Source organism: Epinephelus lanceolatus, chromosome 10 (assembly GCF_041903045.1).
Source record: "Epinephelus lanceolatus isolate andai-2023 chromosome 10, ASM4190304v1, whole genome shotgun sequence".
NCBI lineage: Eukaryota > Metazoa > Chordata > Actinopteri > Perciformes > Serranidae > Epinephelus > Epinephelus lanceolatus.
Window position 1 is genome coordinate 27,814,894 of NC_135743.1, and position 72,089 is coordinate 27,886,982.

At 40.5% G+C, this 72,089-nt stretch overlaps 2 protein-coding genes across 2 annotated transcripts; both read left to right on the forward strand.

The window, feature by feature from the left end:
- Positions 1 to 312: 312 nt before the first annotated feature.
- Positions 313 to 32,727, forward strand: LOC117266159 (uncharacterized). The gene is made up of 10 exons (XM_078171226.1): positions 313 to 373; positions 537 to 819; positions 972 to 1,117; positions 1,275 to 1,557; positions 1,779 to 1,899; positions 30,373 to 30,412; positions 30,546 to 30,828; positions 31,049 to 31,209; positions 31,344 to 31,626; positions 32,281 to 32,727. Exons 1-10 carry the CDS (start codon positions 313 to 315, stop codon positions 32,453 to 32,455), a joined length of 1,836 nt encoding a protein of 611 aa, XP_078027352.1. The 3' UTR covers positions 32,456 to 32,727.
- Positions 32,728 to 44,349: 11,622 nt separating this feature from the next.
- Positions 44,350 to 69,225, forward strand: LOC144458316 (uncharacterized). Its single transcript, XM_078171903.1, has 14 exons — positions 44,350 to 44,386; positions 45,754 to 45,818; positions 46,038 to 46,320; positions 46,546 to 46,709; positions 46,846 to 47,128; positions 47,354 to 47,517; positions 47,654 to 47,936; positions 65,817 to 65,980; positions 66,117 to 66,399; positions 66,628 to 66,791; positions 66,928 to 67,210; positions 67,439 to 67,602; positions 67,739 to 68,021; positions 68,249 to 69,225. The coding sequence occupies exons 2-14, from the start codon at positions 45,755 to 45,757 to the stop codon at positions 68,421 to 68,423; spliced, it is 2,757 nt and encodes a 918-aa protein (XP_078028029.1). The 5' UTR covers positions 44,350 to 44,386; position 45,754; the 3' UTR covers positions 68,424 to 69,225.
- Positions 69,226 to 72,089: the final 2,864 nt, after the last annotated feature.

Below are 72,089 nucleotides of genomic sequence, written 5' to 3' on the forward strand. Positions count from 1 at the left end.
TTTAGAGTCTAGGAGATCTGTGTTAACTGTTTTGGGGTTTTTTTTAAAGAGGGGATTGAAAATGTGTGAAACCAATTAAAAAAGTGTGAACACATTTGCAACAGGTAGATTTGGACATGAGTGTGTAAAGATGGAAATTATATGTAAAGGTGGTGGTCAGGTGTGGCTTTTTTCCTGATCAGGTTAGTTTGTGTTAAGAATGTATGTGCACATTATGTATATGAATGTTTATGCATGTGTAGAAATATATGTAGAGGCTTTAAAATGGAGGTTTGATATGATTGTATGAGTGTCAACTTGCTTCACAGGATGATGACTCCAGCTGTGGTCTTTGTCTTGTTGGCTGTTTTAGGACAGACAAGTGGCCAGTCTGGTGAGATTATACTATACTATACTATACTATATTATTTAACTGGTTCAATGAAATTATTAATGATGAATAGTTTTCTGATTTTGGTTGCTTTTGGTCAGATCAACAGATCTAAAACTGCAACTTCCCCAGATTACCTTTAATAACATTTTTTGACTTTGTCCAGGTTCTAATATTGCTCGAGGTGGACGAGTGACTCAGTCCTCTGTGGCGTTTGGTGGGGTCCCTGAAAGGGCCATTGATGGAAATCAGGCAAGAATCTATGAACAAGGATCCTGTACCCACACAAACCTTGAAAGCAGACCATGGTGGAGACTGGACCTCCTGACAACATATAGAATTAACACTGTCACCATCACCAACAGAGGAGATTGTTGCCATGATCGGCTTAATGGTGCTGAGATCCGCATTGGAAACTCCCTCAATGACAATGGCAATGCTAATCCCAGGTAACAGCACTTTCTATCTTATATTTGGTTTGAACATTTTACATTGGTGTGTATGTTACAGGAAATTAGTGCATTGTATATCTACATATATTCACAGTTTCATCAACTAACATAATTTACTAATTTTTCTGTTTCATGTTAATTTTTTTCAGGTGTCAATCTATCAATTCTATCCCAGCTGGGACCTTCACAACTTTTGTGTGTAATGGAATGGAGGGCCAGTATGTGAACATTGTGATTCCTGGAAGACCAGAATATCTGTCACTGTGTGAGGTGGAAGTCACTGGTCAGCTTGCAGGTAACCCTCCTCCTACTGGTAATATGTACCACCTTAACTATACAATAATATGCTGATTGCCTGTTTTTGGTAGTTTTGGTCAGGTCAACAGACCTAATACTCCTGCAACTTCCCCAGATTACCTTTAATAACATTTTTTTTTTCTTACGTTGTCCAGTTTCTAATATTGCTCAATTTGGACAAGTGACTCAGTCCTCAGTGGCGTTTGGTGGGGTCCCTAAAAGGGCCATTGATGGAAATCAGGCAAGCAACTGGAATCAAGGATCCTGTACCCACACAAACCATGAAAGCAGACCATGGTGGAGACTGGACCTCCTGAGGACATACAAGATTAACACTGTCACCATCACCAACAGAGGAGATTGTTGCCATGATCGGCTTAATGGTGCTGAGATCCACATTGGAAACTCCCTCAATGACAATGGCAATGTTAATCCCAGGTAACAACACGTTCTATCTTATATTTGGTTTGAACATTTTACACTGGTTGTGTATGTCACAGGAAATCAGTGCACTAGATATCCACATATATTCCTAATAGAAAGACAGAGTTTTAGGGGCAAAAGCATCATCTGTATCCAAAAATTAATGTGCAAGATGCATAGTTTTGATCTGGTAACATCATTTACTCATACTTGTGTTTCATTTTCCTTTTCTTCAGGTGTGCTGTTATCCATTCTATCCCAGCTGGGATCTCCAAAACTTTTATGTGTAATGGAATGGAGGGCCAGTATGTTAACATTGTGATTCCTGGAAGACCAGAATATCTGACACTGTGTGAGGTGGAAGTCACTGGTCAGGTTGCAGGTAACCCTCCTCCAGCTGGTGATATAACTATACAATAATATGCTGATTGCCTGTTTTTGGTGGCTTTGGTCAGATCATCAGATCATATACTCCTGCAACTTCCCCAGATTGCCTTTAATAACATTTTTTGACTTTGTCCAGCTTCTAATATTGCTCAATTTGGACAAGTGACTCAGTCCTCCGTGTTGCATGGTGGGGTCGCTGAAAGGGCCATTGATGGAGATCAGGCAAGCATCTGGAATCAAGGATCCTGCACCCACACAAACTGCGAAAGCAGACCATGGTGGAGACTGGACCTCCTGAGAACATATAAGATTAACACTGTCACCATCACCAACAGAGGAGATTGTTGCCATGATCGGCTTAATGGTGCTGAGATCCACATTGGAAACTCCCTCAATGACAATGGCAATGCTAATCCCAGGTAACAGCACTTTCTTATTTGGTTTGAACATTTTACACTGGTATGTATGTTACAGGAAATCAGTGCACTGTATATCTACATATATTCTTATTAGGAAAACAGAGTTTTCAGCGCAAAGGCATCATCTGTAACTGTTTCATTTTTCTTTTCTTCAGGTGTGCTGTTATCCAGTCTATCCCAGCTGGGGCCTCACAAACTTTTGTGTGTAATGGAATGGAGGGCCAGTATGTGAACATTGTGATTCCTGGAAGAAGAAAGTATTTGACACTGTGTGAGGTGGAAGTCACCGGGACAGAATGAGATGATTGTAATGAATATGTCTGCACCTGAGTCTGAAATGATCATTCATTTTCATATCCATTAATTTTTCATGCTAATCTATGCTTGTTTCTGCTTCTTTTCCAATAAATATTTGTGCCAATGTTTGATTGTCCATCATAGCAAATGTACATGGATGTCAATGTAGTTTGGACCGTTCTGCAAGGTCCTTTTACTTTCCACTGTTTGCTGTTTGTGTAGTTCAGTGATTGCTATACCTGTCACCTTCATCCTAATTTAGCATGAAGACTGTACGCAGAGGGAAATAGTGAATCTGGCTCCGTTCAAATGAATACAATCTTACTGTTTGTTTACTCTCTCGATACATTGAGTAGTATACACTCCCCTACAGCAACATGATGGAAAGTAATTGACAAAATATTTGTTAATATAAAGAAAGAAATAACTTAGTATATTACATTTACAGAATTTACACAGAGGCATGGATAATTATTAATTTAATGACTGTTTCAAAAAGTTTTGAAAGTGTTTTCATACTCTACAGCTCAAACAACTACAAAATTTTAAAAGGATTCTGGACAGTTTCTGTAAAATTTTACACATTTACTTTAATGAAAGTTTTGTCTTTTTGCATAAAATCAATGTCAATGGGGAAATCAGTTGACTTTACAGGCACTCCTCAGTCTTAAATGATTCATTTCCTGAGTCTGTGCCACTGTCCTCTTGAGGATAGAGAGCAAAATAGCACTCTTGTCTGGCATCATGTATTGTCATTAATCTTTGACTTGTTTCATAATTTGATTCACTATCTGCTGCACTTGCAAAATAAAAATGACTTTTTAAAAGTCATTCATTTGTTGTTTTTTTTGTGTGTGTGTGTGTGTGTGTGTGTGTGTGTGTCCCAGGTTGGCTCTTTATTTAAATGGGTATCATTGTAGGGTATTTAAAGCACAACATACAAACAGATACAAAAAACAGCATATACAGTAGCTGATTACAAATGTTTATACATTTTTGGTTGTACCATTGTTATTTTTTAACTACTGGGTACCTATTCTATTATTACAGGGCAGTCAGCTAATCTGAAGTCTGATCACACTGACAAGCTGAGCTTTGGGAGTAAAAGGACCTACCAAAGTACCAACACTGCAGCAGTACATCGATTTGGTTTAGCTACAAGTTGAATTTGTCTCAGCTGAAGACAAATCAGTGCTAATTGGAATCTGGCAACAACTCAGGCACCCTGACCAGATGTAGAGATGTGTGAGGATGAGAAATAATTTGCTCAATTGAAAAAGCAAGAAACTGTCTTTTTTAGCATACAGTATTATCTGCTAGACTTAATCAGAGATGTGTTGATAGTATTGTCTTGTATCATTGTACCATCCAAACAGAGGAATTTAGGCTTCAGATTTGGATCACTGATTGCTGCCAACAGGCTTGTGTGTGTGGAGCAGCAGAGAGAGAGAGAAGCTGGGGAGGAACAGAAAAAAGGTCTAATCAGGAGGAAGAAAGGGTAGATAACCTGATAATATCATGTTCATCTTGGTCACAAATAGTGTTGCTTTATTCTGTCAATTCATACCTGCAAAATGACATATCAATGTACAGAAATGATACAGTACAGAAGAATGACAGTAGAGTTTTATTGAAATACTAAAGACTTAAAAAAAACAACAAAAAAAACAAATCTTGAGTCTTTAGAGTCTCAAGTACTTTAGGTTATGCTGTGGAACCTTGGCACAAAAAGACTCAAGATGCAGAGTTCAATTAATCTTATTTGCCGTCTACCCTCCTCTCTTGTCCATTTATTTTGTCGTGGGTTCAATGCCACCAGCGGACACAGAAAACGCCTGCCACACAGACAGGCTACAAGAGAAGTTGTTGTCAACAGGAAATCAAAGTACATTCAGAGTTTGTTGTGTGCAATAGCATCAGCTGGAAAGCAGGCAAAAGTGCTAGCTGATGATTTATTAACTGTTACATCCTGCCACATTTTTGAGACAACATCAGTCTTTGAGCCCCCAACAGACATACCAAACACTGGCTCTAGATGGGGTCATTCGTGTTTTGGTATCAGCCACCATAGTTCTCCTACAGATTTGGCACACAAGAAGTTTCAGTTCTGCAACCTCACTGCTAGATGCTACCAAATCAAACACAAACAACTTGAACATCAATAGTAAAGTTTTATTCTTTTAAAATTATATGGGACACCAATGACACATGGCGATGCACATCATAGCATACACTATAGTCCACCATTTAATATGACCATGGCTGTCTAACTGTGCTGAATAGAGCAAAAATACTGACTAATACAAAATAATACTTAAATATTTTGATAAATATTTTGACAAATAATACAGTGTGATGGACTGAGCAGTACTGGATTACTGAGGAATACTTGATCCTTGCTTATAGATGGCATAAATGGTATCTACTCTGAAGTCTAACCAAAGGAGAATTTTATCACCCATGGGCCCTTACACTTCATGCCAAGCTGTGACCCCTGCCGAAGAGTCAGAAGGACAACGCAGAACGCAGAACTAAACAGGTTGCCGGTCGGACCACTTAAAGCGGCGCACCCACTGGATCATGTGGATTACATCACGCAAGGAGAAAAAGGGCATGAGTTTTCTATACAGTGTTTCCCATACATTGACTAATTTGCCCCGCCATAGTATCCAAAAATCGGCCAGATATAAAATGCCTCCGGTAAATGAACATCACTCTGTAGCGCACCGGCTAGAGCGCCTCCTGAGAATTCTTTGGCTCCCCCCTCACTCCCCCTCACCCTCCCCAGCCTCACCACAGACGTCGCTCTCCTAGTGCTAGCGTGAGCTTGAGTTGATAGAGCAGAACGCATTTCTAAGCGGAATACTGAGGAATATTGTATTCATAGTGTATCTATACACTGTATAGAGAATTCATAACCCAAATATTGAGATTGATTCATTATTGATAAGCGTGCTGACAAATTAGTAAGTGACTTACAGAGTTATTAATTTGATTAGTCGCTTCCCTCATTGGGATGGTGGTGCCCCAAAATTTTGTTACAAGTGCAAATATTCTCAAAGAGGTATTTCCCCTACATATATGGTGCCCCGTGTGAAGCCTTATCAAATCATTGTTCCTGTAAACAAGTTATATAAACAGACAAACCTTGGCAATTTCAACGGCTGTAGTGAGAATAAATTTCCCCGATAGCCCCCGTAAGGTTTATCATATTAGCATATTCTGAGCAGGTTGTCCACTGGAGGATCGATCGTGTGCGTTTTTTTCTTTTGTACTTCTGATTTGTGTGTGAGCATTAATAATGGCAGTGAAGTGTAACCTTTGGGGTGGATGACGCTAAACCCAAAAGCTAGATGATTTAAGTCTTCACGTTTAGACCATGGTTAATTATATATTTGTGTTATAACACTGAAGTTAAGAGGTAAACTACAGTAAGCCTTAATGTTTCAATTGTGGTGCATGTGACACCGAATCTCTCAGGGGTCTGCCCACTGGTCCGACCTCCCATTGGTCTGACATCCCATTGTTCCGACCATATTAAACCCATTGTTCCGAAGTCCCGTTGTTCTGAAATCATCATGATGCCCTGTGGTTAAGGTCTGGTTAGGTTTAGGCACAGAAACCACTTGGTTAGGGTCAGGAAAAGATCATGGTGTGGGTTAAAATGAAAAAGAAAGTGGCAAACACATAAGCCGTGAGCCTGCTTCACCTCAAGCCTTTCCCAGATGACCCAGAGCCAAGGCAAGGCAGAAATACGCCCGCCGGGAGCCGTTCAGCACCGCGGAGAGCTCCCCACACAACCCGGACCCCAGAGTTAATAACAGGAGGTTATGGTGTTTCACTCTCTTCTCTCTATGACACTTGTATCTCGATCAGTAGCCTACTTTTGTTGCATTTGCTGATCCTCTATGGTACACAAATACAGTATAGCCTAGTATAATCACATATCAGAACAACGGGACGTCGGACTAATGAGAGGTCGGAACATTGACAGGTTGGAACAATGCTACAGCACCATCTCTCAGATATCTCAATAAAGCGTCCCGTACGCGTTGAGAAAGGCCTATTTGACACATTGGTAAAAGGTAAAGGTAAAGTTCCACTGATTGTCACACACCTGAATGTGTGAAATTTGTTCTCCGCATTTGACCCATCCCCTGAGGGAGCAGTGAGCAGCAGCGGCGCTGCGCTCGGGAATCATGTGGTGATCTAACCCCCCAATTCTAACCCCTGATGCTGAGTGCCAAGCAGGGAGGCAATGGGTCCCATTTTTATAGTCTTTGGTATGACCCGGCCGGGGATCGAATCCACGACCTCCCAGTCTCAGGGCGGACACTCTACCACAAGGCCACTGAGCTGGTCCACATTGATTGGCATGAAACGCGGAGTCATAATTATGTCCTGTTTAAATTAAGCTTTGCTACAATACTCCAGAAAATTGTAATTAATTCAGATCCTCTGTGTCTTCTGGTTAGATTAACTACCTAGCCGAGACAGCAGTGAAGGGGTAAAAAGTTGTTACTGTCGTTGCTATAGTAACGCTTGTGCTGGAACAGCGCTGACTGTTGCCAAGATTTAAAGTTGATTCACTACTTTGGTAAGAGTGAATGAAATTGTTGCCGAACGATAAAGTGTTAGCTGATTGCCCTGCTGGGTAACTGTGCTAAATGGGTGAAGCTGTCATGTTCATCTGTGTGTGGGTTTAGTGAAACTGTAAACTGCTGCAATATGATTGCCTACGATGTTTTGCTCTGGGTGTTTTGAGTAGTTGTGGTCTGCTGAGGCTAAACAGCTGAAGACACTCAGTGGGCGGTGCTAAACCGTCACTTCCTGCCCTAATCTTCTTCTACTATTTAGTACTTCCTCATAGTAGCGCCCCCTTGGGCTATTCTGCCCAATTGCATTGCAGGCTTAAAATCGAACAGCGCCCTCTTTGTTTGCTTTGCCTCATTACATTCAATTTACAAACTGAACAGTGCCCTCCCTAGTTGCTGACCCTCATTACATCGAATTTGCAAATTGAACAGCGCCCTCTCCTGGTTGTTTGGTTAACTGAGTTTGGTTCACAACTGTGTCTACAATTGATGAGAGTCTTAAATAACCAACATTGATTTAAGTTAAAGAGGCAACAGATAGGATTCATTTTCTTTTTTAGCTTGGTGCCACCTAGCGTCAACGGTATTGCTCGCACTGTCGCAATGATCAAATTGACCGTGGGGACAGGGGCGCCGCCAGGGATTTTGGGCCCCATGAAAAGAGTTTGAATGTTTTACTAGTAAGCAATTTTAACAAAACAAAAAAGTTTTATATATATATATATATATATATATGTCCCCACGGTCAATTTGGTCATTGCGACAGTGCAAGCAATACCGCTGACGCTAGGTGGCGCCAAGCTAAAAAAAAAAACAGTTTTATATATATATATGTATATATGCTTTTTAAACCATTAAAATTGTTCAGAACGATTTTTATTTTTAACTTAGCTGGGCGATGTCCCCACGGTCAATTTGGTCATTGCGACAGTGCGAGCAATACCGCTGACGCTAGGTGGCGCCAAGCTAAAAAAAAAACAGTTGACCCCATATATATGTGTGTGTGTATATATATATATATATATATATATATATATATATATATACAGTACAGGCCAAAAGTTTGGACACACCTTCTCATTCAATGCGTTTTCTTTATTTTCATGACTATTTACATTGTAGATTCTCACTGAAGGCATCAAAACTATGAATGAACACATGTGGAGTTATGTACTTAACAAAAAAAGGTGAAATAACTGAAAACATGTTTTATATTCTAGTTTCTTCAAAATAGCCACCCTTTGCTCTGATTACTGCTTTGCACACTCTTGGCATTCTCTCCATGAGCTTCAAGAGGTAGTCACCTGAAATGGTTTTCCAACAGTCTTGAAGGAGTTCCCAGAGGTGTTTAGCACTTGTTGGCCCCTTTGCCTTCACTCTGCGGTCCAGCTCACCCCAAACCATCTGGATTGGGTTCAGGTCCGGTGACTGTGGAGGCCAGGTCATCTGCCGCAGCACTCCATCACTCTCCTTCTTGGTCAAATAGCCCTTACACAGCCTGGAGGTGTGTTTGGGGTCATTGTCCTGTTGAAAAATAAATGATCGTCCAACTAAATGCATACCGGATGGGATGGCATGTCGCTGCAGGATGCTGTGGTAGCCATGCTGGTTCAGTGTGCCTTCAATTTTGAATAAATCCCCAACAGTGTCACCAGCAAAACACCCCCACACCATCACACCTCCTCCTCCATGCTTCACAGTGGGAACCAGGCATGTGGAATCCATCCGTTCACCTTTTCTGCGTCTCACAAAGACACGGCGGTTGGAACCAAAGATCTCAAATTTGGACTCATCAGACCAAAGCACAGATTTCCACTGGTCTAATGTCCATTCCTTGTGCTTCTTGGCCCAAACAAATCTCTTCTGCTTGTTGCCTCTCCTTAGCAGTGGTTTCCTAGCAGCTATTTGACCATGAAGGCCTGATTGGCGCAGTCTCCTCTTAACAGTTGTTCTAGAGATGAGTCTGCTGCTAGAACTCTGTGTGGCATTCATCTGGTCTCTGATCTGAGCTGCTGTTAACTTGCGATTTCTGAGGCTGGTGACTCGGATGAACTTATCCTCAGAAGCAGAGGTGACTCTTGGTCTTCCTTTCCTGGGTCGGTCCTCATGTGTGCCAGTTTGGTTGTAGCGCTTGATGGTTTTTGCGACTCCACTTGGGGACACATTTAAAGTTTTTGCAATTTTCCGGACTGACTGACCTTCATTTCTTAAAGTAATGATGGCCACTCGTTTTTCTTTAGTTAGCTGATTGGTTCTTGCCATAATATGAATTTTAACAGTTGTCCAATAGGGCTGTCGGCTGTGTATTAACCTGACTTCTGCACAACACAACTGATGGTCCCAACCCCATTGATAAAGCAAGAAATTCCACTAATTAACCCTGATAAGGCACACCTGTGAAGTGGAAACCATTTCAGGTGACTACCTCTTGAAGCTCATGGAGAGAATGCCAAGAGTGTGCAAAGCAGTAATCAGAGCAAAGGGTGGCTATTTTGAAGAAACTAGAATATAAAACATGTTTTCAGTTATTTCACCTTTTTTTGTTAAGTACATAACTCCACATGTGTTCATTCATAGTTTTGATGCCTTCAGTGAGAATCTACAATGTAAATAGTCATGAAAATAAAGAAAAGATTTTTATTATATTATTTATAATAAATTATTTTATTATTATTTATTTTATTATATTTATTTTGTTAACTGATTTTGATGCTTCTCAGTCTAAGGCCGTTGCTATGCCGTCCCTAGCAATGGAGCAGCAGAGCAGCGGTGATATCTCAAGAAATAAACACCCCAGAATTTTGTTGATTGACCAATCAGAATCAAGTATTTAAGAGTGCCATGTTCTAAAGTGGAATTATACCAATATGCACCAATATGTAAACAGTCCCGATTCTAGAATAAACGGTACCGTATGGAAAGGATGCGGCCGGTTGGAGCTCAAATTGAATAAGAAATAGAGTTCAGTGTTCACTTAGCTGGGCGTAACTTAGCTGGGCGATGTCTGTCAATAGCTGCCTCCGTGAAAAGAGAACAGAAGGAAGGGAGGGGGGTATCACTGTCAACGAGGATGTCAGCCGACCAACACACGCTACCCGGTCCCTGGTTGCGGTGGTTTGCGATGCTGGCCAGCTAGGAATGAACTAGCAGCCAGTACAGTACAGTCCTCTCTCGGCTAGCTAACATTTAGCCTTGTTAATTACTGATCCATTAGAAAGAAAGCTAGCTGGACGTGGGTTTTGAAGCCTCTTTGGTCACGAAGCTCTCTCCATCTCTTGAACGCCTGACTGAGGTTTACTCTTGTTTTTCCTCTTCTTTTATCACTCTCCTTTTTGCTCTTCTTTGCCTCCTCAGACAGAAGAGCTTGTTTGCTTTTGCTAGGCCGTTTTTCACTTGTCTCCAAACTGTCCGTCTGCCATTGTGCTTGTGACTCTATGTCATGCCCAACTCTTCATAAGGACCAGCTCCAGTCCCTGATTGGCTGACTGACCAGTTTCGCAATACATGATCGTTTCCTGCCATAAAGCAGATTTTCTTCGCAAAATTTCGCCCCCAATGGCAGAAGCTTATTGCAAAGATTGCAAAGCCACTAAGTAACCTATGTAAACGCTGATAGTAAGATTTTACTGTGCAATCCACATTATTTTCATAATGATATATTTAGGAAAAGATGCTGTCTGTTGCCTCTTTAAGTCTGGTTAACTTTGATAAACCCATTATCCAATATTATTATCATTATAGAAAACAATTTCTTTTAAATCTAACCTATGTTAAGCCTGATTTCATTTTAAAGGGTATTTAACCACATTTGAATTTAAGAGTTGTCTTACCATTCATAAATAAGTAGCTTATTTTGTGTGTTTTTGATCTAAATTGTGATTAATTACAAACTGTGCTATGTGATTTTGACTGTTTTTACCACAGGAAATTTTAAATAGACTAACTGCTCTAGTTACTGAAAACTCACTAGTTACTATTGACTGTTTTAGGTTATTTTTCATCTCAAAAGAAAAATTTAAATTCACCAATCTGATTTTCTATAACTACTAATAGCACTATTGATTTGTAAAGTTAACAAACATACACATATATATAGCACTATTAATTTGTAAAGCTAACAAACATACACACATCTATATATTATATATATATATAGAGAGAGAGAGAGAGAGAGACAAACCTATCTATACAATTTTGATAAAAATTCAAATTAAAATAAAATAAAACGTGAGAAAATAAAATATTTACACACCTTACACATTTTGAAAAAAAATTAAATAATTTTTTTTTGTCTTTCTCGTACTACACTTATTGATAGACTCTCTCAATTTGATGATTTTTGTGTTCTCACTGATCTGAAGCTAAAGCCAACATGGCTACAGGTCACTCTTCTGAACCCTCAAGCCAGGGAGACCCCCTTGATGATCTCGAGCCAGCGTTGGTGGACATGACTAAAGAATTGATACCTAACTTTGCCATTGACATCCAGAAAACTGAACCTTCCAATCTTGAATCTATACTGTCACAATTAACAACCACAGCTTTAGTCACCCCACTAAAAGGCCAGGCACTGACCGAGATGTTAGAAAAAATGGCAGTTGTGATGTCAGCTGAGCGGAGAGCCCTCAAACAAACACTCGAGAGCACTCAACGGGTTCTGGCCAAAGCAGAAAGAGATATTAGCGAGTTGAAAGCTCAACCTAATACTTCACAGGAGGACGCTGATGGTGCAACTTCAAAAGATGAAAAGAATGCTGAGTTGCAAGGTAAGAACGCAGAGTTGGTCAACCACCTCCATGACCGTGACGTGGAACTATTTGCAACCACGGAAAGGCTCACAATGGTAACCCAAGAACATGATGAGGCCAAAAACCTTCTTAAGAAAGCCGCCAATGAAATAAGAGATTTAAAAGCTCAAGTCAAAATCCAGGCTAAGTATAAAGATATGGATCAAGAGCAGATCAGCGATCTGCGCCAACAACTGACAGACGCCAAAGACAGAGTTGCTGAGTCGCAACGCCAACAGTTTATCAAAGAAGAAGAACTTGCAGATGCAAAAAGAGAATTACAGTACTCCTTTGAACAGAGCCAAAGCCACAGAGTCTTTCTTGATGAACCTCCCCTTGAAGCAAAGAGAAATACCAAGTCTCTGAAATCATCTCAAGGAGATTTACCCTTGCAATCTTCTCCATTGTTCTGTTGCTTGAACGTGCCTCCCGTTCTTGGGACACCCGGCCCCGAACTGAGCAAACCAGGGGGGACTTCACTCGACATCCCGATCCAGTGACTGACGCTCACCTTGCGCCGGGTCCGTCAAGCAGAGATCTGCCCGTGCGACCCGCCCCACTGTTTCCACCTGAGCAGGTCTCCCATTCTTGGGACACCTGGCCACCACTGAAACAGGTAAATTACATTTACGCTCAACAGCCCCACCTGACTGTGGGTACTCACTTTGCGCAGGGTCCCTCAGATAGAGACCTAGATAAAATCACACACAACATAACTCGCTTTGAACCCAATCTTGGTGGTTCACATCACACCAATCTCTAACTCAGAGATATTGACTTCTATCTATGGAAGTTTCCGAACGCCACAGTTGACGACAAGATTTACCTTATCAAGGAGACCTCTAGTCGAGACATCAGTGCTTTCATTGACCACCTGCCTGAATATATCAGGACCGACTATACCCTTCTTTGCCAAGCACTGCTTGAAGAATTCTCTGACTACCTCTCACAAACTGGTTTGACCTCTGCCATGACAGTCAAACAGGGAAGAAATGAATCTCCTCAGCAATACTATCATCGCCTGCGTCTCACCTACTTTGGTTGGAAATGAACCTGGGATGGAGGAGGACCTGCATTTCAAGGCTCTCTTTATCCAGAACATCCCACTACTAGTGTCCATCTTGGTGTTGCGGCATGTCCTCGTACTCTAACAAGTTGACACCTACGAGAACTTGCTTTAAAGGGTTTTGCTAAACAAAAACAAAACGTGACTAAACACGGAGAACCCAACACAATCTTGAGTCTCGAAGCTACAACTTTGGAGTTGGAAGGGGTTTCTAATGGCAAACCACATGACCACCGCACAACCCCTCCCAAAACTCATCAGCCTGGTCAGACAGAAAAATCCCCTCCACCTAAACCAGCCCATCACAGTAATGGCTACTCAAGACCACCATGGTCGGGTCAGAACCAGAAACCAAAGTTTAAGGGGAATCCCCGTTTCCCCAACCACGGATCAGATAAGTTTTCACCAAACTAACGGGAGAACTGTCCTACCCGGGACCGCAAATAAAGTGAACGACATAAAGTACAAGACACTTACTTCCAGGGCAAACAACCGCTGAAGCAGGATCTGTCTGAAGAAAAAACAAAGAAGGACAATGACTCCAGAGATAAGTCTACAAAAGTTGGTATTAGTGAGGAAGAACTTGACGCTATCAGACGCGTCATGCAGAACATGGGTAGAGAAAAAAGGATAAAGCTGACCTCTTTTCCGTCACCTCCGCATGCCCTGAACCCTCCCCTCAGGTCGTTTTGACCGACTCACCTGAGGCAGAGGCTGAAGAAATCTATCTGGACCCCTGTGAACCCGAGCCTGCACTGCTTTCAAACTGGGTCACGACAGTCCAGTCCAATTCTCCTGAACAAAACTTGTCTCAGTTAACACCTCCCAGTGCTGTCCTGTAGGTTCAGCTGGATTCAAAAGATGATTCTTCCAAGGAGAACCCCCTAACCATACAGGGTGAACCACCCTTCCAACAGTTCTTCTGCCACCTCACCAAGAAAGGGGTCGCTCATAAATTCTATCTGTCCATAACACTTGAAAATGAATTTGTACATGAAGCACTCCTTGATACCACCACAGATATCACCTTGATGTCGGCGACCCAGTAAATACACTGCAAGCAATAGCACGTCGCTCCAACAAGGAATTGAAACTGCAGACCTGCTCTCTCGAGGTCCAACCATAAGTCATGGCACTGGTGCAGCAGCAGCACTGTTGCAGTCCGATAGTCAGCAGCTGATGTATTTAGCAAGAATTTGCAAGTATATGTTTACAGTACCGTTTACAGTCAAACATTTTGATGCACTGTAGGCTCACTTTTTGATAAATCAAAAATCTGTGGAATCGTTTGTGTAGGACAGTCTGAAGATGCTCTGTAGCAAGTTTGGTGTCAATTGAGCAAAAATTGTGGGAGGCGATAGGTTTAATATGTTTTACAGTTTTTGAAAAAAACAGAGTGATGGACTTAATAATTTGCAATAGGTTTAAATGTACAAAAGTTTCTTCAGTATTGGGGCTACATTTTGGTGAAAGTTGCAAATCTGTAGCACATATGGTTGATTTGTTGTGAATTTTCAAAATTTTGAATTTTAGAGGCTTGCTGTAGTGCCACCATCAGGACTATTGGCCTGTTTTTGCAGCTAAGGCAATCTGGCATGGGACTGGACCTTTGTGCAAAGTTTGGTGATTTTTTGCACATGGGAAGTAGGATTTCCTCAGCTGCCCGGCCCCTAATAACAAAACATTGTTTTGGCAAAATAGATTTTGCATTTATTGCCATAATGTGAACAATTAAGAGAAAAATGTGCTCCATAAAAGTCACTTGGAGACAATACACAAACATTTAAGAGTGATGGCAACACAAAGAGCAAACAACTCTTTGGAATACAAAATAAGTAACACTGTTTAATAGTAATTGCCAACTACTTTAGGCCTCTAAACTGCAACAAATATAATATACTAGATCAAAAACTAAATGAAAACTTAAATTGTAGATGTGCTACTACAGACAATGCCACTGTACTGGATGAAAACATTCTCCTGGCAAAAAACATTAGTGGCCAGGGGTCCGTTTCACAAAGCAGGTTCAACAAACTCGGACTCTAATCCTGAACTCTGAGTTGATCTACTTTGAGATAGGAAACTCTGAGTTTCCGGTTCCAGAACAGCTGATTTGAATCAGTTTAATCAACTCAGAGTAGTTTCACCTGGAGTTAAGCGCGTGCACCACAACTATAAAAAGTCAGCATCAATGTAGCCCCGATTCGACGAGTCACCATAGCAACGGGGAAGAGGAGGGCTGCGTTTGTCTTTCTTTTGTCTTTTGTCTTTCTTACTAGAATTAGAAATCTTAATGCGCTCATATGGCGAGTTTGCACACGTTTTCAAAAAGAAGTGCAACACTGCTGCAGCTGCAAAAGAGAGGGAGATGGTGTGGGAGAACATTGCTGCTTGGGTCAATGCGTAAGTTTAATGTAGTCCTTTGCAATCACAATAATATTACAGGGGAAAACTGCTTGAATGGTAGCCTATTAATTTATTCCCCGCAATCCCGCGGGGGAGAAGCGCACTTGGCAGCAGCTTAGGATGAAATATAAAAACATTGTTCAAACAGGTAAGACCTCGGTACAGTCTCATGGGGGTACCTCATTTTGATCATGTTTTACATTGTAAAGTAAATATTAAGTGGCTGTTTGACTGTGCAGTTGTTTTATCCCCAACATAATGCTGTTTTCACACACATAAATGTCTTCTCATCTATATCATGTTCTGTTAAATAATTAAGCCTATTTAAACTAACACAGACTTCTACTCAGCCAACAGAAAGAAGGCAGATGCCCGTAAAACGAGCACACTTTTCTGACCGCCCTGCATAGTTGCCTTACTCAAGTGCTCAGACATTGTACAAAAAACTTCCATTTGCAAAGAAACGCAGCGCAACACACAATATCTGCTGGGATGTGAGAGCATGATTACGACTGGTAATGTTGCAAATGTAAGGACGGATTAGGTTGTGTATGTAGATGATGGACTGTGACCTGAAACGGTAGGCTACAGCTCAAAAATATAATTGTCTGGAAATGCTAGAACATCTATGCGCGGTCTGATAACCATCTCCCGACGAATATTTAATTCTCTGCACAGTAATGCTGCTCCTTCATCCATGGGATCGTTATCAAAAGGACATGCCATGTTAGTGAAAAAAGTCGCCACCTACTGTGCCTAATGGACTTCTAATATACTGACTAATTTTTTTTAATGATTTTTTTAAATGACAGACGGCAGAACTAGGCTACGCCAAAACTCGCCTGCTGACTGAATGAATGAGGAAATCAAATGGAGTGTGTGGCTCTGAAAGAGGGCAGAGACAGAGAGAAACTCGAGGTTCATTGAGAAAAACCTGGTCCCGACCAGGTTAGGTTCTTAGAGTCTGTTACTATAGTAACTGACCGAGAGCTTAAGTTACCTCTCTCTCTGAAACAGGCTAGAGTTACCCCTCTTTCTCTGGTTTGAGTTACCTCCCTTTTTGAAACGGAAAACTCAGAGTTTCCCTCATTTCAGGGTTAACAGACTCTGAAACGTGCTTTGTGAAATGGACCCCAGGCAGTGCAATGAGTGCATGTAAACATACATTGTAAACAAAAATTGTAGCAGAGCTACTACTACAGACAGTGCTGTACTGGATGAAGTTTTTACTGGCAAAAACATATTGCTGGCCTGGCCAGGTAGTGCAGAAAAATATCAGAATATGTTTATGTTGTAAGTGTTTGTGCATACATATTCTGTGTGTGTGTGTGTGTGTGTAAACTCACCTTGTACTGTCTTGTGCTTCACGTCTTGCACGTCTCGCAAATAACTCCATTCTCGCTTGAAAAAGAAAAAATACCGCCGAGTTTCATCGGTGGCGTTACACTCATCTGTTTGTATGTACTCCGACAGCCACTCCACCTTAAACGACACGCGTTTCTTCTTAAGATTTCCAGAGGATTAAGCGCCACAGCCCACACATTTAGCCATAGCTACGACGCTATGGCTAATGACTAACAACAAATACGACAGCAGCGAATACCCAACATAATGCCATTGATTGGCTGTCAAGCTAAACAACTGTTGCAGGTATTGGTTGGGCAGCGCCTGGTGGGCATGTTTTTTTAATCATCACAGTTCACTGTCATCTGTCACTCATTGCACAGACAAACGCCCACAGTGGAGTACGTAGTTACTGTTCAAGTCAAAGGACAACACATATAAGAAAAAAAAAAAAGTAAAAACTGGTCAGTGATATTTGAGCGTACAACTCTTTGTCATCTGCGCAAAGAGGTGGGGAGCAGTGTGCAATTGCGCAGTAAAATAGCTTAGAGGGAACAGGGCTCATCTTGCGCTCTTCTTCAATTTTTTTTGTATTGTCTTGCTTTTATGTTTGCATCGGCTCTTTCGTGTTTACTTTATTTAGCTCATGCGTAACTCTTTTGTGCTCACGATCAAAGTTATTTTGAACTTTTAAATTTTGTTGATCTAGTTTTCTTTTATCTCCAGTGTTTTCAACATTTTTGCGTGTTAACAATAACTTTGACAACAATATCGAACAGCCAACGATATTGTTTTCACCATTATTATAAGCGAGTAATCAGAACGAAGCAGACCAGCACCTGCCGACCAACCTCTTCGCCTCAGATTCATCGGAACCAGCGGCTGCCAGCCACATGCCACAGTGGTCCTCGTGCCAAGCCCAAAGGCTTCCTGCAGCCTAAAGCAACCAACCTGGGGTACCCACAGGACATTGCAGACTCGACCGCTCCCACTCTGCTGTGAGACAGCCTGTTCCATTCTGTTCGAAAGACTGGGAGCTGCGAAGCGACAGTCCGGGGCCCCAAGAGGAGCTTCGCCTTTGATCCCCGCTGCTAAAAAGTAGGACAAGAACTTCCATAAGTTGAGTGAGCCGCTGTGCGGTGAAGAGTGAGGTCGAGCAGGAGGCTTAGTTAATTATCCTGATTTTAATTTAGGTTTCATTAGGTGAATGGTTTTGTACATCCCTGTGTTCCGAATTTATAATCTATGTTAACATACTCTGTCCTACTATCGCCAAACTAAATAACTCACATGAGTGTTACTTCTCATTTCATTCCATTTATATACTGTTAATTTTGTGTTGTGTCATATAATTATCATTTGCTATTCATTTATTCAGTTGTTACATATTTAGCTTAAATAAATCTTCATTTCTCGCCAAGTCGTTGTCTGTGTATATATCTTTGGTATGTATTTACCCCTCTGCTATGAAGCCCCTGAATATGACTTAGTGTTACCACTTACCTTTGCAAGTCACATAATTACTGAAATAAAGTCAACCTGTGTGCAATTTAGGTGTCACATGTTTTTAGTATACATACACCTGTTCTGAAAGGCCCAAGAGTCTGCAACACGCCTCAGCAAGGTTTACTACTAAGCAAGTTGCTCCATGAAAACCAAGGAGCTCTGCAAAAAGGTCATGTTTAAAGTTATGGAGATGTACAAATCAGGGTTTGATGATAAAAAAACAAAACAAACCTGAAACTTTGAACATCCCATTACACACCACCAAATCCATCATTAGAAATAGGAAAAAAATGTGGCACCACAACATACCTGCAAGAAAGGGCCCCCACCAAAAGTCAAGGACCAGGCAAGAAGGACATTAATCAGAGAGACAAAAAAGAGACCAAAGACAACCCTGGAGGACTTGGAAAGACTCACAGTGGAGACTGAAGTACCCATCCATTGGACGACTAAGCCATACACTCCAAAGAGCTGAGCTTTTTGGATGAGTGGCCAGCCAAAAAGCCATTGCTTAAAAAAAGAAATAAGAGCACACTACAGGAAATGTTGAGTTTGAAATGACAACACAATGCAAATTTAATGGGGCAAATGACAGCACATTAGAAAAATATAGAGGGAATAAGAAATAAAGGTCTGTGGCAAGAAATAAAGGCCCGTGTCTTGTGTAGTTTATATACAATGATGATACAATATTATGAAGCTGAATCACTAAATCATAGTAAATCAACTTTGAAATTTGACACAATATTAATGTATTGCTTATTTTCATATCTCCAGACCATTTAAAAGAGGGGGTGGCCTTGCTGTTTTTTATAAGTTAGGCCTCAGCAAGTGCCATCCTGTTGCTCTTGGTAATTTGAACTCATCTGACATTTTAAATTTTTTGAGTATTTTTACTTCTGCTGTGGTGTGTCTGTGTCACTCTGCAGTTACACCTCCAAAACACAAGTTGGCGGCAGAGGTTTCTGTGAAGTGCTGTTAAGTTTAGTTGATTCAAAACACACCCAAAACACACATTAAATATGACTTAATAGAGACAATTTGAAAAACAAGAACAACTGACTTCACTACAACTCTCAGCATTCACAGACAAACACTTTATTATTATTATTATACTTTAATCCGGACACATTTTCCCCACAAATACAACATGCTAACATTATTAGCACAAGCCTATGGCATTTTACATTGTATAAATTAGCCTAGCAACGGGGTCATCCCTATATTCCCCAGGTTCTATGTTCCCCGATCGGGGAACATAGGACCCTTTAAAAAAAAAAGGGTCCTATGTTCCCCGCTTTCCCCAAAAGGAAATATGTTCCCCGCTTTGTATGGGACTTTGTACATTCCCTGCTGTTGCCGGGGATCTGTACTCGCTGTTGCCGGGGAACATAGGACCCTTTTGAGAAAAAGGACACATCTGGCCTTATCAATAACACTGCGCAACAGAAAATATCTATAAAAACATGTGTTTACTTCAGACCCTGAGATCTCCAACCCCGGGAATATTTGGCAGGTGGCAGCGGCCCCTTTATGATTCTTTTCAACAACAACAAGTGGCATCGGAGTGTGTGACTGAAAACCACCACGGTCTGCTTTCCGTTCAAGGCATCTCCTCCTTCAGATGCAGAGACTTTGTGTTTATTAAGTAAGCTTTCACTGACTGTATCACATCTGTACACATGTCTTAAAACATGAAAAATGCATGAACAGGAGCTTGACCTTCTACACGCTTTTGACTAGACTGGCGCCGTCAAAATACGGGAGATTAAGTTGATATGCAGTACTCCTATCATAATCACACAAATAAACATGTTTTAGAACATGTGAAGTCGCATTTGTTGAAACGTAGACTACGTGTCCTGTCCTGTCAGGAGATCAGGACAGTCCTGATGTCCTGACACATCCCACTCTCAATAAAATAATCTTGTCCCGTCTCATACCCATCCTGTGTTGTGTTGCAATTCATATTAACTGCATACCGTATTCATATAAAATTGACCTATTGTTATTATTCCTAGTCCCACTCGCTCCCGTTTGTTTTTTGCCTGTCTCGTCACAGTGCCATGATCAAATTATTCCCAACCCACGGAAATCCTGTGACCCACAGAATTCCCGAAAATAAAGAAAAAAAGTCAGCCATTAGTTACAGGCTAATTTATTGACTAGATTATGAAGTTATTCAATACCTTCCACCCACAGCTGCTTAGGATATTTTAACAATGCAATGTTATGTAGTCCCTATCTGAGCTCTGCTGCGTAATTACGCACAACCAAATGTGGGTAGCCTATTCCTCTATCAGCATGTCTTAAAGAAGGGAGTCACCTGTTGACTAATTTCGTTACATGGAAAGCCTTGTTGGAATGGTGGGACATTGGCATGTCGGAATGGTGTAAACAGACAACGCGTTACCAGCAAGACTCGGGCTTTGCCTTCTTCCCATCGGTGACGCCCACACCTGTGTGCACGGAGCTCAGAATGCACACATTCTTGCTGGGCTTACACTGGTAAACGGTAAGAGTCACATCACTGGATTTCAGCACTTTTGTGCTGAACAGCTCCGCTGACTCTTTAGTGGAGGGTGGCTGCACCCAGTGGCAACTCCCGGTGGCAGCTCCCGCTTCATTTTCCCCAGTGTGCTGACCAGGCTGGTCTTTTTTGCCTGAAAGGTGGTGGCGAGCTATACAGAAGTGAAGAAGTTATCTGCAGTGTTGGGGAAGTTACTTTTAAAAAGTAGTGTTTGCTCGTTACTCGTTACTTCTTAAAAAAAGTTATCCCTTACTTTACTTAGTTACCCTCTGTGAAAAGTAACTTTTTACGTTACTCGTTACTTTAACGTTACTTTTACGGTGCTTGATTTTGGGTAGAACCCCATCTCATTTCCTAAACGTGAAAGTTTCCCACTGGTATTTACCACTTTGGTGATAAAATAAAGATTAAAGAGTGAGAGTTAATTTGTGTTAACTAGGCTACATGAATTTGTTACATGACAGATTTCTACTACTAATAGCCTATTTGCCAGACCTGCTGCATCACTGAATGAGGAAAATATTAATATTCACAGACACTATCTTTGAACAAATAGTGTCATATTCATGAATAAATCATTTTCTGTTCTGTTATTACGTGTGTAACTGTGAGACTGTGTTTGTGTAACAGACTCATACTTTGCAGTAAGCTACAGACCTGCACGAATAAATTAATTCATTTTCTTTTCTGGTATGGTATGGTAGGTACTTTATTAACCCCTCGGGGAGAAATTTCAATGTCACAGCAGCAATTTAAAATACACAAAATAGGAGCTGCTGCAACAGGCTGCCCTTCACACAACGCCAGGAAGGTAGGCAGGTTATGATTGTTCTGTTTTCTGTTAATACAATGCTGCATTTTATTGATGTTTTGGGGGTCGTTTTGATTTCCTTTGAGGTTCCGGGGTCGTATGTTGCCCATGTCTGAGGTCTGACTAGCGAGGTTAACGTTACATTAAACAACACTTACCCAGCCATACAAGTGCAGTTCGCTGTCAGTATATAGTTGGTCGACTTGTTCAGAATCACCCAGGTCTTGTACATTAGTTAACGTTACTGTTTTGTGTCCTTGTCGCTGGCTCGGCAGTACTTTGGTCCGTAGAGCACAAAAACCATCAGATAAATCCCGGTATTCAATATCTTGGACATGACCGCAAAGTACAAAATTATACACATCAAGGGATTTATATGCCTTGAGTTTTTCATGCGTATAAACGCTGGGTTTCTCCACAAGATATAAAAAAATGTCCGGCCACTGTAGCTTAGGCCATTTCGTTGGGTCGGTGACCCACTGACCCGACATTAAGTACGGGTCAGGAAACCTCACTCCGTTGCTAATTGTTAGCTTATTACAATAAGCTAACCTGTCTTCGGTTGACAAACCGTTAAAATAATCCGAGGAGGCGCGTGTATCTTCCATATTCCTCATACGATTCTTGATTTTGGCGCTCCTGTCTGTACTGTTGACATGGCAACTGTCACAGTTCCTGCCTAGTGCGCAGCTGAGGCAGACAGGCAGTGTCACCGTCAAATCTGTCCCCGGGAAAAGTAACGTTGTGCCCAACTGACAAAGTAACTATGTTCCGTTACCATATTTTCAGTAGTAACGCGTTACACTACTTTTTACCCAATAAAAGTAGTTACGTTACTGTAACGTGTTACTTTGTAACGAGTTACACACAATACTGGTTATCTGTGGGTCATGTTTCTCCCCTTCTCCAGGATGGATAAATAAATAAATATTATGAATAAAATTTTAAAAATAACAGACCCCAAAAGCTTTGTAGGCTTTGGGATCGGGGAACATAAGACCCTTTTGTTTAAAAAAAAAGGGCCTATGTTTCCCAGGTCCTTTTGGGGAAAAGCGGGGAACATAGAACCCTTATTATTAAAAAGGGTCCTATGTTCCCCAGTCCCATACAAAGCAGGGAACATAGGACCCTTTTGGGGTCCCATACAAAGCGGGGAACATAGGACCCGGGGAACATAGAACCCGGGAAACATAGGTACGCTCCCGCAATGTGCAAGCGGGGAACATCGAAGCTTTTTTGCAGGGTTAAGTGGGGAACATAGAACCCAGGAAACATAGAACCCCGATTTTAATATCAATGTATGCTATCCCTCCCATTCCCTCACCTCCAGCTTTTTAGATCTTTTTAGAGTCTTTTAACCTTGTGCAATCTGTCAGAGGAGCCACACATTCATCATACTTTAGACCTGATACTCTCATCTGGGTTCTCACTCAACTGTCTTAATTTGGTGGACTTGCCTGTTACTGATCATTAAGCTGTTGTTTTTAAAGTCCTGCTAAAGCTCTCCATTTCCACTCCCTGCTCTACAACTTGCTCTGGCATTTTTAACTCTGGTTCTGCAACACCAATGCACTGCTAAAGTTATTCAGTGATCAGTGCCTAGCCATCCTTGACCAAATTGCCCCATTTAAATCCAGGAAACTAAAATCAAATAATATCCCCTGGCTGAGTGACCACCTTCGAGCCCTTAAAAGACTCTGTGTAGCAAGTCTGATTGACAATGGAAGGCCAATACGTCAGAAATAACACATACAACCCTTAAAAATCACATTTTCAGTTATCAGGAAGCGGTTAAAGATGCCAGAGCTGCCTATTTCTCTGATCTAATCTCAAGTAACAACCATAATCCTAAAATCCTCTTTAAGGTTATTAATTCTTTTGTTACTGGTGCTTCTTTTTCTGAGCCTGATGTGAGCTGCCTGGGAAATTTCTTTCCCATTTTGTAAATAAAGTGGAGAACATCAGGTCTCAAATCCAGCCTGACCCTTGCTCTATTTCTGTTCCTCATGTCAGTTCAGCCTCTTTCACTCAGTTTCAACCTGTTACAACCTCTGAGCTAGTGTATGCAGTCTCCCACATGAACTCCTCCTCCAGTACCCTTGATGCCATCCCAACTAAGCTCCTCAAAGAGGTATTTTCTACTGTCTGCCCTGTTATTTTACAAATTTTCAACAATTCCTTGGTTTCTGGCTCATTCCCTGACAGCTTTAAGCATGCCATTATTCACCCACTATTTGTTGCCCTGGGTAATGTTTCTTCTTCCTCAGCCCAGTTGAGGTGTGGGGTCCCTCAAGGCTCTGTCCTTGGCCCTCTTCTGTTTTCCATATACATGCTTGGCCAGGTTATCCAGACTCATGATATGCTTTACCATTTCTGTGCAGATGGTATTTAGTTGTACATGCTGTTAAAAAACCACAGTTTCTAGCAGCCTATCTAATCTCTCATTTTGCCTCTCTGACATTAAATCCTGGATGTCCCAAAAGCCGCTGAGAAATCAGAAGTCATTTTGTTCGGTCCCCCAAATTCCATCAGCTCCGCTGGTGCTAATTTGGGAGAGCTGTCAAAGAATATTAAGCAGGCTGCTAGGAATCTAGGTGTGATTTTTGATTCTAAACTCTATTGTTCAGTCTTGTTTCTTTCAGCTCAAGATGATTGCGAAAATTAGGTCATTTTTATCACTCACGGACCGAAAAACAGTTGTTTATGCTTTTATTTATTCACAACTTGATTACTGCAATGCACTTTACTCAGGTATTAATCAGAGCTCCCTCCATCGTCTCTAGTTGGTCCAAAATGCTGCTGCCCGACTCGTTACTGGGACAAAGGGGCATGAGCACATCACCCCTGTGCTTACCTCCCTACATTGGCTCCCTGTTAGTTCTCCGATTGATTTTAAAATTGTATTACTCACTTTTAAGGCCTTAAATGGACTCTGAAATATATTACAGACTTATTGACACAGTATGTGCCCTCTTGACCACTCCCAGGTCACAGTTTTTGACAAAGGGAGATCGTGCTTGTGCTGTTAGAGCCCCCACGCTGGAATGCTCTGCCTATTAAACTAAGGGACAGCACACTAAGTCCCTTGCTTCTTTTAAATTTCGTAAATTTCTTAAAACCTTTCTCTTTGTAAATGCTTTTGGGAATGTTTGGCTGCTTTTATTTTATACTGTTTTAATTTGTTTTGTTTGTATTTATTCATTTTAACTGTTTTTTGCTTCTTGTGTATCTGTCTTTTCAGTCACTTGCCATGTACCTTATTTGGTTTTGTCTCTTCTTGTTAAGCACTTTGTAACATTATTAAGAGAAGTGCTATATAAACAAAGTTTATCATTATATTATTATTATTATTATTATTATTATTACATGTAGCTGTACACTGCCTCTACCACTTTCCACAAACTTTATTTGAGCAAGCACAGGGCGTGCCCTCTGAGACATCAAGTGACTCAGACAGTCACATTGACCTCTGAATGGGATACAAAACCAACATGTGTTATTTGATCAGGATGTTAATTAATCCAACAGTTGTCAATCATGCTTTGCACTAAAGTATAAAAATGATTTCTCTCGATGCACACATGGAGATCACAGCTGCTTTCACGGCGCGAGAGAGTTTCCAGGTAGGTCTCTGGTAGAATTATTGATTAAATATATTTTGCACATGTAATTTTGTGAATTGAAAAATTGATCTAAATCAGAAATATTTTTATGCTACAGCTTGGTTATGACAAGATTATAATCAAAAGTGTGTGAAAATAATTACGTGCAAGTTCTGAAGGTCTGAATATGCAACAGAGCTAGGGCAAGGAGTTTTGTGAAATGATACTTAATATTCAAGCTTCCAGAAGACTAAAAGTTTAGAAGTTCAATATCAATTGTTAAAATAACAATTATATAAATATAATGTGACTAAATTATACTAGTAAACACGTTATGTTAATGTTAATGTTCATTTTACTAATGTTTTTTTTGTTTTTTTCTAATTCACAATGTCATTACTTTTTCTTTGTTCTCATGGTCATGTCCCTTTTTCCCTGTTGGTTTATTCATATTTGGGACCTTTATGTCTAAATCCTGACAGAGATCCTGCTGGGGTGAGTTTGATCTAAAGATGTGTCAGTTAAATGTTTTGTTCAGAACTGTTCTGAGTGGGAGTGATATTACTATAGAGGGCAAACAAAGAGATAAGGAGGGGGATTGCTCTCCATAGATTTGACTATTTTTAAAACATGTATTGCAAAAGCCTAACAAACAATCAAACAAGAAACCAACATTAACTATCAGCAGGAGACAAAAAGTGAACAACACCCTGCATCATTTTGTTTACATTCCTATGTAGAGTAGCCTATACCTATGTTTAATTTAACTCTATGCATTGTGGAACCAACTACCAACTATTGAAAACTGCATATATAGACAAACATTAACTTATTAATCATAGAGAATTAAGACGGAGGGTGGTAGGGATGACCATTTGGCACTGACTCACCAAATGCATTACACAAATATGCACAGATGATGTGCTCTGAACAGATGTGAAAAACTGTCAAATTTTTTGCAGTAATGTTCCTGCTCTACCACCACTTCCAGTTCCCTTTTGGACAAAGTTTGCTACAAATGTAACACTGTTTATTTTTCAGAGTCATAAGTCAGTCAATCTGAAACATCAGCATTTGAGCATCTGATCATTTTTCACCAGATTAGGTGTTCAATAGAAGACTGATGTTCCACAGGTGTGATTTTTTACCTCATACATCCTATCTGGTGTAGTCTGGCACCGTGCCTAACTTGACAGAAGACAGTAAACTGAGAAGCTGAAGATACTGACTGTCTTAAAAGTGCATGAAAATTGATCAACAGGGCTTTTAAAATATATATATATATATATTTTTTTCAGTTCTATAAGAAATGAATATTTTCACCTGAATTTTCTCAAATTTCATGCACAGTCTCCTTTAAAAACTGTACCTGGGCTCAATGGAGAATTTTTCAGTTTATAGACAATTCAAACCAATTTTAAAATCAACCTGGGCCTCCTCCCATCCAGTTTTCAAATAAAATCATTTATGTTCTTCCACTAACCTCCTGGTCTATTAAATGTCAAATACAAATTATGCTGTATTATTTGATTAATTTGTGGGACTGGTTAAAATATTACCTAAATGTGTTGGCAGCTCAACATATAGATATTTGTATGAAGAGTATTCTTGGCAACGTAAAACATTTTCGTTCAGAAAATATAGCTGACAAAAAAAATTTAACATCTTCAAGTGTAAGCTATACACACTTCTAGTATAATCTAAACACAGCTATGTATACAGAACCAGTTTGATTTGGGCATGTTTGTATAAAGATGGAAATTGTCCAGTGTAGGTGGAGTTCAGGCGTGGCCTCCCTCCTGATCTTCAAATAAATCAAAATCTTTTCCTTAAATTGATGTGTGTTTTACATTTGTATGTATGTGTAAAAGTATTTGCATAGGTATTTAAAGATCATCAAGCTTTAATAACATTATATGAGTTTTAACTTGCTCCACAGGATGATGACTCCAGCTGTGGTCTTTGTCTTGTTGGTGGTTCTAGGACAGACAAGTGGCCATTCTGGTGAGATTATACTTTTAACTGGTTTCGACTCAGAATTAGTTAGTTAGTTGACAAGCTAACTAAGCTGAAAATTAGTTTAGTTTATTTGAAAGGGACAATGCACATTAATAAACATTGTGTACAAAAAAAACACACATGTAAATGCACTCGAATTAGCTTAAAAAGCTAGTTTTCATCGATTGTCCCTTTGCCAGTTTGTACAAGGCAACCTTTAAAAAGAACAACAATGGGATAAAATATTGTACCACATAGGGTAGACACAAACACATACTACTGTTCGTAAATACATACATAATAAATACACATTTGGACTACAACAAGGTGATGTGTGTCCACGTTAATAATACACATTTGGACAACAATTCACATCGGAAAACAATATCAACATCAGTGCTCACATCTTTGGGTGTCTACAAGCCAGTTCTTAACATTTGCTTGGAATGAGTGATATGATGGAGATTCTCTGATCGATTGTGGCAATGTGTTCCATTGATGTGATGCTTTGAATGAGAATACAGCCTGGCCGAAAGTGGTGTTCCTTAACGGGATTATGCAATCTTTTTTTGTCGCACCTCACGTAGTTCTAATAGCAGAGGATTTGAATTTAATAAAACTGGACAGTGGAGGAGGAGCTGAGCCCTGCATGATCTTGTATACCTGACAGATGTTTTTGTATGTAATTAGGTTGTCCCAGCTCAAAAGTTTGTACTTTTTCAGGATATGGCAATGGTGATGTCTAAAGGGTTTTTTGTCTAGTGTTTTAAGTGCTTGTTTGTAAAGTGATTCCAAAGGTTTTAGAGCAGTGGAATGAGCATTAGACCAACTTATTAGACAGTAGGTGATGTGCGAAATGATCATAGAAAAAAAGTACACTTTGGCTGCTTCGGTTGACAGGGAGTCTCTGATAGACCTTAAGTTTGATAACCTGAAGTTTATTTTATTACTGACTTTCTTTATGTGTGTTTTGAAGCTGAGAGTTGAGTCAATGTGTACTCCTAAATATTTGTGTTCGGTGACAACTTCACCAGTGATAAAAATGTCTGGTTCTAGGTTTGTTTTGTTATTTTTGGAGAAAAGCATACAAACAGTTTTTGAGAGATTTAGCTGTAGACAGCATTGGTTCAGCCAGGATGTTATTCTTACCATAGCATCAGTCAACTTGGACGCAACGTCCCCCACTGTCTCCCCATGACCAATGATGACCGTGTCATCAGCGTACATTAGGATGTCACATGAATCACACATAGAGGGGAGATCATTAATGTACATGCTGAACAGGAGTGGACCTAACACGGAGCCCTGCGGAACGCCAGTTGATAACTGCAGGAAGTTGGAGCTACTGTTGTCAATTTTGACAAGCTGAGATCGAGATGATAAGTACGATTTAATCAGGTTAAGACATTCAGTGGAGAAATTAAAAGTCAAGAGTTTGTTTAATAGTATAGCATGGTTTACAGTATCAAATGCTTTCCGCAGGTCAAGAAAAACAGCCCCCACTGCCCCCCTCCGGTCCATTAATGACTTGATTTTTTCAACAAAGTAGCATGTGGCAGTTTCTGTAGAGCGGTTTGTCCTAAACCAAAATTGCATTGGATGCAGTGTAAAAGAACTGTTGTTGAGGTGGTGAGTAATTTGCTTTGCAACCAATTTTTCAAATATTTTTGATACAATGGGTAAAATACTGATTGGCCTATAGTTAGATGTAAGGGAAGGATCTCCACCTTTAAAAACAGGAACAACAGCAGCAGATTTCCATGATTCTGGGAATCTCCCCTGACTCAGTGAGGTGTTGATAATGTGTGTTAATGGACCTGTTATTGAGGAGCTGATTTCTTTCAGTAAGGAAATGTCCAACCCATACAAATCCCTAGCTCTAGAGGCTTTAAAGCGATGAGATCACATTTGTAACTTCTGATCCTGATACATGTTTTAAATTGAACATAGACTCATTTATACCAACAGCAACAGTACTGGATGAACATACATTGCTAACTATGGCTGGGAAACTCTGAGCTATCTTGGCAACCGACTCGATGAAGTATTGGTTAAGTGTCTGTGCCACCTCGATTGGATTTTGCAGAGTTGAACCATTAACCTTTAATACAATTTGTTTCATTGAGGTTGGCTTTTGACCAGTTAATTTATTGATCTGTGTCCATATACTTTTCGAGTTACCATGACAGTTTTCGATGATGGTGATGAAGAAATCTGCCTTAGCTTTTTTCAGTTGCCTCAACACTCTGTTCCTCAGCATGGTGAATTTCTGTCTCTCATGGCTCAATTTGGTTTTTGTGGCTGTTTTTAAGGCGTTGTCTCTGGCCTTCATGAGTTTTATGATGTCGTCATTCACCCATGGAAGAGACTTCTTCTTGCTTTTGTGTTTAATTCTAACTGAGAATTCACTGATTTTGCTTTGTATGTTCTCCATGAGAGACTGACTGATTATTTCCACATCCTTGTCTTCTAGAATAGTATCCCAATTCAAATTAGTTATGGCAGTTTTGAAGGCTTCCCTTTTATTTTTTGGGATACCAATGTAGTCCTTGTTACCAGAATGGACCTGAAATGGACCTGAAATGTGCAACAACATTTTTTGCCAACACTAGCTATTAAACAAAAGCCAGAGACTGTGTTGTATTAAGCTGGTGTGGTGTGAGCTATAAATTTCCAAGCAGAAAAAAGAAGATAAAGTTATGTCAGACCGTTACAGTGCAGAGTCTCTCCTCCTCCAGGCTGCTGCGACTGTAGCTCTCTGTACCAGGAGTTCTCACTCCACAGCAAAATCTGGGGACCAGAGTGTCCCCAAGAGTACTGTACAACACACTTACTAGCAGAAAAAAAGGTTGCTCAACTTGAAGCAATCTTATTCAACTGAGATGATGATTCAAATCACCAACTTTCAGTGAATAGTCATAAGTGGTTCAATCAAATTCAATGTATTTCCCCAATAAATTCCAATTTTAGATTTAATGTATGTGTGCCTTTCTAAATCTATCTTCAATATGACATTTCATAACTTTGTACAGACCAAAACATTGTGATTCCTGGAAGACCAGAATATCTGACACTGTGTGAGGTGGAGGTCAATGGTCAGCCTTCAGGAAACACTCCAAATGGTGATGTGTACCATTTAAACTATTCGATAATAAGTTGACTGCCTTTTCTTTTATGGGTTTGGTCAGATCCAAATATCTAAAACTTTTGTGCCCTTCTGAAACCATATATAATTTTAAATGCTGCTTTGTACAGACCAAAATATTGCTAGAGGTGGAAGAGTGACTCAGTCGTCCTTGGGGTGGCATGGTCTTCCTGAAAGGGCCATTGATGGAAGCCGTGCAAGCATCTATGGACAAGGATCCTGTACCCACACAAGTAGACAAAGAAAGCCATGGTGGAGACTGGACCTCCTGAAGACGTATAAGATTAACACGGTCACCATCACCAACAGAAAAGATTGTTGCCACAAAAGAATCAATGGTGCCGAGATCCACATCGGAAACTCCCTCAATGACAATGGCAATGCTAATCCCAGGTAACAACACTTTCTGTCATGTATTAGGTTGAAACTTTGTACACTGGTTGTGTATGTTACAGAAATTAGTGCAATGGATATCTACATATTTTCCGAAGAGAAACCTGTATTTCTTTTCACCACAATAGCATTATCATTATCTAAAAACAACTACTAGTAAGATTTATGCAGTTTTCATTTTCTTTTACTCAAAATTCTTTTTCATTTTCTTTTTCTTCAGGTGCGCTGTTATCCAGTCTATCCCAGCTGGGACCTCCAAAACGTTTGTGTGTAATGGAATGGAGGGCCAGTATGTTAACATTGTGATTCCTGGAAGACCAGAATATCTGACACTGTGTGAGGTGGAGGTCAATGGTCAGCCTTCAGGAAACACTCCAAATGGTGATGTGTACCAGTTAAACTATCCAATAATAAGTTGACTGTCTTTTACTTTTATGGGTTTGGTCAAATCCAAATATCTAAAACTTTTGTGCCCTCCTGAAACCATATATAATTTTAAATGCTGCTTTGTCCAGGTGCTAATATTGCTAAAGGTGGAAAAGCAACTCAGTCCTCCGTGGGGTGGGATGGCCCCCCTGAAAATGCAATTGATGGAAATCGGGCAAGCATCTATGGACAAGGATCCTGTACCCACACACAAGGACAGATAAAACCATGGTGGAGACTGGACCTCCTGAAGAAGTATAAAATTGACACTGTCACCATCACCAACAGAAAAGATTGTTGCCACAGTAGGCTCAATGGTGCTGAGATCCGCATTGGAAACTCCCTTAATGACAATGGCAATGCTAATCCCAGGTAACAGCACTTTCTGTCATATGCAAGGTTTGAATATTTTACACTGGTTGTGTAAGTTAGAGGAAATCAGAGACATGCAGCAAAGGGCCACAGGCTGGACTTGAACCCAGGCCGCTGCGGCAACAGCCTTGTGCATGGGGCGCCTGCTCTACCACTAAGCCACCGACGCCCCACATCCCACAAATGTTTAATCAGACTGGGATTTGGGGAATTTGGATGCCAGGTCAATGCCTTGAGGTCTCTGTCATGTTCCTCGGGCCACTCCTGAGCAGTTTTTGTGGCATGGTGCATTGTCCTGCTGGGGGGCCAATGCTGCTGGGGAGTGCCGCTGCTATAAGGGTGGGGTACCTGGTCTGCACTGGTGTTTAGGTGGGTGGAGCATGTCTGGTGACAACCACATGAATATCAGAACCCAAAGTTTGCCAACAGAACATTGCATTGTAACAAGATGATCAATGTTGTTCACATCACCTGTCAGTGGTTTTAATGTTTTGGCTGATCAGCGTACATAATTTTCACACAAAAACCTATATTTTATACAGTAAAAGCATCACCAGGATCTAAATAGTTATACTGGTGGGTTCTATGGATAGTTTTTGTCAGGAGACATAATTTCACTCATAATTCAGTTTTTCTTTCTTTTTTTTCCTTCAGATGTGCCATCATCTCGTCTATCGCAGCTGGGACCTCCAAAACCTTTGCATGTGATCTCATAGAAGGCCAATATGTGAACATTGTGATTCCTGGAAGAAAAGAATACTTGACACTGTGTGAGGTGGAAGTCACTGGGATAGAATCAGATGATTCCTTTGAACATCCTTATGGCTGAGTCTGATCTAATTCGTCATAGTCATGTCCACTTATTTTTAAAGTTAATCTTTCCATGCTTCTTCTCCTTTAATAGAATATTTGTACTTAGGGTCAGTGACTATTAAAACAAAGTTTGATAGTCAATTTATCACATTGTTAAGACACTTTCTGCAAGAGATTTTGTTGCTTCACAGTACAAGGAATTTAACATAACTTGCACCCAATTTACAGCAGCATTGATGAACAGTTGTTTGAGGTCCTCTAATATGATATGAATAAACTCTTCTGTATAGACGTTTCCTGGGTTTATTGTTTGTGTGTACTTTAATAAAAACTGATAACCATCTCATATTTTTATGATACATATGAAACTGCTATCAGTAGCTGGCTAATTTAGCACAAGGGCTGTAAGCAGAGGCAAACAATGAGCCTGACACTGTCCAGATGTTACCTACCTTTAGCCAATCAGCTAGTATTAAACTACCTGACCCCAGCCAATCAGGTTTGTGTCTTGGGCCTGTGTGTTTGTGTGTGTGTGTGTGTGTGTGTGTGTGTGTGAAACCTACTCTCTTTATATTATTTGTGCTGGCCAATTGCCTTAAAAAGGCACATACAACCTTCTCCTTATTGCCCTAAGGCTGTTGACAGTATTCCTACAGGCCTATGTTACTCTGGAACTGTAACAGAGCTACAATAATGTGTCACTAATGCTAGTATTCCAGTACACTTTATCTGTGAAACATTAAGATTGTATTGGCTTTGGCATAACACCACAAACACTGTCCAGCTGGCCACTACAGCCTTCAGGTCTGAGCAAGTTAGCAACTGGGTGCTAACATTGATCGACATTATCATTTCCAAAATTTCTTACAGTTTGACTATTTGTTTTTCATATGGGTACCTTCGGAGCATTAGGGAATGGTGATATGGAGAAAATCAAATATCACAATATTTTTGGCCAAATTCCTCAATGTCAATATTGCAGCACTATTGTAGGGTTGATTATTGGTGCGTTCACAAAAGATTTACACCGTAAAATTTTTGATAAAGAGGTAAAATGTTGGAAAAGGCAAATGACAGAACATCTTGAAAAAGTCTAGCAAGTTTAGAAAATAACATCACTTTACTGTAATGCAGCCTTTGAAACCAGGAAAACATAACACCTATGGTATTATGATGTCCAGAATCTAAGACAATATCTAGTCTCAAATCACTATCAATTAATATATTGCTTAGCTCAACAAAGAATCTCTTTCGAATAAATCTACATACAAACAACGTCACAGCAACACACGCACATATATTGTGGCAAGGATTGTTGAGCAAAAGGAAAAAAACTGTTACCCAAATCCAAGCTACTGCTCTTGCTATTTAACTTTAATATTCACATGGTTTCTCTCAGTATAACATACTCCATTACATTGCTCCACCATGTGGGTCTACAATCAAGGCTAGCCACATTAGCCATGCAACATGCTAATGCTCAATTTAGCAGATTTACCTGCAAAAGGAACAGTAAAATAACATGGCAGCATTTACAGCTTCCAAGTTTGAAGTTAGGTCATGAACAGTCTGTATTGAATCATTCTTAAAGTTCAGTTTTGAAGGGAATCCTGCTCTGTACTGGTCCTAGTTAAGAAATAGTTTTCCAATTGTTGCGGACACATTTTAGTGAAAATTAAATTAAATCTTCCTCAGATGATGGAAATATAGGGAAACCTGTCTGTTGGTTCTTGCATCTGACAACAGAACAAGTACTGTGCTTTACTCATACCATGTTGCCATATCCACAATATAGAAAATAACACATGGTAAATTAATTTACTTGGTAGGCCCACTCTATGGGCAGAGATAGTCACCTAACTGGAGTGGGTTCACTGTTTCTGTGAACTCCACAGGATATATATAAGTGCTGCAAGTCTGACTAGCTTGTTGGTACAAAGGCTATTTTCTTTTCTAATACTTGGGGGTCTCTAGACCCACCGGGGACCAATATTTATGTTGAGAAGTGCTCTTTTTATTCAGTGCTTTAGTGCTTACCAGCCGTGCTAATTTGCTGTTATTGAATGTTTGCACTGTGTTGTTTTGAAATCTTGTTACTAAGTAATTATCATTCAGATGCAACTGTGTTTAAAGAAAGCAGTCAAAGTGTATTTAGTAAGTGTGACAGAAAAACACGAAATGCTGCCTGTCTAATTACTAGGGTTTGGTTTTATTTGGGTTTGTTCCAATACCAGGTGCCAAAACAAATGGTATAGGTGCCTTAATAGTGCCTGAACCAATACTTAAAAATATAAATAAGGCACAAAATGACAGTCAAGGACATTAAAGACTGGCTTTTTGATTAAAAAGACAAAATTTAAAGAGGCAGCAGACAGCATCTTTTCCTAAATATATATGAAAATAATGTGGGTTGCACAGGGTAGTGGCCACAGTAAAATCCGACTATCAGCATTTCCATAGGTTAGGCTTAGTGGCTTTGCAATCTTTGTAATAAGCTTCTGCCACTGGTGCAGAAGTTTCGCGGAGAAAATCTGCTTTACGGCAGGAAATGTATTGCGAAACTGGTCAGTCAGCCTATCAGGGACTGGAGCTGGTCCTTATGAGAAGTTGGGCATGAGATAGTTGAGTCACAAGCACAATGGCAGACGGACAAAGTTTGGAGACAAGTGAAAAACGGCCTAGCAAAAGAAAACAAGCTCCTCTGTCTAAGGAGGCAAAGAAGAGTAAAAAGGAGAGTGATAAAAGAAGAGGAAAAACAAGAGTAAACCTCAGTCAGGCGTTCAAGAGATGGAGGGAGCTCCGTGACCAAAGAGGCTTCAAAACCCACGTCCAGTTAGCTTTCTTTCTAATGGATCAATAAGTAACAAGGCTAAATGTTAGCTAGCCAAGAGAGGACTGTACTGTACTGGCTGCTAGTTAACTCCTAGCTGGCCAGCATTGCAAATTGCCGCAACCAGGGACCGGGTAGTGAGTGTTGGTCGGCTGACATCCTCGTTGCCATTCTACGGCAGCCCTTGGACAGTGATACCCCCCTCCCTTCTGTTCTCTTCTCACGGTGGCAGCTATCGACGGACATCGCCCAGCTAAGTTATGCCCAGCTAAGTGAACACTGAACTCTGTTTCCTATTCAATTTGAGCTCCAACCGGCCGCATCCTTTCCATACGGTACCGTTTATTCTAGAATCGGGACTGTTTACATATTGGTGCATATTGGTATAATTCCACTTTAGAACATGGCACTCTTAAATACTTGATTCTGATTGGTCAATCAACAAAATTCTGGGGTGTTTATTTCTTGAGATATCACCGCTGCTCTGCTGCTCCATTGCTAGGGACGGCATAGCAACGGCCTTAGACTGAGAAGCATCAAAATCAGTTAACGTTAATCCACACAGCTCTCCCAAGCTGGCCTGGAGAGGGAGATCATGTCGGTCACTGGCCATAAATGTGAGAGCAGCATTCGCAGCTACTGGGCACCTAGTCTCTATATACAGACTCTACATTCAGTGAATGTAGAGTCTGTAGGCAAACCCCGGAGATCTTCCCTCCAGAAGAAGAGTGGAAGAGCCCTGGTTTCTTGGGCTCTTCCCCTGAAACTTTGCCATGTTATACATCAAGGCAGGGTCAAACTGTGCTCCATAGCTCTCATCCAGGCTCCTGAGCTCTGCTTCAGAAATGTCTACTTGAATTGTGGGAACAGTTGAGAATCTAGCAATGCAACAAACAGCAGCCTTTTGTGATCGTAACTTTGATGCTGACTGAACTGTACATCTAAGATCTTATTTTGTAAGATTCCAGAGAGCACATCAGCAAAGTCAAAAATACCAATGAAGGCAAAAAGAAAAAAAAAAGAAGACGTCAAAGCTTCTCAAATGTGATAAGTGTCCTGATGCACAGTGTACTGACTCTTTTGTCATGGACCGTAAACACCAGCCTGGAGTTAAAGTTCCACCTCACCTGAGAGACTCGTGGCAGCCTTCTCTCGCAAAACTCATCCAGTAATTTGGTGCATATATAAAAACATGTAAAATACGCAGACAATCCTCCCAGATTTGAAAAAAAAACTTGCAGTCTTTAATTTTTGATGTTCCCTGGAACATCACAAGATTTAATGTATGTGCATAACAGTGCATAAAAAGAGCCTGGGAGATCGATTCTTTAACACAAGCCTGTACTCCATCCAGTCCTGATGCCATTACAGCAGCTCCAAGTTACTAACCTTGTTTTGCAATCGTAGCTGTCCAACACTTTGAGCACTAAAGCAGCCAGCTGGGCTCAGTTTTTATCTGTTACATCCTCAGACTTTAAAAATCTCTCTTTCACACCCATTTCAGTAACGTACCTGATGACAATTGACAGCTGAACGGTATTGCAGGGGTCGGTATACTCATCGACCATAACTGCCACAAACTCTTTTTTGATGACATCTTTAAGCATCAAAACAGAGATGGAGATATTTCTTGCTATCCCAAAAAGATGACACAATCAATAAGGCGCTTCAGTACTGGTTGTGCAGGCTTGTCTCCCATCTCCGCTGCTCATCAAGTTTTAAATTCACCCTGGACTCACCAAACATCTTGACGCACTGAGGCCTGATGTTTGATGGCTGCCTTGGTGAAGCTGTTGAGGCTGCTAAACTAGTGCTTTTCCAGGTACCCTCATTAGTATTAAAAAGTAAACAGATCCAGCAAAATAGCTTTTTCCACTCTGTGCTAACTGTAAGCCACTCAAGGTGGTTGTAGTTGCTCTGGGTGAATGACTACACAAAACTTATCTTGATAAGCTCATCCAGTTTAAGTGTAGGTGTTCCTCTAGTAATTATTTCCTTCTGTTCTCCAAATGGTTGCCTTGAAAAAGGGACTTGAAGTAGGTCGACAACAAGATCAGAGGTGGCTGTGAATGCAGTGTCCATTGCATTTTCTTTCAGCATGTAGCTAGTTCATTCACAACCCACCACGTCAAGCTCAAAGTTGATGACACCACCAATGGCTAGCGCAGTGATACATCACAGCAGGGGCGTAGTGGACGTGGGGTACATGTCTCTCACAGCTGCTGTATCTGTCCCCTATGTCCCCTGCACTTTTCCATACTGTAAATCAAGCTTATTTTTCCAAGTTGTCCCGAATGTACAATGAGTGGGTGGGCATGGTGCGCACTTGCTGCTTCTTTTGTTGCAGCGCATTGTCTTTTGCACAGCCAAACACTGTTAATTTGCACAAATGGCCACAGTGTTGTAACTTAAAGCAGTTTGAAGATGTGAAGTGTTTCCCTTTGAACAAATGTGAATGAATTCATGGCTGGTGAGACTTTCACAAACTGAATGCGGCATTTTATTTTATGAGTTTGTTTTCTTGAGCAACACTGAGCTAACTGAGGGACAAAATCAAAGAAAATAAAATGCTGCAGTCAAATTGTGAAGCCTGAGCTTCATTCATGTTATTATCGTGATAATCCCACACACAAGAACACAGACATACACAGAACTCCCCTCACAGTGATGCATAAATACCCCAAAAATCAAAATATCAGGTAGTGTCAGTAGCAAATGGAGCCTAATTGTTGGAAACAGGTTAAATGTTCATTTAAGAGACCGATGGATGGATTCATTGGTAGAATACTCATTTACTAGAATAATCAATAGCTGTAGCCTTAGTGGCATATTAAATCTCACAATATTTGATAATATCTATTTTTTAAATACATTTACTGAATGCTTCTCACATAAAAAGCACGCAGATCAACACAGTGGAACCACTAACACTCATATTTTCTTTGTGGCCAGGATGCTCAGAGCAGAGGATCCACTGTCTGCTAGATTGCTGTCACTACACAAGGATCAGCGAGTCATGAGCCTGGGTTTATTTGCATTCTCTTATCCTATGGACTTTGTTTGGAGTTTTCTGTTTGTGTCCCTTGTTTCATGTTCTCCATTTACGTTTAATCTGCTTCCTGTTTTATTTTGTAGATTATCTCCTCATGTGTCGTGTCCGATTTTACTTCCTGTGTTTTTCTGCCTATTTTCTGTCACACCTGTCTCGTTAGTCCCTCTCTGTTCCCAAAGTCTTTACTTCACACCTGTTCTGTATTAGTCTTGTTTGCTCCACCCATAGTGTTCCCCTCCACACCCTTGTTGTTAGCCAATCTCCATTTCCCTCTTTTGCCCTTGTCTTCTTAATCAAGCCGTGTCTCATTCATGGTTAGTCTTCTGTGTATCTATATACCTGTGTGTTTCCATTTGTTCTCTGTCAGTTCACCTGTGTTCATCCTGTGTTATTACTGTGCTAACCCATGTGTTCTTGGTGTCCTTACCTGCTCTGTTTCCTGCCTGGTGCTCTGTTTGGATTTTGGATTTGAGTTCATTGTATTATCCTGGTTGGTTTATGGCCCCTGGTGTTTTTGGTTATTTGGTTTGGTGTGTTAGCCGCTTAGGAGAAGCACAGTTGAATGGGAGAGAATATTTCAAGATATCATCAAAAAAAAAAAAATCTTACTTATGAACAATCTGTCCCCTCATCTCTAAAATGATTGCTACGCCTCTGGGGCTGTATTCACAAAAATTCTAAGAATCCTCTCAGAGAGCTCCTAACATAGCCTTAAGACTTTTAGTAAGTCCTAGCTTAGCAGTGATTCAGAAAAGTTCTGTTATTAATTACAAAATGTGCACACAGAAATAGTAATGTTTGTTCAATCATTGTGTTTATAGACTTTACAAACATCAGATTAGTCTAAACGGTGATATAGTGATGTGAAAAATGTGATATACATATATATATATATATATATATATATATATATATATATATATATATATATATATATATATGTAGTTAAACTCTGCTGGTTTTCTACCTGGAAGTATTTGTAAACAACAAGGCGATTCCCTGGGGGCACTGCCGGAAGTGAAGGGGTTGAGCGATCCCCGAGGCCCCTGCACTTCCGTTAGTAAAACTACGGGCAGTGCCTCCAGAGGTAAAGGAAGAAAAAAAAAATCATTTTTTTTTTTTAACCGATGGATTCCTGCAGGATATAATCTGTAGCATTTAATTTACTCACTGTCATCCAGAGTTTGGAGAATATTTCTCCTTACTCTCTGTGTTTTCACCATTTTCTCATCCGCTTCAGAAACTCTTCAGCCTCTTAAAAGCCCTCCTATCGACTCCTAATAGTTTTTCACCTTAGGAGCTCTCTTAAGATTTAAGATGCTTTGTGAATAACTTTTATTTTTCCACGAACTTTTAGGGGAAATTCTAAGAAAACATCACAATTTGAAGAATTTTGTCACAAGGAGCAACTCGTTGTACTAGGAAGCTTTGTAAATATGACCCCTGCATCGGGCCCCTGGGGCACTCTGTTACCACTCATCAAAATCTGATTGGTTGATACTACAGTCATGCAAAGTTGCAGCTTTGGGCTTTGGCCTAACAATATGAAGAACACAGGTCCGAGGAGTTGTGATGCATTTAAATGACATAGAAAATCCATGCTGAGTCCCACGAGAAAATTACCATATTTGTTTTCTGGATAAGCAGCCTACTGAGCAAGTAACTGAATACAGACACATTTCAGATACACTTCAATTTAACTATGAAAAACAAATTATGATTGTGATTTTGACAGAGCCAGCAGAGAAGGCCCTGATAGCCCTGACAGCCCACCACTGCCAATGCATCATGGGATACCTCTTGCCCTTGGTAGGCTGTAGTTAATGGTTAATGGCTAACGACAACAACAACTTCTTTCAACATGGATAAATAATCACAGATGACATTCATTATTGGATATAATAGTTTTATGAAGTCTCCAAAAAGACACTGCTTTTCAATGTTGCATTATGAAGCCTCTGAAAGGAATATGATCGCACCAGAGCCCTCGTTGGAAAGCTACAACAGAGATGAAGTGGCAGCCATCTGAAATTACTCACGGAGATAGCAAGGTGCTTAATTTGATGTAGTATACAACATCAGCAGGACTTTGTACTGTCTGCTGCAGTCACCGCAGCCTCACTGTTACTGTTATGTAACCGTGAGCAATTTATTGCTAATACAGTAGATGTGAAAGTTGATTACAGGAAAATGGTTGTCTGCTAAACGCAGGTGATACAAGAAACTTGGACGCAATTGGAAGCAAGGACTTCAGGGTGAACCACGGCCAAAATAACAAACAGAACCTACTAATCTTTCCCCCGAGTGCTGCCTTGGCCCCTCAAGCAAATGAAGCAAACAAAATTACAGTGCTAGGACTGACTCCCTAAACTAAACAAAAACAAGAGAAAAAATGTTTCAACAAAAATAGCAATTCACCCCTACAGCTTCATGAAAAGTTATCTAAAGTGCAATGCTATTAACATTATTTATACAAGCGCGGTTAGCACAGAGCTGGGCTAGTGGGAAGCTAACACACATACTGAAAGACTAAACAGCAAACAATAAAGCTGGGGCCGTATTCACAAAGCTTTACTCAGAAAAAAAAAATAAAAAAATAAAAAGTTATTCACAGAGTATCTTAGACCTTAAATTTAAGGTCTAAGATGCTCTGTGAATAACTTTTATCTTAACAAGGACCTAGTCTTAACTTTAAGGTGAAATTCTGAGTAAATGTCACAATTCTAAAAAAAATTCTAAGAATTTTGTCACTAGGAGCCTTAAATTTAAGGTCTAAGATGCTCTGTGCATAACTTTTATCACAGAGGAGCTCTATAAAGAGCTCCTAAGGTGAAAAACTGTTAGGAGCAGGGAGGAGGACTTTTAAGAGACTTAAGAGTTTCTTAATCAGAGCAGAAAATGGTGGAAACACAAATGACGGTAAGTAAATAAAATGCTACAGATGAGATTGTGCAGGGATAATGTTTGTAGTTGATTCTCATTTGGGATATGCAAAACAACGCTATAACGCCAGAAATAAAATGGTACTAAGAAAAACTGGAAAAATGCAACAGTGCAGCAGTGATGACTTTTGTCTGTCTCAACCTTAGATCAGCAGAGTGATCACGCTAACAATGATAACACTTTCAATCTCATATTGTGATGCAGTTCATTTCATTTCCACTGGGTGTCCACACCTTGCAGGCTCACAAAGGAGCATGTCTTTGACAACCAATCACATCTGTTAAAACAAAGCATCACACCTAGCAACAGGGTCATCCACACCCCCTCAGTAAGATAAAAGTCTCTGTCCTTTCCTTAATCAGAGTTGCTCTGAGCACTTTCCTAAATCACTCCTAAGCTAGGACTCCTTACTTAAAGTTTTTAGGCTATGTTAGGAGCTCTCTTGGAGTAACAGAGATTACAATGGATGTTAAATAGGACAAGCCACTAGCTTCGCCAGTCCGGAGCAGCAATGTCACACCACACTCCCCAAGCATAGCCAATCCACAGCAGCGATGTCACGGATCAGCGCCGGCATGTGCACCTGGAGGAAAACAAAAATCCTCACCAGAAACGAGAGCTCTCAAGCTCCTAAAACATCACTGCTGCCACACACAACAAAAGATATACAATGAAAACTACGGCTGTCCCTAACAGTTACACACACTCTGTCTGTCTGTTCATCTGTCTGTCACTTTCACTCTCACTCTCTTGCACACAGTCCAGCACCAAAATAAGGCACCATAATCTGCTCTGTGATTTAGACCAGTAGGAACTGGATGTATATTGGAGCGGGGTTTCAGTAGCCATCCTGACTAATTTTCCTCCGTGTCCTTAGGAAACAGGTTGTAATCTGACGACAGGTGTCACACAGGTGTCTGTTACACAAACTTATTTTTTAGTTGTTTTTTTTTTTACTGTGCATCTGTGCTTACAAAGATGTGGTTAGGGTCTCAAAAATATTAGAGTTATTGTAAATACACTGTGGTTAAGGTAGACTTAAAGTAGATAAGGTCAGGACACTAAAACTAAGTTGTGGCCCCGATACATGCAAATAGACAAAAAGACATCGAAATGAAAAAAACATCATCAATTTCAGAGCTTACGTGCAAAATAATGAAACACACCGCAAATATAGAAAATACAACCAAAGGACACATACGCTCAGTTGCCATTCTGTTAGCTACAGCTATGGCTAAAACTAATGCAGTCTAATACAACAGTTCTGCGATACCTCCATGCAACCTATGTTCAGGTTTTGTTGAAAGTGTTTTAGACAGGTGTTGATTCAACATGATCCTTTTGAACACAGGCGTTTCTATGATTTTGTCCACACCTTTCGTATCATTGAGGGCGGGCCAAATAAAACAAACATCCGTCCCTACAGTTCACTACAGTTAAACACCACCATAAACTACATCCTCTAATGGGATCAATATTTGCAGTTTGATTTTCAAATGCAGACCGAGCAACATCCAGTCAGTAATTGCTCATTTATCCTTAAACTAATTCAGAGTTGTAGCATTTATCAATCTTCAGTTTGTTTCAATCAATCAATCAATCAATTTTATTTATAAAGCCCAATATCACAAATCACAATTTGCCTCACAGGGCTTTACAGCATACAACATCCCTCTGTCCTTTGGACCCTCACAGCGGATAAGGAAAAACTCCCCAAAAAAACCCTTTAACGGGGGAAAAAAAACGCTAGAAACCTCAGGAAGAGCAGCTGAGGAGGGATCCCTCTTCCAGGATGGACAGACGTGCAATAGATGTCGTACTGAACAGATCAGCATAATAAATTAACAGGAATCCGTATGACACAATGAGACAGAAAGAGAGACAGAGAGAGAGAGAGAGAGAGAGAGAGAGAGAGAGAGAGAGAGAGAGAGAGAGAGAGATGCAGGTAGTGACAGTAGCTTACAACAACATTAATGAAAGTAATAATATTATTGTTATAGTTCTGGCTACTGTGGTACAATATGTTGAAAGTATATATTAGTATCTGGCAGTATACATGTGTGACAATAATCATATGTGTATAATAACAGTAGAAGTATGACTAATGACTAATGATGGCAGCAGCAGCAGGAGGCATCTGGCAGGACCACGGCAGCAGCACAACCACACACGTCACGCTGTCCAGGCACCGCTGCGATATGAGTTAACCTGAGAGACAGTGGAGCACAAAGGCCCCAGAGAAGAAGCCGAGTTAGTGACATCCAGAATGGCTGAGTTAGCAAGATGCAGTAATAGAATACGAGAGAGAGAGAGAGAGAAGGAGAGAAGGTGCCCGGTGTATTATAGGGGGGTCCTCCGGCAGACTAGGCCTAAGTCAGCCTAACTAGGGGCTGGTACAGGGCAAGCCTGAGCCAGCCCTAACTATAAGCTTTATCAAAGAGGAAAGTCTTAAGTCTAGTCTTAAATGTGGAGACGGTGTCTGCCTCCCGGACCGTAACAGGAAGATGATTCCACAGGAGAGGAGCCTGATAGCTGAAGGCTCTGGCTCCTGATCTACTTTTGGAGACTTTAGGGACCACGAGTAACCCTGCGTTCTCAGAGCGCAGTGTTCTGGTGGGATAATAAGGCACTATGAGCTCTCTAAGATATGACGGAGCTTGACCATTTAGAGCTTTATAAGTTTCGTCACATATACGTATCTCTTATCAAACTCCTTGCACCAGAGTTCATGCACTATATTTAGTTGTGCATTGTCTCAACTACCTGTCACATATGTCAACCATTATTTGAGCAAAGGGTGTGCCCTCTGGAAAAAGACACCATGAACAACAGTATCATATGATGAGACAGGCACATTGGGCATTAAAGCGGATACAAAAACAACACTTGTTTGAATAGACTGACAATTAGAGTGATAAACAGTTGCCTGTCATGCCTGCCACCTGCACAGTGACATAAAAGTAATTGCTCTCCAGGCACACATGTAGATCGCAGCTGCTTCTAGGGAGTCAGAGAGCTTCCAGGTAGGTCCTTGGTGGAATTACTGATCGTTCATCTTTTATTCTCTAATAATTTTTTGTCACTAAAAAAGGAAATCAGGTACCACTTTACATTACAGCTTGGTAGGTGTTAAAATAACAATACATAAATATAATGGGACCAACATACACTGATAATCAAGTGATACTGATGTTAATAATCATGTTAATTTTAGTCCAGTTTTTGTTCTTCCTATTTTTCTTTTCGATGCTTATTCATATTTGGGACCTTGATGTGTTGATCGTGATGTCTATAAGAACAGGTTAAATCTACTTTGTGTCAGTTGAATGTTTTGTCTGAAAATGCTCTAGGTGGGAGGGAGTTTATTTTGGAGAGAAAAAGACCCTGCATCATTTGGCATATAGATAGCATATAGACAAGCATTACTTTGATTATGAATTATTGAGGATTTAGAAGAAGGGTAGTAGGAAGAACTGTTCTGTTGTTCTTGGTTCTGACGTTAAGCCATTTAAAAAGAGTCCAGACTAGGGTTTTAATTATACATTATTTGTATATGCACAGATGATGTGCTCTGAACAGATATATAAAAAAACATGAGAATTTTTGCAGTAATGTTCCTGCTCCACCAACACTTCCAGTCTTCCCATCGATTCCACACAATTTACCACAAACCAAACGCCATTTCTTTTCAGAGTCATAACTCTGAAACACATATTTAAACACATAGTCATATTTAAACACATAGTCACATCCTCAGTGCATTTTTATCAGGGTTTACTGGGTTAGTTATTAAGTGTGGGACTTATGTTCCACAGGTGTTATTTTTACATCACATCCCCATATTAAAAATTGTCACTGTGCCTAACTTGACAAGCTGAAGTTAGGGACTGTCTCATGTTTGCATGCCATCGGACCAGGGCAAGTTTTCAAGTTTTTCAATAGCTTTCTTATTCTTTAAATGTATATTTTGTTTAGACTTACTTTTCTTCGGTTGAAGGTGAGGTTCAAAAACAAATTCTGTTTTATCATTTGTTTAATTAAGGTGCATGGCTAAAATATTACTTTATTTAGTTTGCAGAAAAGATCAATGCATGAGGACTAAAAATCTGATGCACCTTCAGTATACCTCAAACACGAATAGGGATATTCTTTTGACACAAACACAGATAAACAAGGTAGCTTTGCCTTACACCCCTAGTCGGAAACTAGAGAGCAGACACCTGATGCCTGGACCCCTCGTTGTTTCATGGAAGGGGAAGATGTGAGGTGCCAGAAAGAAATCAGGTTTATTTGGACATATATGAAAAAGGATGGAAATGATAATGTAAATGTAGCGGTCAGGTGTGGCTTTTTTCCTGATCAGGTTAGTTTGTGTTAAGAATGTATGTGCACATTATGTATATGAATGTATATGCATATGTAGAAATATACGTAGAGTCTTTAAAACAAAGGTTCAATAAGATTATTTGAGTGTCAACTTGCTTCACAGGATGATGACTCCAGCTGTGGTCTTTGTCTGGTTGGCTGTTTTAGGACAGACAAGTGGTCATTCTGGTGAGATTATTCTTTAAATTGGTTCAGTGAAATTAATGATAATGATTTTTAGTATTTTACTACTGTAAAAGAGCAGTTCTGAAGTTCTATGTCCAGGGGTCACAGTGAGAGTTTAATCAAGTATGATTAACAACTGTTTCTTTAATACCTTTGGTCGAATCATCTGTGACTTGCCTTCCTCAAAAAGTCTTCAATTACAAATGTTGTAACTTTGTCCAGGTACTAATATTGCTAGACATGGAAAAGCAACTCAGTCCTCCGTGGGGTGGGATGGCCCCCCTGAAAAGGCAATTGATGGAAATCGGGCAAGCATCTATGGACAAGGATCCTGTACTCACACACAAGGACAAACAAATCCATGGTGGAGACTGGACCTCCTGAGAACATATAAGATTAACACTGTCACCATCACCAACAGAGGAGATTGTTGCCATGATCGGCTTAATGGTGCTGAGATCCGCATTGGAAACTCCCTCAATGACAATGGCAATGCTAATCCCAGGTAACAGCACGTTCTATCTTATATTTGGTTTGAACATTTTACACTGGTTGTGTATGTCACAGGAAATCAGTGCACTGGATATCTCACTGATTTTCTGACTGAAAACTATAGTTTTCACAGCAAAAGCATCATCACTATTCAAATACTGCTGGTGAGCACTATACATAGTTTTGATCTGGTAACATAGTTTTACACCCAATTCTGTTTCATTTTCTTTTTCTTCAGGTGTGCCTCTGTTAATTCTATCCCAGCTGGGACCTCACAAACTTTTGTGTGTAATGGAATGGAGGGCCAGTATGTGAACATTGTGATTCCTGGAAGAACAGAATATCTGTCGCTGTGTGAGGTGGAAGTCACTGGTCAGCCTTCAGGAAACACTGATCCAACTGGTGATTTGTACCACTCAAACTCTCCAATAATTTGCTAACTGCCTGTTCTTTAATGGCTTTGGTCAGATCAAAACATGTAAGACATCTGTGCCTTCTTAAAACTATCTTTAATAACAAATGCTGTAACTTTGTCCAGGTGCTAATATTGCTAGACATGGAAAAGCAACTCAGTCCTCCGTGGGATCGGATGGCCCCCCTGAAAAGGCAATTGATGGAAATCGGGCAAGCATCTATGAACAAGGATCCTGTACTCACACACAAGGACAAACAAATCCATGGTGGAGACTGGACCTCCTGAGAACATATAAGATTAACACTGTCACCATCACCAACAGAGGAGATTGTTGCCATGATCGGCTTAATGGTGCTGAGATCCGCATTGGAAACTCCCTCAATGACAATGGCAATGCTAATCCCAGGTAACAACACTTTCTATCTTATATTTGGTTTGAACATTTTACACTGGTTGTGTATGTCACAGGAAATCAGTGCACTGGATATCTCACTGATTTTCTGACTGAAACCTATAGTTTTCACAGCAAAAGCATCATCACTATTCAAATACTGCTGGTGAGCACTATGCATAGTTTTGATCTGGTAACATAGTTTTACACCCAATTCTGTTTCATTTTCCTTTTCTTCAGGTGTGCCTCTGTTAATTCTATCCCAGCTGGGACCTCACAAACTTTTGTGTGTAATGGAATGGAGGGCCAGTATGTAAACATTGTGATTCCTGGAAGAACAGAATATCTGTCGCTGTGTGAGGTGGAAGTCACTGGTCAGCCTTCAGGAAACATTGATCCAACTGGTGATTTGTACCACTCAAACGCTCCAATAATTTGCTAACTGCCTGTTCTTTAATGGCATTGGTCAGATCAAAACATGTAAGACATCTGTGCCTTCTTAAAACTATCTTTAATAACAAATGCTGTAACTTTGTCCAGGTGCTAATATTGCTAGACATGGAAAAGCAACTCAGTCCTCCGTGGGATCGGATGGCCCCCCTGAAAAGGCAATTGATGGAGATCGGGCAAGCATCTATGGACAAGGATCCTGTACTCACACACAAGGACAAACAAATCCATGGTGGAGACTGGACCTCCTGAGAACATATAAGATTAACACCGTCACCATCACCAACAGAGGAGATTGTTGCCATGATCGGCTTAATGGTGCTGAGATCCGCATTGGAAACTCCCTCAATGACAATGGCAATGCTAATCCCAGGTAACAGCACTTTCTGTCATATGCTAGGTTTGAATATTTTACACTGGTTGTGTAAGTTAGTGGAAATTAGTGTACTGGATATTTACACCAATCAGCCAAAACATTAAAACAGTGCAATATTTCATAGAAAACCTTGGGTCCTGGTGGCTCCACCCACCCAAACACTGTTGCAAACCAAGTAAACCTCCTTATGACAGGGGCAGTTGTTGATGGCATTGCCTCCCCAGCAGGATAATTCACCATGCCACACCACAAAAACTGCTCAGGAATGACCCGAGGAATGGGACAAAGAGCTCAAGGTGTTGACCTTGCCTCCAAATCCCCCAGATCCCAATCTGACCGCACACTTGAGGGACATGCTGGTACCCCAGAGGTATCCCCCCATCCACGGTGGGTCCTCCTGGGACCAGAATTGGCTCTGACCTGTCAAGGCGTGAACACAGGACCTCTGGGGGTATGTCCAATAGTATCTGGCACCAACGCGTTGCCTTCAGATCTTTTGGGTCCTGTGGGTTGTGAGGTGGGGTAACAGCACGTCCCACAGATGTTTTTTTTTTAAAGATATTATTTTGGGGCATTTTTTGCCTTTAATTGACAGGACAGTGATGTGTGAAGGGGGGAGACAGAGAGACATGCAGCAAAGGGCCACAGGCTGGACTTGAACCCAGGCCGCTGCGGCAACAGCCTTGTACATGGGGCGCCTGCTCTACCACTAAGCCACCGATACCCCACATCCCACAGATGTTTAATCAGACTGGGATTTGGGGAATTTGGATGCCAGGTCAATGCCTTGAGGTCTCTGTCATGTTCCTCGGGCCACTCCTGAGCAGTTTTTGTGGCATGGTGCATTGTCCTGCTGGGGGGCCAATGCTGCTGGGGAGTGCCTCTGCTATAAGGGTGGGGTACCTGGTCTGCACTGGTGTTTAAGTGGGTGGAACATGTCTGGTGACAACCACATGAATGTCAGAACCCAAAGTTTGCCAACAGAACATTGCATTGTAACAAGATGATCAATGTTGTTCACATCACCTGTCAGTGGTTTTAATGTTTTGGCTGATCAGTGTACATAATTTTCACACAAAAACCTATATTTTTCACAGTAAAAGCATCACCAGTATCTAAATAGTTATACTGGTGGGTTCTATGGATAGTTTTTGTCAGGAGACATAATTTCACTCATAATTCAGTTTTTCTTTCTTTTTTTTCCTTCAGATGTGCCATCATCTCGTCTATCGCAGCTGGGACCTCCAAAACGTTTGCATGTGATCTCATAGAAGGCCAATATGTGAACATTGTGATTCCTGGAAGAAAAGAATACTTGACACTGTGTGAGGTGGAAGTCACTGGGATAGAATCAGATGATTCCTTTGAACATCCTTATGGCTGAGTCTGATCTAATTCGTCATAGTCATGTCCACTTATTTTTAAAGTTAATCTTTCCATGCTTCTTCTCCTTTAATAGAATATTTGTACTTAGGGTCAGTGACTATTAAAACAAAGTTTGATAGTCAATTTATCACATTGTTAAGACACTTTCTGCAAGAGATTTTGTTGCTTCACAGTACAAGGAATTTAACATAACTTGCACCCAATTTACAGCAGCATTGATGAACAGTTGTTTGAGGTCCTCTAATATGATATGAATAAACTCTTCTGTATAGAAGTTTCCTGGGTTTATTGTTTGTGTGTACTTTAATAAAAACTGATAACCATCTCATATTTTTATGATACATATGAAACTGCTATCAGTAGCTGGCTAATTTAGCACAAGGGCTGTAAGCAGAGGCAAACAATGAGCCTGACACTGTCCAGATGTTACCTACCTTTAACCTATCAGCTAGTATTAAACTACCTGACCCCAGCCAATCAGGTTTGTGTCTTGGGCCTGTGTGTTTGTGTGTGTGTGTGTGTGTGTGTGTGTGTGTGTGTGTGTGTGTGTGTGAAACCTACTCTCTTTATATTATTTGTGCTGGCCAATTGCCTTAAAAAGGCACATACAACCTTCTCCTTATTGCCCTAAGGCTGTTGACAGTATTCCTACAGGCCTATGTTACTCTGGAACTGTAACAGAGCTACAATAATGTGTCACTAATGCTAGTATTCCAGTACACTTTATCTGTGAAACATTAAGATTGTATTGGCTTTGGCATAACACCACAAACACTGTCCAGCTGGCCACTACAGCCTTCACGTCTGAGCAAGTTAGCAACTGGGTGCTAACATTGGTCATCATTATCATTTCCAAAATTTCTTACAGTTTGACTATTTGTTTTTCATATGGGTACCTTCGGAGCATTAGGGAATGGTGATATGGAGAAAATCAAATATCACAATATTTTTGGCCAAATTCCTCAATGTCAATATTGCAGCACTATTGTAGGGTTGATTATTGGTGCGTTCCCAAAAGATTTACACCGTAAAATTTTTGATAAAGAGGTAAAAAGTTGGAAAAGGCAAATGACAGAACATCTTGAAAAATTCTAGCAAGTTTAGAAAATTACATCACTTTACTGTAACGCAGCCTTTGAAGGCAAGGCAAGGCAACACAATTTTATTTATATAGCACCATTTATACACAAGGCAATTCAATGTGCTTTACAAGAGAAATACGTTAAGATAAAACATTAAAGGAACAATAGATCATTAAAAACAAAAGCTAAAAGCAAGAAAAACAGTGCAGAAAATGCATTTTAAAAGCAAACATAAAGCAAAAGCAACAGCAGACAAACATAAAAACAATAGGTACAGATTATACTAACAATAAGTTACATATCTAGTTCACTGGTAAGCTGCAGTAAATAGTAATGTTTTAAGCCCTGATTTAAATGAGTTGACAGTTTCAGCCGACCTCAGATATTCTGGAAGTTTGTTCCACAGGTGGGGAGCATAGAAACTAAAGGCTGCTTCACCTTGTTTGGTTTTGATCCTGGGAACACTGAGTAAACCTGTTCCAGATGATCTGAGGGGTCTGGATGCTTCATAACGTATATCAGAGATGTATTTAGGCCCGAGACCATTTAGTGCTTTATAGACAAGTAACAAGATTTTAAAGTCTATCCTTTGACACACAGGAAGCCAGTGCAGTGATTTAAGCACTGGTGTAATGTGCTCCACTCTCTTGGTGTTGGTGAGGACTCTGGCAGCAGCGTTCTGGACGAGCTGCAGTTGTCTGATTGACTTTTTACTCAGGCCTGTGAAGACACTGTTACAATAGTCCAGCCTGCTGAAAATGAAAGCATGAACAAGTTTTTCTGTATCTTGTTTAGACAGAAATTCTTTTATTCTTGCTATGTTTTTAAGGTGGTAGTAGGCTGATTTAGTAACTGTCTTAATGTGACTATTGAAATTTAGGTCTGAGTCCAGAACTACACCAAGATTTCTGGCTTGATTTGTAGGTTTTATTGTCATGGCGTCAAGGTGATCAATGACTATTGATCTTTGTTCTTTGGGGCCAAAAACAGCTATCTCAGTTTTTTCTGTGTTTAGTTGTAGAAAATTCTGGCACATCCACGTATTGATTTCGTCAATGCACTTATTTAGTAGATATAGGGGACTGTAGTCATCTGGTGACACTGTTATGTAAAGTTGTGTGTCATCTGCATAATTATGGTAGGAGATGTTATGATATTCCATAATCTGAGCAAGAGGGAGCATACAGATGTTGAACAGAAGAGGCCCAAGAATGGACCCTTGAGGAACTCCACATGTAATCTTTGTTCGCACAGATTCATAATTGCCAAGTGACACAAAGAAATCCCTGTCTTGTAAATAAGATTTAAACCAATTTAGCACAGTGCCAAAAAGTCCCACAAACTTTTCTAGTCTGTCGAGCAGTATGTTATGGTCAACTGTGTCGAATGCAGCACTGAGGTCCAGTAATACCAGAACCGAAATCTTTGATGCATCACTGCTCAGATGAATGTCATTTAAAACTTTTACAAGTGCAGTCTCAGTGCTGTGATGTGCTCGAAATCCAGACTGAAAGGCATCAAAGGAATTGTTTTGCTCCAAGAAGGTGTTAAGTTGCTGAAAAACAGCCTTTTCAATGATTTTTCCTAAAAATGGTAGGTTTGATATAGACCTGTAGTTATTTATTACTGAGGCATCCAGATTAGGCTTTTTAAAGAGAGGTTTAATGACTGCAGTCTTCAAGCCTGACTGAAGAGAACAGTTGACTATCTGTAGTATATCTGATGCTATGCAGTTAAAAACATCTTTAAAAAAGCTTGTAGGCAGAGTGTCAAGGCAGCAGGTAGTGGACCTAAGGTTTCTTACTATGTCTGTCAAAGTAACATAATTTAATGGGTTAAAAAGTGTCAAATTAACTGGAGTAGTCTTATGAGGCACAGGTGAAATAGCCACTGTGTTGGAGTTACGGACTGTCTGTCTTATTTTTAAAATCTTGTCTGTGAAAAAAGAAGCAAAGTCATTGCATGCCTTGGTGGATAGCAGTTCAGGAGGGACTGACGCTGATGGGTTTGTCAGTCTGTCAACAACAGTAAATAAAGTCCGTGCATTGTTGTTATTTTTGTTGATAATCTCAGAGAAAAAGGACTGCCGCGCCCTTTTTAGCTCCAAGCTATAGATGTGCAGACTTTCCTTATAGATGTCATAATGAACCTGGAGTTTGGTTTTTCGCCACCTGCGTTCTGCTTTTCTGCATTCTCTTTTTTGAGCTTTTACCTGTGTGGCGTTCCTCCATGGTGTTTTTTTCTTACCAGAGACAACTTTGACCTTCATGGGGGCAATATTGTCCATAATATTCATAGCTTTAGAGCTGAAACTCTGAACCAGATCATTGACAGAGACTGAGGGCACAGCTGGTGTGGGTATGAAATCCTGGGGGAATAGTGTACAGGTGTTTTCATTGATATAGCATTTTCTGATTACCCCTGTTGTACTTTTACTGGTGTCAGCGGAGATGGCTATTTTAAAGAAAACACAGTAATGATCAGAAAAGGCAACATCAGTCACCACAACCTCAGAAATGTTGAGCCCTTTGGAGATAATTAGATCTAAAATATGTCCCTTATTGTGTGTTGGCTCTGTTACATGCTGGGAAAGTTCAAAGTTGTCCAGGATGTAGAAAAGTTCTTTCGCACTAAAACCAGGAAAACATAACACCTATGGTATTATGATGTCCAGAATCTAAGACAATATCTAGTCTCAAATCACTATCCATCAATATATTGCTTAGCTCAACAAAGAATCTCTTTCGAATAAATCTACATACAAACAATGTCACAGCAACACATGCACATATATTGTGGCAAGGATTGTTGAGCAAAAGGAAAAAAACTCTTACCCAAATCCAAGCTACTGCTCTTGGTATTTAACTTTAATATTCACATGGTTTCTCTCAGTATAACATACTCCATTACATTGCTCCACCATGTGGGTCTGCAATCAAGGCTAGCCACATTAGCCATGCAACATGCTAATGCTCAATTTAGCAGATTTACCTGCAAAAGGAACAGTAAAATAACATGGCAGCATTTACAACTTCCAAGTTTGAAGTTAGGTCATGAACAGTCTGTATTGAATCATACTTAAAGTTCAGTTTTGAAGGGAATCCTGCTCCGTACTGGTCCTAGTTAAGAAATAGTTTTCCAATTGTTGAGGACACATTTTAGTGAAAATTAAATTAAATCTTCCTCAGATGATGGAAATATAGGGAAACCTGTCTGTTGGTTCTTGCATCTGACGACAGAACAAGTACTGTGCTTTACTCATACCATGTTGCCATATCCACAATATAGAAAATAACACATGGTAAATTAATTTACTTGGTAGGCCCACTCTATGGGCAGAGATAGTCACCTAACTGGAGTGGGTTCACTGTTTCTGTGAACTCCACAGGATATATATAAGTGCTGCAAGTCTGACTAGCTTGTTGGTACAAAGGCTATTTTCTTTTCTAATACTTGGGGGTCTCTAGACCCACCGGGGACCAATATTTATGTTGAGAAGTGCTCTTTTTATTCAGTGCTTTAGTGCTTACCAGCCGTGCTAATTTGCTGTTATTGAATGTTTGCACTGTGTTGTTTTGAAATCTTGTTACTCAGTAATTATCATTCAAATGCAACTGTGTTTAAAGAAAGCAGTCAAAGTGTATTTAGTAAATGTGACAGAAAAACACGAAATGCTGCCTGTCTAATTACTAGGGTTTGGTTTTATTTGGGTTTGTTCCAATACCAGGTGCCAAAACAAATGGTATAGGTGCCTTAATAGTGCCTGAACCAATACTTAAAAATATAAATAAGGCACAAAATGACAGTCAAGGACATTAAAGACTGGCTTTTTGATTAAAAAGACAAAATTTAAAGAGGCAACAGACAGCATCTTTTCCTAAATATATATGAAAATAATGTGGGTTGCACAGGGTAGTGGCCACAGTAAAATCCAACTATCAGCATTTACATAGGTTAGGCTTAGTGGCTTTGCAATCTTTGTAATAAGCTTCTGCCACTGGTGCAGAAGTTTCGCGGAGAAAATCTGCTTTACGGCAGGAAACGCGTCATGTATTGCGAAACTGGTCAGTCAGCCAATCAGGGACTGGAGCTGGTTCTTGAGGAGTTGGGCATGAGATAGTTGAGTCACAAGCACAATGGCAGACGGACAAAGTTTGGAGACAAGTGAAAAACGGCCTAGCAAAAGAAAACAAGCTCCTCTGTCTACGGAGGCAAAGAAGAGTAAAAAGGAGAGTGATAAAAGAAGAGGAAAAACAAGAGTAAACCTCAGTCAGGCGTTCAAGAGATGGAGGGAGCTCCGTGACCAAAGAGGCTTCAAAACCCACGTCCAGCTAGCTTTCTTTCTAATGGATCAATAAGTAACAAGGCTAAATGTTAGCTAGCCAAGAGACGACTGTACTGTACTGGCTGCTAGTTAACTCCTAGCTGGCCAGCATTGCAAATTGCCGCAACCAGGGACCGGGTAGCGAGTGTTGGTCGGCTGACATCCTCGTTGCCATTCTACGGCAGCCCTTGGACAGTGATACCCCCCTCCCTTCTGTTCTCTTCTCACGGTGGCAGCTATTGACGGACATCGCCCAGCTAAGTTATGCCCAGCTAAGTGAACACTGAACTCTGTTTCCTATTCAATTTGAGCTCCAACCGGCCGCATCCTTTCCATACGGTACCGTTTATTCTAGAATCGGGACTGCTTACATATTGATGCATATTGGTATAATTCCACTTTAGAACATGGCACTCTTAAATACTTGATTCTGATTGGTCAATCAACAAAATTCTGGGGTGTTTATTTCTTGAGATATCACCGCTGCTCTGCTGCTCCATTGCTAGGGACGGCATAGCAACGGCCTTAGACTGGGAAGCATCAAAATCAGTTAACGTTAATCCACACAGCTCTCCCAAGCTGGCCTGGAGAGGGAGATCATGTCGGTCACTGGCCATAAATGTGAGGGCAGCATTCGCAGCTACTGGGCACCTAGTCTCTATATACAGATTCTACATTCAGTGAATGTAGAGTCTGTAGGCAAACCCCGGAGATCTTCCCTCCAGAAGAAGAGTGGAAGAGCCCTGGTTTCTTGGGCTCTTCCCCTGAAACTTTGCCATGTTATACATCAAGGCAGGGTCAAACTGTGCTCCATAGCTCTCATCCAGGCTCCTGAGCTCTGCTTCAGAAATGTCTACTTGAATTGTGGGAACAGTTGAGAATCTAGCAATGCAACAAACAGCAGCCTTTTGTGATCGTAACCTTGATGCTGACTGAACTGTACATCTAAGATCTTATTTTGTAAGATTCCAGAGAGCACATCAGCAAAGTCAAAAATACCAATGAAGGCAAAAAGAAAAAAAAAAGAAGACGTCAAAGCTTCTCAAATGTGATAAGTGTCCTGATGCACAGTGTACTGACTCTTTTGTCATGGACCGTAAACACCAGCCTGGAGTTAAAGTTCCACCTCACCTGAGAGACTTGTGGCAGCCTTCTCTCGCAAAACTCATCCAGTAATTTGGTGCACATGTAAAAACATGTAAAATACGCAGACAATCCTCCCAGATTTGAAAAAAAAAACACTTGCAGTCTTTAATTTTTGATGTTCCCTGGAACATCACAAGATTTAATGTATGTGCATAACAGTGCATAAAAAGAGCCTGGGAGATCGATTCTTTAACACAAGCCTGTACTCCATCCAGTCCTGATGCCATTACAGCAGCTCCAAGTTACTAACCTTGTTTTGCAATCGTAGCTGTCCAACACTTTGAGCACTAAAGCAGCCAGCTGGCCTCAGTTTTTATCTGTTACATCCTCAGACTTTAAAAATCTCTCTTTCACACCCATTTCAGTAACGTACCTGATGACAATTGACAGCTGAACGGTATTGCTGGGGTCGGTATACTCATCGACCATAACTGCCACAAACTCTTTTTTGATGACATCTTTAAGCATCAAAACAGAGATGGAGATATTTCTTGCTATCCCAAAAAGATGACACAATCAATAAGGCCCTTCAATACTGGTTGTGCAGGCTTGTCTCCCATCTCCGCTGCTCATCAAGTTTTAAATTCACCCTGGACTCACCAAACATCTTGACGCACTGAGGCCTGATGTTTGATGGCTGCCTTGGTGAAGCTGTTGAGGCTGCTAAACTAGTGCTTTTCCAGGTACCCTCATTAGTATTAAAAAGTAAACAGATCCAGCAAAATAGCTTTTTTCACTCTGTGCTAACTGTAAGCCACTCAAGGCGGTTGTAGTTGCTCTGGGTGAACGACTACACAAAACTTACCTTGATAAGCTCATCCAGTTTAAGTGTAGGTGTTCCTCTAGTAATTATTTCCTTCTGTTCTCCAAATGGTTGCCTTGAAAAAGGGACTTGAAGTAGGTCGACAACAAGATCAGAGGTGGCTGTGAATGCAGTGTCCATTGCATTTTCTTTTAGCATGTAGCTAGTTCATTCACAACCCACCACGTCAAGCTCAAAGTTGATGACACCACCAATGGCTAGCGCAGTGATACATCACAGCAGGGGTGTAGTGGACGTGGGGTACATGTCTCCCACAGCTGCTGTATCTGTCCCCTATGTCCCCTGCACTTTTCCATACTGTAAATCAAGCTTATTTTTCCAAGTTGTCCCGAATGTACAATGAGTGGGTGGGCATGGTGCGCACTTGCTGCTTCTTTTGTTGCAGCGCATTGTCTTTTGCACAGCCAAACACTGTTAATTTGCACAAATGGCCACAGTGTTGTAACTTAAAGCAGTTTGAAGATGTGAAGTGTTTCCCTTTGAACAAATGTGAATGAATTCATGGCTGGTGAGACTTTCACAAACTGAATGCGGCATTTTATTTTATGAGTTTGTTTTCTTGAGCAACACTGAGCTAACTGAGGGACAAAATCAAAGAAAATAAAATGCTGCAGTCAAATTGTGAAGCCTGAGCTTCATTCATGTTATTATCGTGATAATCCCACACACAAAAACACGGACATACACAGAACTCCCCTCACAGTGATGCATAAATACCCCAAAAATCAAAATATCAGGTGGTGTCAGTAGCAAATGGAGCCTAATTCTTGGAAACAGATTAAATGTTCATTTAAGAGACCTGTCTTAATCGATGGATTCATTGGTAGAATACTCACTTACTAGAACAATCAATAGCTGTAGCCTTAGTGGCATATTAAATCTCACAATATTTGATAATTTCTATTTTTTAAATACATTTACTGAATGCTTCTCACATAAAAAGCACGCAGATCAACACAGTGGAACCACTAACACTCATATTTTCTTTGTGGCCAGGATGCTCAGAGCAGAGGATCCACTGTCTGCTAGATTGCTGTCACTACACAAGGATCAGCGAGTCATGAGCCTGGGTTTATTTGCATTCTCTTATCCTATGGACTTTGTTTGGAGTTTTCTGTTTGTGTCCCTTGTTTCATGTTCTCCATTTACGTTTAATCTGCTTCCTGTTTTATTTTGTAGATTATCTCCTCATGTGTCGTGTCCGATTTTACTTCCTGTGTTTTTCTGCCTATTTTCTGTCACACCTGTCTCGTTAGTCCCTCTCTGTTCCCAAAGTCTTTACTTCACACCTGTTCTGTATTAGTCTTGTTTGCTCCACCCATAGTGTTCCCCTCCACACCCTTGTTGTTAGCCAATCTCCATTTCCCTCTTTTGCCCTTGTCTTCTTAATCAAGCCGTGTCTCATTCATGGTTAGTCTTCTGTGTATCTATATACCTGTGTGTTTCCATTTGTTCTCTGTCAGTTCACCTGTGTTCATCCTGTGTTATTACTGTGCTAACCCATGTGTTCTTGGTGTCCTTACCTGCTCTGTTTCCTGCCTGGTGCTCTGTTTGGATTTTGGATTTGAGTTCATTGTATTATCCTGGTTGGTTTATGGCCCCTGGTGTTTTTGGTTATTTGGTTTGGTGTGTTAGCCGCTTAGGAGAAGCACAGTTGAATGGGAGAGAATATTTCAAGATATCATCAAAAAAAAAAAAAATCTTACTTATGAACAATCTGTCCCCTCATCTCTAAAATGATTGCTACGCCTCTGGGGCTGTATTCACAAAAATTCTAAGAATCCTCTCAGAGAGCTCCTAACATAGCCTTAAGACTTTTAGTAAGTCCTAGCTTAGCAGTGATTCAGAAAAGTTCTGTTATTAATTACAAAATGTGCACACAGAAATAGTAATGTTTGTTCAATCATTGTGTTTATAGACTTTACAAACATCAGATTAGTCTAAACGGTGATATAGTGATGTGAAAAATGTGATATATATATATATATATATATATGTAGTTAAACTCTGCTGGTTTTCTACCTGGAAGTATTTGTAAACAACAAGGCGATTCCCTGGGGGCACCGCCGGAAGTGAAGGGGTTGAGCGATCCCCGAGGCCCCTGCACTTCCGTTAGTAAAACTACGGGCAGTGCCTCCAGAGGTAAAGGAAGAAAAAAAAAATCCTTTTTTTTTTTTTTTTTTAACTGATGGATTCCTGCAGGATATAATCTGTAGCATTTAATTTACTCACTGTCATCTGGAGTTTGGAGAATATTTCTCCTTACTCTTTGTGTTTTCACCATTTTCTCATCCGCTTCAGAAACTCTTCAGCCTCTTAAAAGCCCTCCTATCGACTCCTAATAGTTTTTCACCTTAGGAGCTCTCTTAAGATTTAAGATGCTTTGTGAATAACTTTTATTTTTCCACGAACTTTTAGGGGAAATTCTAAGAAAACATCACAATTTGAAGAATTTTGTCACAAGGAGCAACTCGTTGTACTAGGAAGCTTTGTAAATATGACCCCTGCATCGGGCCCCTGGGGCACTCTGTTACCACTCATCAAAATCTGATTGGTTGATACTACAGTCATGCAAAGTTGTGATCCGTTTGCAGCTTTGGGCTTTGGCCTAACAATATGAAGAACACAGGTCCGAGGAGTTGTGATGCATTTAAATGACATAGAAAATCCATGCTGAGTCCCACGAGAAAATTACCATATTTGTTTTCTGGATAAGCAGCCTACTGAGCAAGTAACTGAATACAGACACATTTCAGATACACTTCAATTTAACTATGAAAAACAAATTATGATTGTGATTTTAACAGAGCCAGCAGAGAAGGCCCTGATAGCCCTGACAGCCCACCATTGTCAATGCATCATGGGATACCTCTTGCCCTTGGTAGGCTGTAGTTAATGGTTAATGGCTAACGGCAACAACAACTTCTTTCAACATGGATAAATAATCACAGATGACATTCACTACTAAATTTATTGGTTTTATGAAGTCTCCAAAAAGACACTGCTTTTCAACGTTGGATTATGAAGCCTCTGAAAGGAATATGATCGCACCAGAGCCCTCGTTGGAAAGCTACAACAGAGATGAAGTGGCAGCCATCTGAAATTAGTCACGGAGATAGCAAGGTGCTTAATTTGATGTAGTATACAACATCAGCAGGACTTTGTACTGTCTGCTGCAGTCACCGCAGCCTCACTGTTACTGTTATGTAACCGTGGGCAATTTTTTGCTAATACAGTAGATGTGAAAGCAGGTGATACAAGAAACTTGGACGCAATTGGAAGCAAGGACTTCAGGGTGAACCACGGCCAAAATGACAAACAGAACCTACAAATCTTTCCCCCGAGTGCTGCCTTGGCCCCTCAAGCAAAAGCAGCAAACAAAATTACAGTGCTAGGACTGACTCCCTAAACTAAACAAAAACAAGAGAAAAAATGTTTCAACAAAAATAGCAATTCACCCCTACAGCTTCATGAAAAGTTATCTAAAGTGCAATGCTATTTACATTATATATACAAGCGCGGTTAGCATAGAGCTGGGCTAGCGGGAAGCTAAGACACATACTGAAAGACTAAACAGCAAACAATAAAGCTGGGGCCGTATTCACAAAACTTCCTAGCACTCAGAGTCGCTCCTAATGACAAAATTCTTAGAATTTTTTTTATAATTGTGACATTTACTCAGAATTTCCCCTTAAAGTTAAGACTAGGTCCTTGTTAAGATAAAAGTTATTCACAGAGCATCTTAGACCTTAAAAGAGCTATCAAGGTGAAAAACTGTTAGGAACAGGGAGCAGGACTTTTAAGAGACTTAAGAGTTTCTTAATAAGAGGAAAAAATGGTGGAAACACAAAGAGGTCGAAGAAATGGTCTCTAAACACAAAATGACAGTGAGTAAATGAAATGCTACAGATGAGATTGTGCAGGGATAATGTTTGTAGTTGATTCTCATTTGGGATATGCAACACAACGCTATAACGCCAGAAATAAAATGGTACTAAGAAAAACTGGAAAAATGCAACAGTGCAGCAGTGATGACTTTTGTCTGTCTCAACCTTAGATCAGCAGAGTGATCACGCTAACAATGATAACACTTTCAATCTCATATTGTGATGCAGTTCATTTCATTTCCACTGGGTGTCCACACCTTGCAGGCTCACAAAGGAGCATGTCTTTAACAACCAATCACATCTGTTAAAACAAAGCATCACACCTAGCAACAGGGTCATCCACACCCCCTCAGTAAGATAAAAGTCTCTGTCCCTTCCTTAATCAGAGTTGCTCTGAGCACTTTCCTAAATCACTCCTAAGCTAGGACTCCTTACTAAAAGTTTTTAGGCTATGTTAGGAGCTCTCTTGGAGTAACACAGATTACAGTGGATGTTAAATAGGACAAGCCACTAGCTTCGCCAGTCCGGAGCAGCAATGTCACACCACACTCCCCAAGCTCAGCCAATCCACAGCAGCGATGTCACGGATCAGTGCACCTGGAGGAAAACAAAAATCTTCACCAGAAACAAGAGCTCTCAAGCTCCTAAAACATCACTGCTGCCACACACAACAAAAGATATACAATGAAAACTACGGCTGTCCCTAACAGTTACACACACTCTGTCTGTCTGTTCATCTGTCTGTCACTTTCACTCTCACTCTCTTGCACACAGTCCAGCACCAAAATAAGGCACCAAAATCTGCTGTGTGATTTAGACCAGTAAGAACTGGATCTATGTTGGATTTCAGTAGCCATCCCGACTAACTTTCCTCTGTATCCTTAGGAAACAGGTTGTAATCTGACGACAGGTGTCACACCTAGGATCTGCTACACAAACTTTTTTTTTTAGTTGTTTTTTTTACTGTGCATCTGTGCTTACAAAGATGTGGTTAGGGTTACAAAAATATTGTAATATTTATATAGTTATTGTAAATACACTGTAGTTAAGGTAGACTTAAAGTAGATAAGGTCAGGACACTAAAACTAAGTTGTGGCCCCGATACATGCAAATAGACAAAAAGACATCGAAATGAAAAAAACATCATCAATTTCACAGCTTATGTGCAAAATAATGAAACACACCGCAAATATAGAAAATACAACCAAAGGACACATACGCTCAGTTGCCATTCTGTTAGCTACAGCTATGGCTAAAACTAATGCAGTCTAATACAACAGTTCTGCGATACCTCCATGCAACCTATGTTCAGGTTTTGTTGAAAGTGTTTTAGACAGGTGTCGATTCAACATGATCCTTTTGAACACAGGCGTTTCTATGATTTTGTCCACACCTTTCGTATCATTGAGGGCGGGCCAAATAAAGCAAACATCCGTCCCTACAGTTCACTACAGTTAAACACCACCATAAACTACATCCTCTAATGGGATCAATATTTGCAGTTTGATTTTCAAATGCAGACCGAGCAACATCCAGTCAGTAATTGCTCATTTATCCTTAAACTAATTCAGAATTGTAGCATTTATCAATCTTAAGTTTGTTTTGTCACATATACGTATCTCTTATCAAACTCCTTGCACCAGAGTTCATGCACTATATTTAGTTGTGCATTGTCTCAACTACCTGTCACATATGTCAACCATTATTTGAGCAAAGGGTGTGCCCTCTGGAAAAAGACACCATGGACAACAGTATCATATGATGAGACAGGCACATTGGGCATTAAAGCGGATACAAAAACAACACTTGTTTGAATAGACTGACAATTAGAGTGAAAAACAGTTGCCTGTCATGCACTGCACAATGGCATAAAAGTAATTGCTCTCCAGGCACACATGTAGATCACAGCTGCTTCTAGGGAGTCAGAGAGCTTCCAGGTAGGTCCTTGGTGGAATTACTGATCGTTCGTCTTTTATTCTCTAATAATTTTTTGTCACTAAAAAAGGAAATCAGGTACCACTTTACATTACAGCTTGGTAGGTGTTAAAATAACAATACATAAATATAATGGGACCAACATACACTGATAATCAAGTGATACTGATGTTAATAATCATGTTAATTTTAGTCCAGTTTTTGTTCTTCCTATTTTTCTTTTCGATGCTTATTCATATTTGGGACCTTGATGTGTTGATCGTGATGTCTATAAGAACAGGTTAAATCTACTTTGTGTCAGTTGAATGTTTTGTCTGAAAATGCTCTAGGTGGGAGGGAGTTTATTTTGGAGAGAAAAAGACCCTGCATCATTTGGCATATAGATAGCATATAGACAAGCATTACTTTGATTATGAATTATTGAGGATTTAGAAGAAGGGTAGTAGGAAGAACTGTTCTGTTGTTCTTGGTTCTGACATTAAGCCATTTAAAAAGAATCCAGACTAGGGCTTTAATTATACATTATTTGTATATGCACAGATGATGTGCTCTGAACAGATATAAAAAAAACCATGAGAATTTTTGCAGTAATGTTCCTGCTCCACCAACACTTCCAGTCTTCCCATCGATTCCACACAATTTACCACAAACCAAACGCCATTTCTTTTCAGAGTCATAACTCTGAAACACATATTTAAACACATAGTCATATTTAAACACATAGTCACATCCTCAGTGCATTTTTATCAGGATTTACTGGGTTAGTTATTAAGTGTGGGACTTATGTTCCACAGGTGTTATTTTTACATCACATCCCCATATTAAAAATTGTCACTGTGCCTAACTTGACAAGCTGAAGTTAGGGACTGTCTCATGTTTGCATGCCATCGGACCAGGGCAAGTTTTCAAGTTTTTCAATAGCTTTCTTATGCTTTAAATGTATATTTTGTTTAGATTTACTTTTCTTCGGTTGAAGGTGAGGTTCAAAAATAAATTCTCTTTTTTCATTTGTTTAATTAAGGTGCATGGCTAAAATATTACTTTATTTAGTTTGCAGAAAAGATAAATGCATGAGGACTAAAAATCTGATGCACCCTCAGTATACCTCAAACACGAATAGGGATATTCCTTTGACACAAACACATGCAGATAAACAAGGTAGCTTTGCCTTACACCCCTAGTCGGGACATAAACTAGAGAGCAGACACCTGATGCCTGGACCTCTCCTTGTTTCATGGAAGGGGAAGATGTGAGGTGCCAGAAAGAAATCAGGTTTATTTGGACATATGTGAATAAGTATGGAAATGATAATATAAAGGTAGTGGTCAGGTGTGGCTGTCTTCCTGATCAGGTTAGTTTGGGTTAAAGGGATAGTGCACCCAAAAACGAAAATTCAGCCATTATCTACTCACCCATATGTCGATGGAGGCCCTGGTGAAGTTTTAGAGTCCTCACATCCCTTGCGGAGATCGGCGGGGGGAGTGGCTAGCACACCTAATGGCTGACGGCGCCCCAGACTAACATCCAAGAACACAAAATTGAAACCACAAAATATCTCCAACATGCCCATCTGTAGTGATCCAAGTGTCCTGAAGCTCCGACATAAAAAGTTGTTTTGAGAAACGTCATATGAACTCTGTTTTTAGCCTCACTGTAGCCTGTAGCTCTGCTTCTCTGTGCTCCGCGCTCACGTGTGCACGCTCAGGGTGATCGGTGATGCACGGTCTCTGAAGAGCAGCAGTCTCGTCAGTACTGATGTTCAGATTGTCAAGTGCAGACATCGCCAATTCGCAGTCTGAGCAGCAAAGACTTTTCTCATCCGTTGGCATTGCTTTGCATTTGAAACAACTACACCACCAGGTTTCCAGTGCTCGACTCCAGTATTCTGCGGCTGGCTGAGGGTTAGGCTCATGAGCTGCGGCAGCTGCTTCGTCCAGTAGCCTGAGTTTCGCGTCCGTATACTCGGGCTCAAACAAATACGGCTCAACAAAGAAACATGATGTCACGTGATGTAAACATGGGTAAGCAAAGCTCATGCTTTCGCTTGTCTCGCGCAAGCGCGCACACGTGAGCGCGGAGCACAGAGAAGCAGTCAGAGCTACCGGCTACAGTGAGGCTAAAATCAGAGTTTTTCCAAACAGCATTTTATGTCGGAGCTTCAGGACACTTGGATCACTACAGATGGGCATGTTGGAGATATTTTGTGGATTCAATTTTGTGTTCTTGGACGTTAGTCTGGGGCGCCGTCAGCCATTAGGTGTGCTAGCCGCTCCCCCCGCCGATCTCTGCAAGGGATGTGAGGACTCTAAAACTTCACCAGGGCCTCCGTCGGCATATGGTTGAGTAGATAATGGCTGAATTTTCAGTTTTGGGTGCACTATCCCTTTAAGAACATATGTGTACATTATGTATATGAATGTATATGCATGTGTAGAAATATATGTAGAGGCTTTAAAACAAAGGTTCAATAAGATTATTTGAGTGTCAACTTGCTTCACAGGATGATGACTCCAGCTGTGTTCTTTGTCTGGTTGGCTGTTTTAGGACAGACAAGTGGTCATTCTGGTGAGATTATTCTTTAAATTGGTTCAATGAAATTAATGATACTGATTTTTAGTATTTTACTACTGTAAAAGAGCAGTTCTGAAGTTCTATGTCCAGGGGTCACAGTGAGAGTTTAATCAAGTATAATGACAACAGTTTCTTTAATACCTTTGGTCGAATCATCTGTGACTTGCCTTCTTGAAACTATCTTCAATAACAAATGCTGTGACTTTGTCCAGGTGCTAATATTGCTAGACATGGAAAAGCAACTCAGTCCTCCGTGGGGTGGGATGGCCCCCCTGAAAAGGCAATTGATGGAAATCGGGCAAGCATCTATGGACAAGGATCCTGCACCCACACACAAGGACAAAGAAAACCATGGTGGAGACTGGACCTCCTGAGAACATATAAGATTAACACTGTCACCATCACCAACAGAGGAGATTGTTGCCACAATCGGCTCAATGGTGCTGAGATCCGCATTGGAAACTCCCTCAATGACAATGGCAATGTTAATCCCAGGTAACAACACGTTCTATCTTATATTTGGTTTGAACATTTTACATTGGTTGTGTATGTTACAGGAAATCAGTGCACTGGATATCTCACTGATTTTCTGACTGAAACCTATAGTTTTCACAGCAAAAGCATCATCACTATCCAAACACTACTGCTGGTGAGCACTATGCATAGTTTTGATCTGGTAACATAGTTTTACACCCAATTCTGTTTCATTTTCTTTTTCTTCAGGTGTGCCTCTGTTAATTCTATCCCAGCTGGGACCTCACAAGCTTTTGTGTGTAATGGAATGGAGGGCCAGTATGTTAACATTGTGATTCCTGGAAGAACAGAATATCTGACACTGTGTGAGGTGGAAGTCACTGGTCAGCTTCCAGGAAACACTGCTCCAACTGGTGATTTGTACCACTCAAATTCTCCAATAACTTGCTAACTGCCTGTTCTTTAATGGCTTTGGTCAGATCAAAACATGTAAGACATCTGTGCCTTCTTGAAACTATCTTTAATAACAAATGCTGTAACTTTGTCCAGGTGCTAATATTGCTAGACATGGAAAAGCAACTCAGTCCTCCGTGGGGTGGAATGGCCCCCCTGAAAAGGCAATTGATGGAAATCAGGCAAGCATCTATGGACAAGGATCCTGCACCCACACACAAGGACAAAGAAAACCATGGTGGAGACTGGACCTCCTGAGAACATATAAGATTAACACTGTCACCATCACCAACAGAGGAGATTGTTGCCATGATCGGCTTAATGGTGCTGAGATCTGCATTGGAAACTCCCTCAATGACAATGGCAATGCTAATCCCAGGTAACAACACGTTCTATCTAATATTTGGTTTGAACATTTTACACTGGTTGTGTATGTCACAGGAAATCAGTGCACTGGATATCTCACTGATTTTCTGACTGAAACCTATAGTTTTCACAGCAAAAGCGTCATCACTATCCAAACACTACTGCTGGTGAGCACTATACATAGTTTTGATCTGGTAACATAGTTTTACACCCAATTCTGTTTCATTTTCATTTTCTTCAGGTGTGCTGTTATCCAGTCTATCCCAGCTGGGACCTCCAAAACTTTTGTGTGTAATGGAATGGAGGGCCAGTATGTGAACATTGTGATTCCTGGAAGAACAGAATATCTGACACTGTGTGAGGTGGAAGTCACTGGTCAGCCTTCAGGAAACACTGCTCCAACTGGTGATTTGTACCACTCATATTCTCTGATAACTTGCTAACTGCCTGTTCTTTGATGGCTTTGGTCAGATCAAAACATGTAAGACACCTGTGCCTTCTTGAAACTATCTTTAATAACAAATGCTGTGACTTTGTCCAGGTGCTAATATTGCTAGACATGGAAAAGCAACTCAGTCCTCCGTGGGGTGGAATGGCCCCCCTGAAAAGGCAATTGATGGAAATCAGGCAAGCATCTATGGACAAGGATCCTGCACCCACACACAAGGACAAAGAAAACCATGGTGGAGACTGGACCTCCTGAGAACATATAAGATTAACACTGTCACCATCACCAACAGAGGAGATTGTTGCCATGATCGGCTTAATGGTGCTGAGATCCGCATTGGAAACTCCCTCAATGACAATGGCAATGCTAATCCCAGGTAACAACACTTTCTATCTTATATTTGGTTTGAACATTTTACACTGGTTGTGTATGTTACAGGAAATCAGTGCACTGTATATCTCACTGATTTTCTGACTGAAACCTATAGTTTTCACAGCAAAAGCATCATCACTATCCAAACACTACTGCTGGTGAGCACTATGCATAGTTTTGATCTGGTAACATAGTTTTACACCCAATTCTGTTTCATTTTCATTTTCTTCAGGTGTGCTGTTATCCAGTCTATCCCAGCTGGGACCTCCAAAACTTTTGTGTGTAATGGAATGGAGGGCCAGTATGTGAACATTGTGATTCCTAGAAGAATAGAATATCTGACACTGTGTGAGGTGGAAGTCACTGGTCAGCCTTCAGGAAACACTGCTCCAACTGGTGATTTGTACCACTCAAATTCTCCACTAACTTGCTAACTGCCTGTTCTTTAATGGCTTTGGTCAGATCAAAACATGCAAGACATCTGTGCCTTCTTGAAACTATCTTCAATAACAAATGCTGTGACTTTGTCCAGGTGCTAATATTGCTAGACATGGAAAAGCAACTCAGTCCTCCGTGGGGTGGAATGGCCCCCCTGAAAAGGCAATTGATGGAAATCAGGCAAGCATCTATGGACAAGGATCCTGTACTCACACAAACCTTGACAGAAGACCATGGTGGAGACTGGACCTCCTGAGAACATATAAGATTAACACTGTCACCATCACCAACAGAGGAGATTGTTGCCATGATCGGCTTAATGGTGCTGAGATCCACATTGGAAACTCCCTCAATGACAATGGCAATGCTAATCCCAGGTAACAGCACTTTCTGTCTTGTATGGTTTGAACATCTTACATTGATTGTATATGCCACATGAAATCAGTGCACTGGATATCTACATATATTCCCCATAGAAAGCCATCGTTTTCACAGCAAATGCATCATCACTATTCAAATGAAACTACTGCTGAGAACTATGCATAGTTTATTATCTGGTAACATAGTTTTACACATAATTCTGTCTCATGTTCATTTTCTTCAGGTGTGCTGTTATCCAGTCTATCCCAGCTGGGACCTCCAAAACTTTTATGTGTAATGGAATGGAGGGCCAGTATGTTAACATTGTGATTCCTGGAAGACCAGAATATCTGACACTGTGTGAGGTGGAAGTCACTGGGACAGAATCAGATGATGTCATTGAATATGTGTGTAACTGAGTCTGAAATGATTCCGCCTTTTCATGTACACGTAATTTTGAAGCTGATCTTTGCTTGTTTCTGCTTCTTTTGCATATTTGAATATTAATATGGGCAATTTACCATTATAGCAAATTTATAATTTGCTTTACAGTACCGGAAATCAAACACACCTTGCACCTGGATTTATGACAATGTTGTTGCTGAACAGTCATTTGAGGTCCTCTCACATGATATTAAGTAACTCCTACGTTCCCATGTTTCTTGTTTGTGTACTTGAGTGATGGTTATACCTGTCCCACATGCACACTAATTTAGCCTAAAGACTGTAAGCAGAGGAAAATAGTGAAGCTGACTGTCCAAATGTAATGCAACCTTACTGTTTGTTAATGTTAATCATGCTCTCATTGACTTGTCTTTGGCTGTGCTATGTGAATTTGACATAGACAGCTTTTCAGAAAGTTTATAACATTCTCCATACTCTACATTCCCCATACTATACAACTAAAAAAAAAAAAAAAAAAAATTTATAAGGGAGTCGGGAGACCTTCTGCCTGTTTGACAAAGAAGTATACTGTGGATACTGTTAGGGTAATTGTAAAATTTGACATATGAGATCATAGTGAAATCAGTTGACACTCTTAAGTCTCTCATGGATTCAGTTCTTGATGTTGTGTCACTGTCCTCTGAGAAAAGTCAGCAAAATAGCTCTCTTGGGTGCAAAGGTCTGAAATTGTGTGTCGTCATTATTCTTTGACCTGCTTCATAATTTTGATTCACTATCTACTACACTTGCAAAATAAAAATGACTTTTTAAAAGGCATTCATCTGTGTTTTCTTTATTTGCTCCCACATAAAAAGGGATATCATTTTGGGGTATTAAAAGCACAACTAACATACAGACAACAACAACAACAATAGCATATACAGTAGCTTATCAGCTGTTTAAATGTTTTAGATAAGGAGTTACGGTGTAATCTTTTTGTACTAGCAGTGTACCAGTACAGTGCCTACCAATATGTGTAGGTATTATTTACCTACTGGGTACCTATTCTGTTACTATTACAAGGTACAGTATTACCATAATACTAAGCAAACATCTGGACGTTTCAAGGAAGATAAAGTGATGACTTCTGCATCACTTAACAATCTGATGCCATTTTGTTTCCAAATGATCTTATTACCAACAAACAAGCAAACTACATTCTTCCTTTATAATTTTTGGGTACCTAAAATAACTATGGATTACATCTATGCATGTATGGAACAAAGGTCAATGGAACAATGTTTTGTCCTGGATACTGTCAACCTCTAAAGACTGTCTCAGCTGTTGTTCACCTTACTAGCAAACTTTATCACTGGATGCTCGTTTATGGACCTCGTGGCTCTGCTTTTTCTGTAAGGGCAAAATAGACTGCAAGGAAAAGTAGTTGATTTTTATTTATTTATTTATTTATTTTTACATCAGGTTGTACACGAGAGGATTTTCAGATCCTGACTGATTTCAAAAATGACCACAGTCATAATGACAGATTTAACAGACTTTTAATATTCTAATCGTAAAAACGTGCACACCAGACACTTCAGTCAAGACGCAGGACCACACACTTGGCTTTAATACTTAACAATTTCAGAGTGGTGGTCCACCTGGCTCAGGGGCCAAAAGTACTCATGCTGTTGGCAGCCATGTTTCTGTTCTACACAGGTACCAACATCTGTTTAGTGACGCTTCCCAGTCAGCCCACTCTCAGTGGCTATTGCTGGCTTCTGATAAATACTCCATTGCTGTTCCTTTCACACTATACAATTTCAAATCATAAATATCAAACATTTTTTATAATTCCGATTTGAAATGGGGGAGATTTCAATCCAGTCATTAAGACAGCAATTGTCATTTACGTGCAGGAGTTCCAACCAGTAGGAAGGTAACTGTTACACCTCTTTACTCCTGCTGTATTTCTCAGAAGCAATGAACTCTAATTCCTTATACTCTTGTAATACACCTTCTTGATTCTTATGTTCTCTTTTTGTTTTTTGCTCTCATCTCAATCGACCACAACTGTTCACTTTGTAGATTTGTATCTTTCTCTTTACTTCACTCACAGCTCCCCATCTCTTTTCGCTGTCACTCCCTCTCAGCGCCTAGTTTTACAACTGTATGACTGTAGCACATCCATACATCAGCTCTATTCTCTGGGTGTTGCTACCATAAGATATGACATACCATCCATCAGTTTCACCAGCAGCAATGCTTCCAACATGAACGCTCCATCACTGGGCCACTGTCAGAGGGGGGTCGGTAGTAGCCCCCCACCCCCAACCCCCCTACAACCCCCAATACTTACCTTTTTTTTTTTTGCCTGCAGATGTGTCTTTCTTGGATATAACAACTTGCTGTGGAAACCTTTCCCCAGCATACATCAAGGCTTCATTGGGGCCAAATAAATCATCCAGTTGACGGGGAGTAAAAGAGATGGGCTGACAGCTCCACATCCATGCAGCCTCTGCTTCTTAAAAAGTTGGAAGACCGGTCGGTTTTGGATGAACCAAAGAAAGTGCAAGAGTGTGTCATACCATACTATCCTGTCAAACGTACATACCAAGAACTGCTTTTGTCATTCCGATGCCCCAGGATGAATATTAACTGCCACCAGCATCAAACAATGACAACTGACATGATGCTTCGCTTACAATAAAAATTATGAACACAAAACCCATCACTACTGTCTTCTAAAGGCAGAATGGCTTCCTTTTAAATTCACATTGCAATTATGCATAATCAAAAAGCCATTTGGACAGCTGAATAGGTATTAATATACCCTACGTTATACTGTAACTTGGTTTAACACCTTCCCATATTATTGTGTATTGTCCTATGCTGCTTAGCTAGATGTCCATGGAGAGAGGAGTCTTATTTTGTCACTACTGGCAGACAGGACTGGGTAAGTTTTGGACATCCTCTTTTCATCCCCAGCATGAACAAATTACCTAAAATACAAATATAGTTCTCAACTAACTGTACCACTTTGGACATGTCTTACACCTGCAAGCTATTGCTGAGAAGGGTCCATGTCATTGGTCCGACAGCCCATTGGTTCGACATCCCATTAGTCCGACTGTCCGCGGTGCTGAACGGCTCGCGGCGGGCGTATGGTGCGCCGCGACCGGCTCTGGGTCATCTGGGAAAGGCTTGAGGCGGAGCAGGCTCATGTCTTATGTGTTTGTCACTTTCTTTTTCATTTTAACCCACACCATGATCTTTTCCTGACCCTAACCAAGTGGTTTTTGTGCCTAAACCTAACCAGACCTTAACCACAGGGCATCATGATGATTTCGGAATGGACTTCGGAACAATGGGTTTAATATGGTCGGAACAATGGGATGTCGAACCAATGGGCTGTCGGACCACTGGGCAGTTCCCGCTGAGAAAGCAGCTGCCTTTTTAACTCAAAGTAACAGTCCTTTCAATATAATTATGGGTTCCTGTGTTTAAGTAAAGGGCAGTGCCTAATTTTTGATAATTGATGTGCCAGGAAGCATTGGAATACAACAACACAAGGATCAGAAAATAAACTGGATAAATGTAGCTAACACTAGTCTGAGTGGGTGGAAGTTCGCTGTATAGATCAGCCTCTCATTGGGCGGAACGAGCCACCCGCTTAAGTCCCACCCTACCACCTCCGGTTG

Bases quoted from the DNA above. Each gene is read 5' to 3' on its own strand.
- LOC117266159 (XM_078171226.1), top strand. From the start codon at position 313: ATGACTCCAGCTGTGGTCTTTGTCTTGTTGGCTGTTTTAGGACAGACA. The intron at 374-536 runs GTGAGATTATAC...GACTTTGTCCAG, and splicing joins ACAGACAAGTGGCCAGTCTG to GTTCTAATATTGCTCGAGGT. The intron at 30,413-30,545 runs GTGATGTGTACC...TGCTTTGTACAG, and splicing joins TTCAGGAAACACTCCAAATG to ACCAAAATATTGCTAGAGGT.
- LOC144458316 (XM_078171903.1), top strand. From the start codon at position 45,755: ATGATGACTCCAGCTGTGGTCTTTGTCTGGTTGGCTGTTTTAGGACAG. The intron at 46,710-46,845 runs GTGATTTGTACC...AACTTTGTCCAG, and splicing joins AGGAAACACTGATCCAACTG to GTGCTAATATTGCTAGACAT. The intron at 66,400-66,627 runs GTAACAACACGT...CATTTTCTTCAG, and splicing joins AATGGCAATGCTAATCCCAG to GTGTGCTGTTATCCAGTCTA.